Source organism: Gorilla gorilla, chromosome X (genome assembly GCF_029281585.2).
Source record: "Gorilla gorilla gorilla isolate KB3781 chromosome X, NHGRI_mGorGor1-v2.1_pri, whole genome shotgun sequence".
Classification (NCBI taxonomy): domain Eukaryota; kingdom Metazoa; phylum Chordata; class Mammalia; order Primates; family Hominidae; genus Gorilla; species Gorilla gorilla.
Window position 1 is genome coordinate 115,791,259 of NC_073247.2, and position 72,089 is coordinate 115,863,347.

Below are 72,089 nucleotides of genomic sequence, written 5' to 3' on the forward strand. Positions count from 1 at the left end.
AGGAATTGAAATATGGAAGATATTGGTATTCACGAAAGATCTTTAGACAACTTCTTGTCTGATGGCCTGGACTCATGTGAATTCCATGGGAAGCCAAGAATTTTTTGAGAATTTTACAGCAGAAAAACATTGCCAGACTGGACTGAATGGGACAAAGATGGGACGAAATTCAAGGAGACTGTTAGAGTTCCTGGACTGTACCGGCAAGAAAGGGACTGACTGAGGCACCCAGCTGTGACCATTTCTTCATTTTCGAGACAGGGAAGAAGGACTCCAAAGTTGGGTCAGAGGTTGGCATGGCCGTCACTGCCCCCAAGAACCAGGGGCACGGTACTAGGGGACTGGGCCATCTCTCTCTTGGTCCCAGAAATGGAGGTCACCTCCTGAGTTCCAGGCATTTGTCCCACTTCCTCGGTTTCAGAGGGATGGGCTGCAGCAGCCCAGGCTGGGGGGAGATCCCCCACCCCGCTGCCCAGGGCTTAGGGTGTGAAGCTGTTACCCCATTGGGCCTGAAGGACAGAGCACTGAGCCCAAGCAGAATCTTTTCCATCCTTAGAATGTAACGGAATTTGCCCCCATTAGGTTTCAAAAGTGCTTAGGGCCCACGTACTCCAGTAGTTTTTCGGATGTCCTGCTTTTGGTAGGATAAGCCCTATCTGGTATCAGTCCCACAACTGTCTTTCAGAAGGAGATAACTTGTCTAGCTTCACAGGTGCAGTGGTGGAGAGAATTCCCGCCTCAGCATGAGTCATACCTGGAGACTCACCCATTCCAGATATAGAAGATTATCAGGCGAGATATTAGAGAATTGACGTTGGAGGGCATTAAGTCTTTGGGGATGTTGTGATGAAATGAATGTATTTCCTATGTGAGGACATTAATTTGTGCCACGGAGTGGATGCAGAAGGTGTACTAGTATGGATGGAGTTGTGTCTCCCTACAATTCAGAGGTAGAAGTCCTGGCCCCCAGGGTTTTAGAATGTGACCTTATTTGGAGAGAGTCTCTAGTCAGGTCATGTGGTTAAAGTGAAGTTATGAGGGTTGACCTTATCCAACAGGCTTGGTCTCCTTACAAAATGGTGACAATTGTAATCCAGAACTGTGAGATAAAAAATACATAGTGTTTAAGTCAGCCAGTCTCTGGAATATTTTTCAGCGGCCCTAGAAAACTGATAGAATACACCTCCATCAGAAGCATTGAAAGCATACAACCCATCGAAGAGCCAAAGAAGCACACCCATGTAATCACAGGTTTCCCCTTCAACTCCCATTGAACATCCCTGGACAACTAACTCTACCTATTACAGACCGGGAAACCTGATCACACATTGGGCCATGGCCCCTTGGCTGCAGTTGCCTCACTGGCTGACACGGATCTGAGTGGAGCTTGTGCTGCTCCATTGGACGGCATTCCATCATCCCCATGATGCACTGAGGCCAGTCATGAAGATTTTCTTAAACAAAAGATTCTAGCCTGAAGAAGAGCAGAATCAGGTAAATCTAAACAAGTGAGATTTCATTACGAAGGAACCTAGAATAGGTATTGTTCCTTAGACTTTTTGATGTAGTTTTCTCTGCCGTGTTTGCGTCCTTGCTTATATTTTCAAATAAACTCCAGGTTACAGGGAAGGCTGATCAAATGTTTGACTGGACTCTCTTTATCCCATTCATGCTGTTTTGCCTACATTGATACTTCTTATTTGTTGTTTAAGCAGTAAAGGTCTTTCCCGTAGTTTGCGTTTCTTTAAGTCACAGCATGACATCATGATTGCCTAATAGGTTCTGCTTCTGCTCAATGACCCAAAGAAATACCATATCAAATGTGTGAGCTTCCTCTTCCGATCTTCACATCAACCCACCCCTTTCCTCTTTCTTCCTGTAATTCACCGGCATCAGTCCCCTTGCCCCCTCACTCTTCACTCCCCACAACCAAATCAGATTTCATTGTTAACCCTGTTTTACTAATGGCCCTCTTTGATTTCTGAATTTACAAAGGGAAAACACATATTCCAAGGTAAAATATCTCAGTGGATTTGGTTTCTCAAAAGGACTTGTCTAATTACACACATATGCAAGGGTAACTTCAGAAATTTGTTTGTATGTCTTAATTCACAGAAACATTGGCACTTTACAGCAAAACAATTAGCGTAATGAGAAATAAGTCACTGAGTGAGATGGTGGTGTTTTGTCAGGTACACAGCTCTGTCTCTGGGAAGAAGCAGGGTTCTGCCAAGGGTCTTTGGTTTGGCAAGTGTTGTTCCGGACTTGTAGGAACATTTGGTGGCACCATCCAGAAGGATTTACTTGCAGCTGATTTTGTGGGGTTTTTCTTGGTCTCCTTGTGCAATAAGCACAACTTCAACTATTTTCATAACATTTCTCTTCAGCTATTTTCGTAATATTTTTCTAATAATCTGGAAAAACAGAAAGTAACAGATCCCAATGAGTGGACTTCTTGGTTCTACTTCCTTTCTCTATGGATCCCAAGTGGAGCTCTGGAGGTGACCTTCCCCTCTTCCCATCTGCACTACTCAGGGAAGCTCTGGCTACCATCTTGCCCTGACCCTGTTTCCCTCTTGACCAAGGGGTCCTCTTTAAATGGTGGAATAATCTATGCGGCTATGTGTTGGGCCCTCTGGGGTGGTTCTTCCCCACTTCTGATGGGCTCAAGAAAATTTTGATTTTTGTCATTTATCCAGCTTTTGTTTCATGGTTTGACTGAGAGTGCCATCCTTTACTGGTTTCTACATATGAAGGAGAAGGGTTGTTTATGAGATGTTTCAAAATTTATGGGAAACATTTAACAAAAATGGCCACATATTGAGCTTCAAGGCACAACATAATAAATTCCTGTGGGTTGCAGTCCCAGAGTATGTTCTCTTGTCCACATACTCGGGCGACTGGAAATCAATGGAAAAGGAAAGCAATGGGAAAGTCAGCACCTGCTCTGAAATTCAGCAATACACTTATAGAAAAAAATGCTTAAAATGCCAAGACTTGGGACCCAGAAGAGAGCACAATGAAAGGTAGCCTGTATTAATATTAACATGGATATCAATATGCTAATCTTTTGAGGAAATAAGCGTTATCTGACTTCTACTAATGGCTGCCAATGCTCTGTATAACTTGATGTTAGGGACAAGGTACATATTCTAATCCTAGCTTTGGATTCATGTCCCTAAAAGATCATGATTACAAACACTGCAAACAAAAACATCAGGTAAAGAATCACACTGCCGTTCCTTTAAACACCAGGTTGAATATAACAGGAAGGCTGCTGTGGGTTCAGCTTGGGTCACTCCCCCCACATTGGGTCAATGACTGTTGCTCATAGACTGCAGGTCACTCATTGGCTGTACCACTGTACACTAGGGCATGAGCTGTTTCCGTGGACACTCCGTAATCCTACTGACACACACCTGGAAGTAAGGAAGGTTTCTGTTCAAAAAGAAACGAAATGATTATTGTCAGTGCAAAAAGAGAATGAATTACAATAGTGGTCTCAGAGTCGGGGAAGCTGGAAAACGAATGGATTCTTGAAAATTTTATTTAGCCATGTATATACTGTAACTGGGCCTCGTTTGCTTATTTACGTGGATTCACGATGAGAGAGATGCTGAACACATTTAGGAGGGTTACCTTGCTTCTTGTATCAGCATATTCACTTTCTCTGTTGCCATATCGCACATAATGAAGTTCTGGAAAATCCCACCATCCAGTCGTAGGAGAATGAGAGTGAAAAAGGTAAACATCAGTACATTGATAACATCATCATAAAGATAACCTAGAAAGATAACTAATAAAAACGGCCATTTAGGAAACTGAGGACATGAAACACGATTACGGAAACACCCCCTACTTTTCCTTGGAGCATATTGCACTACAGATATATTGGAGTTGACAGTGTTTTGCACTGTGGGAAAAATGCTTGAAAAAACCGCAGGAGGCCACACGGCACATGCCCCCCAAGCTGGAACGGTGCCACCCACCCCAACCTCCGGTGGGGTCCCCCCCTTGGCGGGCCACTGGCCTATAGGGCCACGGGAGGTGGTTCTGAATAGAGCCTTTGGGTTTCCCAGGTGCTCAGGCGCTCCTGAGACAGCTCACTTGCTTTTGGTGTACCTGAGGGCGGCATTCGTGCCCTGGGCCTCGGCAAGCTTGCCCATCTTCCCAGGCAGCAGCAGGCGCACGGCCATCTGGATGTCCCGGGAGGTGATGGTCACACGCTTGGTGTAACGGGCCAGCTGACCAGCCTTGGTGGTGATGCGGTCCAATATGTCATGGATCATAGAATCCATGACACTCACGGCCTCCTGGGAAAGGCTGAGGCCCTGGTGAACCTGCTTCAGCACCCGGGGAAAATAGGGGGCGAAGCTGTCCCCGAAGCTGTCCCCGTGGCGGTTGGTGTGGCGCCTGCGGGAGCCTCGGCGCCTTCGCCTCTTCTGCTTCTGGGCCGTCGTGGAGTTGGCCTCTTTGGGCTCCCGGATGCTCTGGCCTTCCTCCGAGGTTGTCTCAGAGGAAGCCTCAGCCATGGCAGAAGCAGCAGCCATTAGATGGCAAGAACAGAGAGTGACGGTTGGGGACCAGGGAAGGGGGGGGCACTTTGGTATGGTCGCATGGCTCTACTTCACAGTCCAACTCGACATATGATTGGATGAAGTGTCACCAAGGGAGCCTGTCAGCAATCTTCCCTCCATTGAAGGTGATTGGATGATCCTGTTGCTTGGCATCATGTCAGCCAATCACAGAGGGCGTCTGCCCGCCTAAGTGGCCGGGTTGCCTACCTCAGACAAAGGTACACAGAGTCTTGCTCTGTCGCACAGGCTGCAGTGCAGTGGTGCGGTCTCAGCTCACTGCAACCTCTGCCTCCTGGTTTCAAGTGATGCTCCCTCTTCAGCCTCCCAAGTAGCTGGGACTAGAGGCGCGTGCCACCACACCTGGCTAAGTTTTGTATTTTGTGTGTGTGTGTGTGTGTGTGTGTGTGTGTGAGAAACATGGTTTCATTATGTTTCCTCAGGCTGGTCCCAACTCCTGGACTCCAGTGATTCTCCTGCCTTGGCCTCCCAAGCTGCTGGGATTACAGGCATGAGCTATTGTGCCTGGCAGAGAAAACTTATTTCAAGAAAATAAAACATGATGTTGATACCTATTGAAGGATGCACACTACAAAAATCTGAGAACATTTATAAACGTGGTTACAAAACTCATACCTGAAATATTATAAATTAAATCACATTACACACACACACACACACAAAGGGAAACAGTTTACTGCTGTAAATAACAATTTAGAAGCATCAAACGGGGCAAACATTACTAATGGAAAAAGCAGACCTCATATAATCTTTTTTCAACATTACCTCTATTATACTATTCATTTAAATACGTAACAAAAACCCACAGTGCAGAAATAGCTAAATCAAAAATTCAATGAACAGCACCCCTTTCAAGCTTCCGAGAAAATAAAGTAAGGACTCTAACTCATTCACATTTGTCTAATTCTATTGTTTCCCAGTCTACAATCTTTTTTAATGCAAAGCTTAATGTCCTGTGAGTATGCATCACTTACGATGGAAGTATCCAATGAGAGCACCCAAACCCCACTCTCCACTGGCTCAACTAATGAAGTGTCTTCAGCCCTGGGCCTGAGCCATTGGCTCAGAATGTGAGCAGGTGACCAGTCCTGAACCAATAAATGCCCTCCTAGCTGTTCAGCCTTGTAAATTGAGGAGAAAATTAGTTTGAGGTTTTTGTCCACTTTTTATTTCTTTGTTTGATTTTTCGTTTGATTGTAATTGTGGTGAATTAAGGATTTGAATCCAAAGCTGTGAGTAAGCATGTCTCCTACCTCTGGCATCATATTACGAAGGGAAGTTCTCTGAAAAGGAATTTGGAGGAAGGAGACTATTCCTGTGAACAGCTTGCACACCAGGGAGGGGCAGACTTCAGTGTAAAACAAAGGCGCAGTTCCAGAGAACTAAAAGAGGATATGGCTTTTATAGAGAAAGTTCCCATCGAGGTTCTCAGTACAGTCCATTCATGCAAATAAAGGATTCAAAATTAGTTCTGATTGGTTGACTCAGTTGATCTCTGATTGGTCAACACGACTGAGCCCTGATTGGCAGGGGCAGGTGAGCTCTGGCTGGTTGGTTCAGGTGACCTCTGAAAGTTGCAGAGTTAGATAGAGGTATGGGCTTTTGGGGAATTCCTAGTACATATGTGAGCTCTAGTCTGCATGTGGCAGCTTGGCTCTAGTTTAGATTTAGGCTCAGTCACTGGGATCCATCTGGAAAGACTGGCTCTTTTAGGTTTACATTTGTCCACAAGTTTAATAAAATGATAGTGACCAATTAAAAAAACTAGGACGACTCTCCTTTTTTTTTCAATTTGATTGTTGTGGGGCTTTTTCACTTTCAGGCACATGTGTCTGACAAAATTAACCCACTATGGTAATATGAGACAATAAAAACACTTACTTCAGTACAAAGCTTTCTCCAAAATATGATTGGCCCTGATTCTTGACGCAATATAATAGTCTTCCTCTTTCGTTAGACTGTCACTCTGGAATAAGGGGGAAGGAGTGTGGAAGTGAGTGGGGGCACAGAAGAAGCTGTAAAGGGTGGCTATTTCCTCTTTTTCCTTATCCCAGACATTTTCCCTAGTATAGTGACCATGTGTCCTGATTTCGCCTGTTGTCCTTAGTAATTCTTAACAGCATCCCCTTTCACTCTGAAACATGTCCAAATTTACAAATCTGTACTTCCCAATGTAACTAGATCATGCAGGAAGTTGTGAGTGTAGTAGATCTCAGATCTTTGTTAAATGAACAGATAAATAAATGAACCTATGTTAGATAAGAGGCTGGCCCATGACAACCTATGAGACCATTGCTGAATTCTGTGGCTAGTCCACACGACCCATCGGGACCTCTTGGGTACAGTCCCCTTTCCTGTTCTGCACTTAAAAGGAATTATTTCTCTACAAAGCTGTCTGAGTTCCCATGTTAAACCCATGAGAATGTCAGATTTTGTTTCCTCCATGATCTGCATATCACATTGACTCCTCCCAATAACTCTTTATGGTGTAGATATTTTAGCCTCAACTTTTTGGCAGACAAGAAACACAGTAACTAACAAACGTGTCCAATGAACACACAGCTGATAAATGGAAGAGCAGAAATTCAAATCCACGTCAGTCTGAGTCCAGAACCCAAGCACTTGAACGTTGTCTCCTGCCATCCTCTCTCATACTGCGGTGATGGCACCTTCAATGCATGAATACGTAGGTAGACAGTCTGAGGTAAGCCTCCCCTTTACAGTAAGTCTTTACGTAGTTTGATCTTTCCCTGAAGGCAACGTGATAAATTCAGAGGTGTAAAAGCAAAAGCATTAAGTTAGCCTTCCTGCAAATGTATACAAGAAACCTGATTTTCTCGTGCAGCCACGGGAGTTTCTTCAAGCAGCAGTTAGCAAATTCAACCATGCCTGAGCTCAATTGTGTGTTTCAATAGCTGTCTGAAACAAATGCATAGCCATTCCATGTTGCACAATTGTGTCCAATGCAGATGGACTCCAACTTAGCATGGTTCAACTTAAAATTATGTGCCTTTGTGATAGGTTTAACTGGACTTAACTCCATTGTAAGTTGGGGAGCATGTGTTTAGTCTGTTGCAGATTGGTGAGAGAAAGGGTGGGAAGCAGGGAGTGGGGAAAATTTTCAGGTTAGGGTTATACAGTCATTACCCGATGATTGACATTTAGCTCTGTGATGGCCAATTTCATGTCTTGTCTTGTCTTGTCTTTCCAACCAGGGGGAGATTTTTTCCCCAAATAAGCAAAGATAGAGATCTAGGTAATTCGGCTTGGTTGGGTTACAGTACCTAGATATGTGGTCAAATTCTATTGTCAATGTTTGTGTGAATGTCCTTTTCGGTAAGATTAACATTGAAATCAATGGATCTGAGTACAACAGACTGCCCTCCATATTGGCCTGAATAGACCAAAAAGACTGACTTCCCCCAAGCAAGAGTAAATTCTGCAACAGACAGCCTTCACGCTTGAACTGCAACATTGGCTCTCCCATGGGTCTTCAGCCTCATGGTCTTTAGACTTAAACTGTCACGTCAGCTTGTACCTGGGACTCTAGGCTGCCAGCCCACCCTGCAGATTTAGGACTTGCCAGCCTCCATAATCACATGAATCAGTTTCTTACAATAAATCTCTCTCGACAGATAGCTGGATAAATATCCTATTGGTTTTATTTGTCTGGAAATCCCCTAATACAAGCTTTCTGCACCAAAACATTGCTGCAGAGATCTGAGTGTTGTTCCCACATGTAAAATATCCAGTTAAATATGAGACATTTTCGTGATTCCATTAATCAATACCTTTGCCTTTGATTAGTGACTACACTGTTAAGTCAGTAGTTTTTCCTGGATCTTAAGAGATGTTTCTTCATCATTTGATATGACTGGGGACAACAACGTATTCAGTTCAATGGTAAAGTTGAGGACTTAATTAAAGTTATTATCACTGAAAATAACAATCCCTTGAACATTGGTAGAGTCCAGGTGACACGTGCTAACCAGCAGAGTGAATGAACTTACCCTACTTCCGACCTTGCCAGTTAATTGCACTCCCTTTCATTACCACCCATATAGCTGACACTCATATGGGTTGGTGTCAATTAAGCCAGGCATTGCTATAGTAATAAAAAGAGGCACCACTGACTGAATGGCGACTGTGCCAGGCATTTTTCTAAGTGCTTTACAGGGAACACTTCAATTACCTTTCACAAGATCTCCGTGAAGTAGTGTTATTATCTCCATGTTTATGGATAAAGAAACTGAACCACGTAAGAGTGTCACTTGCCCAAGATCAAACAGGTAGAATATTACCGAGGGAAGAATCAAACAAATTTCTACACATTTAAGCTTCTGCTCAGAAAAAGAAGATATCATCAGAGTGAACAGGCAACATACGGAATGGGAGAAAATGTTTGCAATCTTTCCATCTGACAAAGGTCTGATACCCAGAATCTAAAAGAAACTTAAAGAAATTTACAAGAAAAAACAAACAACCCCATCAAATGTGGGCAAAGGATATGAGCAGTTACTTCTCAGAAGAAGACATTCATGCGGCCAACAAACATATGAAAAAAAGCTCATCATCACTGGTCGTTAGAGAAATGCAAATCAAAACCACAATGAGATACCATCTCGTGCCACTTAGAATGGCGATCAGTAAAAAGTCAAGAAACTACATATGCTGGTGAGGCTGTGGAGAAATAGGAACGCTTTTACACTCTTGGTGGGAGTGTAAATTAGTGCAACCATTGTGGAAGACAGTGTGGGGAGTCCTCAAGGATCTAGAACCGGAAATACCATTTGGTCCAGCAATCCCATTACTGGGTATACACACAAAGGCGTATAAATTATTCTATTATGAAGACAAAAGCACACGTATGTTTATTGCAGCATTATGTACAAGAGCACAGACTTGGAACCAACCCAAATGCCCATCAATGATAGACTGGACAAAGAAAAGGTGGCACATATACACCACGGAATACTATGCAGCCGTAAAAAAAAAGAATGAGTTCATGTCCTCGGCAGGGACATGGATGAAGCTGGAAGCCATCATTCTCCACAAACTAACACAGGAAGAGAAAAACAAACACTGTATGTTCTCACTCATAAGTGGGAGTCGAACAATGAGAACACATGGACACAGGGAGGGCAACATCACACACTGGGGCCTGTCAGGGCTGGGGGACAAGGGGAGGGAGAGCATCAGGACAAATACCTAATGCATGCGGGGCTTAAAACCTAGATGATGGGTTGAGAGGTGCAGCAAATCACCATGGCACATGTGTACCTATGTAACAAACCTGCACGTACAGCACGTGTATCCCAGATCTTAAAGTAAAATAAAAAGAAAAGAAAAGAAACAAACATAGTAACCCCGGGAAGAAAAGATGAAAGCATTTTAAACACCAGTTTAGAGATAGTGGAATAGAGATTTAGTGAATCACAAGGTAGATAAAAATAATTATACACGATACCGCATACAGAGAACGAAGAAAGAAAAGATTAAAGAGAGGCAAGGAGACTAAAGGTGTGGTCAAAGAAGGTAGGATGAACATCACATGGGCATTACAGAAATGGAAATAAGAGTGAATTTTGCGCAAATAATATTCAGAGAGAAATGGCTGGTAATTTTCCAGAATAAAGGAAACACATGATTTGCGATTCAGGAAACACACTTGTACACATCATACTAAAGCTACAGAAAAGTGAAAACATAGAGATCATAATAGCTGAGAAAAAACGCATTGCCTTCCAGGGAATAATGAAGAGTTTGTCAGCAGACCTCTGTCTGTCAATGAACGGAAGCCAAAAGCAAAGTCTGAGGGAAAATACTGTCAACCTAGAGTTGCATTCCTAGCTAAAGTATCATGAAATAATAAGGAGGCCGTGATAGACATGCAGGAGAACCACCCAGAATCCCTGTCAAGGACGGATTTGATGTTTGTGAGGCTGGGAGTGCAGGCAGGTGCCAGTCAACAGCCACTTCTCCCTGAGGACACTACCTGAGCTGCCTTGCTCTAGCTCATGCCCTTCCTGAGGTGGACCACATGCAAGGACAAATCCAGGAAGGGGTATAAAGATCTAGCTAACTATTCCTAAAGCTGAATAACTCTGATGGGCCATTTTACCTTCAGAGCTTCTTTAGGTATCACAAGAGGCTTTTGTTTGGCCTGAAGTAAGCATGAACTTCTTCCTCTGCCCACTCCTGCCTCCTTCCTGCCCCTTCCTCAGCTGCCGATCCAGGATAAGTGTCCTGCACACTAAACTCCATCACGGTGTCAGCTTCCTGCAGAACCTAACCCAGAAACAATGATGCGGTAGAGAAATTGAAAACTCTTAGTGTTGACACCAACAGAAACCTTGTTAAAGAAATTTCCGAAGAATGTCATGTAAAGAGATGTAAACTGACCAAAAGAGCACGATTGGAGGTGCCAACAGGGAATAGTAATGCAATACACTGACAAATAAGGGTGAATGAAAAACTATGACTTACGAAACGGATGCAGTGAAGACTACGAAGACATTGAACAATCAATGAAACAAGAAAGAACTACCTATTATAATTATGCATCACGTGCGCAAGGGTGGCATCCTTGAGATTTAAGTAAGGGGCACGTGACCTGTGGCATCCCACCGATTTTTCACACATTCTTTCCCCAAGAACTAAACATTGTCAACTCTGCTTCAATCTGTATCTGTGGTGCAGTTTGTTCCACAGGAAATAATTGATTTCATTTGATAATTTTGCAGGTAATCACTTCGTTACACGGTCATATCTATCAGTTCGATTCACAGGTCTCCCTTTTTAAGGATTTGTCAGATCAACGTTATTTTTGTAGCAAAGTCTCTTAATATTTTCACTCTTATTCTCCCTAGAGAATTTGGTGGAATAGTCCACATGTCTGTTATATTTGATTTGGCAACATATAAAATGAAATTCTTGATATAAACATCTTACCTATTTAATCCCGTTTTTCGAACACATCTCATATACGGAATTCTTTTCAATACACAAATTTGGACCCAAAGAGAGTACAGGAAATAGACATCGCCAAGTAGAATTTTCAGGAAGCATCTCACTATTCCAGGTCCTTGAGCACTGAAATTACTGTTCTGATTGCTTCAGACTTATCCAATTCTATTCCTTTCCTGTCCATAAGCTCCTGTTTTTTAAAAACACAAACTTTTATCAGTTGCATTTGTGCATCACTGGATGATGGGAGCATCCAAAGAGAATGCCAAGCCCCAGTCTCCACTCATTTCACCACAGAGGAACCTGCAGCCCATGAGCCACAGCCATTGGCACAAGCGTGGAAGATGACTGGGACTGAAACACTATGTGCGTTCCTTGGTGTTGCCCTATTACATGGAAGAGGGGCAGAGAATGATTTTTGCTTGCTCTGGGAATTTTTGCTCACTTGCTTTCAAATGTGGTGATTCGGAGATATAAATCTGTAGCTGGTAGTGGGGCATGTCTCTTGCTCCTTGCAATAACTAAGAAAAAGATGAGGCACTAACAGGACTAAGATGATCCCTCCTTTCTCCTCCTGGGATGTCAATGTTAATATTAATGTGAATGTTAATGCAATATAACTTACATCGTGTTGGCTTCTTGGCCCAATGGGTGTGTGTTTGTTTTTCTATATCTATATTGCTGAGGTTCAAAACAGTTGTGACTTTCCAGTTACTTTTTAAAAAGTATTATTTATATCTAGCACTCAGTTCTGTGGAGAGAGAACATATTCTGGGATTTCAATCCTTGGAGATGTATGTGGAGTTGCTTTAAAGCCCCGTATTTATCTATTGTATTGCTGTTATTAGTACTTTCAAAATATGTTGTAAATTCCCCTTTGGAGTAGGATGCCGACACCTGATTAGGATGTCAATTCAAGCAAATGATAAAACGAACCCTGGATAATCTACAAAAACAAAATCCTTCTGCAGCCCGTAATAACTCGATAAAACCCTCGCAGGAGAGAACAACCACAGAGGATTTCACCTGTGGCAGAAACGCAAGTGCTCAAGAGAAAGAACGCAATCTTGGTCAACGCAAGATGCTCCAGAGAGCTTCCCTGAATAGTGCACGTGGAAAGAGGGGGCTGATGGCTGATCAAGGAGGTCATGGAGAAATCTGTTTTTCACCTTAGGCCCAATGCTGACTAACTGTCCTGGGCCGTAATACCTCCACACCTCTCCTTCAAATAGACAAACTAAGGATTTTGGGCCATTGACCCACCTTATCAGGATTAGTACTTATTTTTGAATTTTAAGAAAATCTCGTAAAAGTATTTCAAAAAGAATAAAAAAGTTTGCTTCCAAAAGTGACTGAAAAAAATCTGTCACAAAATTAACTGCAATAAATATCCCTGTGTGGTGCTTTGAGACTGTCTTACACATCCCTAACAAGATTATGGAAGCTGAAGCCTCTTTTCAGAGCTGTTTGCCTTTGCGGGGATAAAAAAATAACTGCAGAGTTGTTTGAAAAACACTGTATTCCTCTTCAGTCACTTTATTTCTATCAGGCTCATTGGTGCTGCATGAACTTGCCAGAAGTTTTCCATAGGACATAAAAATGTTCCACCAAAGAATGTTAATTCTTGCATACTGTTCCTAAGCACTTAGTGTCGTGAATAGTCATTTTTGTATACATTGAATGATTAGGACTTTCTTGTTGTGTGTTGCATTTGTAAATTCAGAAAGTATACAGGAGCGTTAGTGAAATAATGTTAAAAATGCACCATAACCCGGCTGTGTAATGCTGACTGGGAGTGTAAGGGTGACTGACATAGACAAATTATAGGCAAGGGAGAGGAGAAATGGGTCTTGATATTGAAGACTGGAATGGAAAATGAATACATCTAATTATTCATCTCTGTGGCTGAAAGCGGGTAAAGGGCAATAAGTGAGCATCGGTGATCTAATGGTGTGTTTTACTGAAAGAAGGAACTAAAGGAATTGGCGTGCATCATGTAAATAACAAATTATAAGCATCATACCAAGAAAAATAGTAGTAGCACATCAAGGATACCCTCATTAAGTTTTATCAACATGACCCGTACCAAGGAATTGCCATTGAAATACATGACTGAGGATTCAAACGTATTGTAGAAATACCGAGATCAAAAATTTTTTTTAAATAAAATATACCCCTTTCAAATATCCCAGCTAAAGATACTATTCCAACTCATTTGGATTCATCTGGGTCAACTGTTTCCCAAGTTATAATCTTTTGTTAAAAAATAAAAATAAAACTTCGTGACCTTCAACTGTACATCACTGAGAAGATGGGAGCGTCCAATGAGAGGAGCTGAAATCCCACTCTACACTGTATCACTGGAGGGACGCAGCCACTGAGCCACAGCCATTGGTTCCCCGTGTGCTAAGGGACCCAGCCAAAAAAAGTGTCTTTCTGGGTGTTTGTCCTTGAAGACAGAGGAGGAAATTTGTGTTTGCATTCTTGTCGTGAGCTTCTTTTTCTCTTTCTTTCTTTTTCTTTCTTTTTTTTTTATTATACTTTAAGTCCTAGGGTACATGTGCACATTGTGCAGGTTTGTTACATATGTATACACGTGCCATGTTGGTGTGCTGTACCCATTAACTCGTCATTTACATTAGGTATTTCTCCTAATGCTATCCCTCCCCCATGCCCCCACCCCACACCAGGCCCTGGTGTGTGATGTTCCCCACCCTGTGTCCAAGTGTTCTCATTGTTCAATTCCCACCTATTAGTGAGAACATGCGGTGTTCGGTTTTCTGTCTTTGCGATAGTTTGCTCAGAATGATGGTTTCCAGCTTCATCCATATCCCTACAAAGGACATAAACTCATCCTTTTTAATGGCTGCATAGTATTCCATGGTGTATATGTGCCACGTTTTCTTAATCCAGTTTATCATTGACAGACATTTGGGTTGGTTCCAAGTCTTTGCTATTGTGAATAGTGCCACAATAAACATACGTGTGCATGTGTCCTTATAGTAGCACGATTTATTATCCTTTGGGTATATATCCAGTAATGGAATCGCTCGGTCAAATGGTATTTCTAGTTCTAGATCCTTGAGGAATCGCCACACTATCTTCTACAATGGTTGAACTAGTTTACAGTCCCACCAACAGTGTAAAAGTGTTCCTATTTCTCCACATCCTCTCCAGCACTTGTTGTTTCCTGACTTTTTAATGATCGCCATTCTAACTGGTGTGAGATGGTATCTCATTGTGGTTTTGATTTGCATTTCTCTGATGGCCAGTGATGATGAGCATTTTTTCATGTGTCTGTTGGCTGCATAAATGTCTTCTTTTGAGAAGTGTCTGTTCACATACTTCGCCCACTTTTTGATGGAGTTGTTTGATTTTTTTCTTGTAAATTTGTTTAAGGTCTTTGTAGATTCTGGATATTAGCCCATTGTCAGATGGGTAGATTGCAAAAATTTTCTCCCATTCTGTAGGCTGCCTGTTCACCCTGATGGTAGTTTCTTTTGCTGTGCAGAAGCTCTTTAGTTTAATTAGATCCCATTTGTCAATTTTGGCTTTTGTTGCCATTGCTTTTGGTGTTTTAATCATGAAGTCCTTGCCCATGCCTATGTCCTCAATGGTATTGCCTAGGTTTACTTCTAGGGTTTTTACGGTTTTAGGTCTAACATTTAAGTCTTTAATCCATCTTGAATTAATTTTTGGACAAGCTTCTTTTTCTGATCGTTTGGTCACAGTCTTGGTGGTTGAAAGATATGAATTAATAGGTATGAGTGGAAATGTCTCCTGCCTACTCCATCAATAAGAGGACAAAGGGAATCAAATGGAAATGGAGAGATAAAAATGATTCTCTCTTTTCCCATCCGCAATTTTGTCCCCAAGCTACTTGAATGTTCAGGTGATAAAATGTTTTTTTCACCTCCAAGCACATGGGCCTGACAAAAAAAAACCCACCACATTTATTTGGCGGGATAAGAATCCCACCCCAGTGTAGTGGCCGGTACAATGGGGTTGGTCCTCATTCTTGACCCATCACAGCCTTTCTCCTCTTTGATTGTGGCCCTCACTCCTGGATAAGCGGGGAACAAATGCATGGTCGGGAGTACAAAGCTTGAAAGAGTGGCATATATTCTTTCACCTTATTATGAAGGATCGTGGTCAAACATCTGGGGTCACAGGCCAAATGGGCCGGCACCTGAATAGGGCATTAGTGGAGCACAAAAGCACCTTGACTCCTCTTCACTCGTGTCATCAATCCAGTCCCTGCCATGCAGCATCTATCTGATGTGTGTGACAGGCCGGTCCTGCACCTCATGGGCTCCTCATGGGCTCGCTACTGCTTCCATGATTCTTCTGAAATCCTGAAATATGTCCATCATTTAACCAACTCTGCTCCCAAGATCTACACAGAGGCACTTGTGAACAACATGTGCTTGGGGGATTGATGTTAGGCAAGGACTATCTGGTGGACCGGATGCTTGTTGAGGTACTTTGTCATGCACCAGAGGGAATTTTGTGTTAAGGAGGAATAAGGTACATAATTACTGTGCTTGCTATAATCCTCGGACTGGCAGAGTGAATTCTATCCCTTCCAGGAACTCGGTATCCCTTCACAAATACATCAAGGGCCTTCCTTACCCAGAGTTCCACAGCTACTGTGTTAGATCTGACATCAGCACCCAGGTTGATCTCCCAAATGTCACTCCAGTGCCTGGTCCACCCGACATGGTATTATGCTTTGAGTTTGTCAGCCTGCCAGAAGTTAGTTGAAGTAATGCTTCTTCAGGTTAATGTACCTCACAGGAAATACCTCAAACTGTAAGGAAATGCATCATTGATTTGCTTCACTTTACTCGGTCTCCATTTGAGCGTGAATTCAGATGAAATTGCATAAACAAGTGTTTCGCCTAACCAAACTTCAACAGAGTGGGATGTCTGACAGAAAGGGTTGCCTCTTGCTATTACACTCAATGAATTGTTTTAATTTGCAAATGTCTTGTTTTCTTTTTATACGCTTTCATTACTCTTGAGTCAATATGCAGGAATAGGATTGCCAGGTCACACGGTAAGTGCCCATTTAATTTCCAAGGAGCTGACATATAGTTTCTGAAGGGCTGTACCATTCTCCATGAGCACAGTCAATGCATGAGAATTCCAGTTGTTCCACATTTCTGCAAACACTTGATATGCTCAGTCTTTTTATATTTCTATTAATGTTATTTTTTAATGCACAAATCTTAACTGTATGCATGTATGGGGTACAATGTGATATTTTGAAATATGTATTCAATGTGGTAAGACTACACCAAGCTGATGTCCATCCCCTCATTTACCTATCACTTTTATGCTGAGAGATATGAAATTTACTTTCTTCGTTGTCCTGATTTACACAATCCATTACTACTGACTGTAGCCATCCTGCTGTGCAATAGATCTCAAAATGTACTCATCCTGTGTATCTAGAACGTGGCCCCCTTTGACTGGCAACTCCCCATTTTCTTCCTCCCACCCCTCCCCACCCACGTCCCAGACCCTGGGGAGCCGTCATTCTGCTCTCTACTTCTATGAGTTCAGCTTTTTAAGATTCTACCTATAAGTAAGACATTTGGTATTTGTCTTTCTGTGCCTGGCTTATTTCATAACTTAGCATAACGTCCCCCGGCTTTATCCGTAGTGGGCCAAATGACGTATGCTGCTTTTGTCAAGGTTGAGGAATATTCTGTTGTATCTACATACCGTGTTTCCATTATCCATGTACCCAATGATGAACTCTTAGTTAGATTCCACATCTTCACTGTGCTGTATAATGCTGCCGGGAACATGGGAGTGCAGATGTCTCTTCACGGCACTGATTTCACTCCCTTTGACTATAGACCCAGAGCGGGTATGTGGGATTTCCGGACCATATGGCATTTGTATAATTCCGTTTTTTGAGGAATTTCCACACTGTTTTCCGTGATGGCTCTGTTACTTCACATTTCCACCAAGCATGTACAAGAGTGCCCTTTTCTCTGCATTCTCGACAACACTGTTACGACTTTCATCTTTTCTGGTAAAAGGTATTCAAACAGGTGTGTGAGGTGACATCTCACTGTGGATTAAATTTGCATTGCCAGGCCAGGCACAGCAGCTCACACCTGTAATCCCAGCACTTTGGGGGGCCGATTCGGGTGGATCATGAGGTCAGAAGTTCAAAAGCAGCCTGGCCAAGATGGTGAAACCCTGTCTCAACTGAAAATACAAAAATTGGCCGGACATGGTGGCAGGCACCTGTAATCCCAGCTACTTAGGAGGCCGAGGCAGGAGAATTGCTTGAAGCCGGGAGGCAGAGGTTGCAGTGAGCCGAGATCGTGCCACTACACTCTAGCCTGGGAAACAGAGAGACTCAGCCTGAAAAAAAAAAATTGCATTGCCCTCGTGATTAATGATGCTGAGCATTTTTAATGTACCACTGGCCATTTGTGCTGCTTCTTTTCAGAAATGTCTATTGAGGTCCTTTTACTGATTTTAAAATTGAATTATTTGTTTTCTTGCTATTGCATTGTTCATATTCCTTCTATATTTTCGATATTAACCTCTTATTAGATGTACATTTGGCAGTATTTTCTCGAGTTCTGTGGGCTTGTTACCGTAAAAAGGGGTCCCCCGAAAGGTGGTATCTTTCTTTCCCTGTTCGGTGTTGTGAAGCCAATATGAGAAATTGCAAGTGAGTGTCAGGCAGTGCAGGCTTTATTCCCTGGCCATGGACTTTTCAAGCAGGAGGTTGGCTCAGAAATCAACTTCTCACCTTGGGGGATGTGGAACGTCACAGATATAGGGGATCTTTAACGAAGGGATCGGGCATTGAAAGCAAGGGGAGGAATACTCATGTCTTTTGTCTGAATAAGTGCAGAAATTCTCGAAAACAGAATGCCACCTACTTTATTACCCATTCATGGTTTCTTTCAGTCGTTGTCACGGTGATTGTCAACAGTCATGGCGCTGGTGGGCGTGTCAGTTCGTATAAGAATTAGATTGTAGTGAAGTTTCAGGTTCCTCTAAGATCAATTGAGCTGCCACGTTACATCCCATCCGTCTCAGCCGGCTTGGTCATGATGGGGAAATTCTGATGTCAGGCATCCTGTTTCCTAAAGACAAGCAGAGTTAAGGCAGGGTAGAAATTTATCTAGGTCGTGTAGGCATTACATTAGGTAACAGGTCATCTCCTCACTCTATTATTTATTCTTTTTCTGTAAAAACGTCTTTAATTTGACACCATCACATCTGTCTACTTTTTGCTTCTGTTGCTGGGCTTTCAGGGTCATATCCAAAAAATCATTGCCCAGGCCTATGTCATGGAGCTTTGCCAAAGTATGAAAGTTGAATGGCTATAACACAAAATTAAAGACATTTTAAATAGCAGATTAGGCACAGTTGGACCAAGAATTGGAGAATGAGAAGACAGATGTAAAGTAACTGTGAAAATTTCATAGGGACATAACATGTGAGAAAGGAGTGAGGAGAACAGATAAACCTTAAGGGTTTGACTAAAAAGCACAAAGTATATCTTATAAGTAATACTGGGCAAGTTGGGAAGAATTCTAATCAAAGGGAAAATAGCTGGTAATTTTGCAGAATTGAAGGAAGACATGATATCCTACCTTCAGGGAGCACACCTGTACCCATCTTTCTAAAGCTTAAGAAAAGTAAAAACAGAAATCACAATAGCTGAGAAAAGAAAAAAAGACGACTACAAGGCCTATAAAGGAATAACAAATAGTTTGACAGCCAACCTCCTTCTATCAATAAATAAAAGCCAAAATCAGAGGAGATGTGTGTTAACACAGAATGTCATTGCTAGCTAAAGTATTATTTGAGAACGAGGCTGTGGTAGGCGTGGACGAGCCAGCGTCCCCTTTAAGGATGGATTTGCTGTTTCGGGTGTTGGGAATGCAAGCAGGTGCCAGTCCTGAGCCATTAGTCCTTTCCAGTATTACCATAGCTACTCTTAGCTGCCTTGCCCATACACACTGCCTGATCCAGGAGAAGTCGAACGGTCTGGTATTTTGGCACAATGGCGAATACCCTGATGGGCCCCTTTATCTTCAGATCTCACCCTGGGATCAGAATAGGATTCCACTGGCCTTGCACTCGAGATGAACTTCTCCCTATGCCCACTCCTGCCTGCCTCCAGACCCTTCCTCAGCTATTGACCCTCAATAAGTTTCCCACACACTAAACTTTATTTCAGAGCCCATTTCTTCCAGGACCAAAGTCAGAAATGATGATATTTGAGAGAAATGGAAAACTCTTAGTGTGGATACCAACAAAAACTTTGTTAAATAAATTTCTGAAGAATGTCATTTAAAGAGATGTAAAGTGATCACAAGAAGATGACTGGAGGTGCCAAGAAGGAAGGGTAATAGAATAAATTAACAAGAGGAGTAAAACGATGATTGTATAAAACTGACGCAGGAGAAATACAACAACAGAAAAAGAAAACCCTTCAGGCTGATATCCTTGATGAACATCGATGCAAACATCCTCAACAAACTACTGGCAAACCGAATCCAGCAGCACACCAAAAAGCGTATCCGCCACGATCACGTGGGCTTCACCCCCGGGACCCCCGTGATGCAAGGTCGGTTCAACATACGCAAAGCAACAGTTGTGATTCATCACATAAACAGCACGAAAGAGAAAAACTACATGTTTATCTCAATAGCTGCAGAAAAGGCTTTTGATAAAATTCAACACCCCTTCATGTTAAAAACTCTCAGTAAACTATGTACTGAAGGAACGCACCTCAAAATAATAAGAGGCATCTATGACAGACCCACAGCTAACATCATACTGAATGGGCAAGAGCTGGAAGCACTCCCCTTGGAAACTGGCCCAAGACAAGGATGCCCTCTCACCACTGTGATTCAACATAGTCTTGGAAGTTCCAGCCTGGGCAAGCAGGCAAGAGAAAGGAATAAAGAGCATTCAAATAGGAAGAGAGGAAGTCAAAATCATGTCCCTGTTTTCAGATGACATGATCCTATATCTAGAAAGCCCCATCGTCTCAGCCCCAAAGCTTCTCAAGCTAATAAACAACTTCAGCAAATCCTCAGGATACAAAATCATTGTGCAAAAATCACCAGCACTCTTGTACATCCACAACAATGAACCCGAGAGCCAAATCACGAATGAACTCCCATTCACACTTGACACAAAAAGAATAAAATGCCTAGGAAGACAGCTAGCCAAGAAAGTGAAAGATCTCTACAAGGAGAACTACAAACCACTACTTAAAGAAATCAGAGGTGACACAAACAAATGGAAAAACATTCCATACTTATGCATAGGAAGAATCAGTATCGTTAAAATGACCATACTTCCCAAAGCACTTTACAGATTCAATGTCATTCCCATTAAACTGCCGTTGACATTCTCCCCAGAACTGGAAATAATATCCTGAAATTCACGTGAAACCAACAAAAGAGCCTGAATAGACCAACGCAATCTTAAGCAAAAGGAAGAAAGCTGGAGGCATCACACTACCTGACTTCAAACTATACTCCAGGGCTACAGTACAGGTACAAGAACAGACACACAGACCAATGGAACAGAATAGAGAATGCAGAAATTATTATTATTGTTGTTGTTATTATTATTTTGAGACAAACCCAGAAATTAAGACTGCATGCCTACAACTATATGATCTTCGACAAACCTGAAAAAAAGCAAGCAATGTGGAGAGGATTCCCTATGGAATAAATAGTGCTGGAGGTGCTGGCTAGCCATATGCTGAAGATTGAACCTGGACCCCCTTCCTTACACCATATACAAAAATGAACATGAGATGAATTAAAAACCTAAAAGTAAAATCCAAAACTATAAAAACCCTAGATGACAACTTAGGCTACACCATTCGGGACATGGACACCAGTACCAGGCAAAGATTTCATGACTAAGATGCCAAAAGAAATTCCAACAAAAGCAAAAATTGACAAATGGTATCTAACTAAATTAAAGAGCTTCTGCACAGCAAAAGAAACTCTCAACACAGTAAACACACAACCTACCGAATGGGAGAACATTTTTGCAAACGATGCATCTGACAAAGGTCTAATATCCAGCATCTGTAAGGAACTTAACCACATTTACAAGAAATAAACCAACAACCCCATTAAAAAATGGGCAAAGGACATGAACAGACATTTCTCAAAGGAAGACCTACATAGGGCCAACAAGCAAATAAAAAAAAGTCAACATGACTGATATTAGAGAAATGCAAATCAAAACCACAATGAGATACCGTCTCATGTCAGTCAGAATGGCTACTATGATGAAGTCCAAAAATAACACATGCTGGCAAGTTTGCGGAGAGAAAGGGACGCTTATGCACGGGCTTTGGGGGAGCGTAAATTAGTTCAACCATTGTGGAAGACAGTGTGGCAATACCTGAAAGACCTGAGGTCTGAAATACCATTCGACCCAGCAATGCCGTTACTGGGCATATACGCAAAGAAATAGAAATCGTTCTATTATACAGATGTGTGCATGCGTATGTTCACTGCAGCACTGTTCACGATAGCAAGGACATGAAATCAACCCAAATGCCCATCAATGATAGGCTGGATAAGGAAACTGTGGTACATATACACAATGGAATACTATGCCTCTATAAAACAGAACGACACCATGTCCTTTGCAGGGACTTGGATGGAGCTGGAGGCCATTATCCTTAGCAAACTACTGTAAGAACAGTGATATGGTTTGGCTCTGTGTCCCCCACCCAAATCTCACCTTGAATTGTAATTTCCATACTCTCCCTGTGTCAAGGGTGGGACCACATGGAGGTGACTGAACTGTGGGGGTGCTTTCCCCCATGCTGTTCTCATGATAGTGAGTGAGTTCTCACAGGATCTGATGGTTTTAGAAGGGGCTTACCCCTTCGCTCTGCACTTCTTCTCCTTCCTGCCACCACGTGAAGAAGGACGTGCTTGCATTTCCTTCCACCATAATTGTAAGTTTTGTGAGGCCTCGCCAGCCCTGTGGAACTGTGAGTCAATTAAATCTCCCTCCTTTATAAATAACCCAGTCTCGGCTATTTCTTCATAGCGGCGTGAGAACAGACTAATACAAGCAGCAAATCAAATAGTGCATGTTCTCACTTGTAAGTGGGAGCTAAATGATGAGAACACATGGACACATAGAAAGGAACAACACACACTGGGGCCTATCGGAGGGTGGAGAGTGGGAGGAGGGAGAGGATCAGGAAAAATAACTAATGGTTACTAGGCTTAATGCCTGGGTGATGAAATAATCGGCACAGCAAAGCCCCATGACACACGTTTACCTCTCTAAAATACCTGTACATTCTGTACATGTACCCCCGAACTTAAAATAAAACGGAAAACACCCTGATGCAATAAAGATTATGACTATATTAAAAATTAAGGAAACAGGCAGGGCGCAGTGGCTGATGCCTGTAATCCCAGCACTTTGGGAGGCTGAGGTGGATGGATCACTTTAGGCCGGGAGTTCAAGGCCAGCGTGGCCAACATGATAAAACCCCGTCTCCACTAAAAGTACAAAAATTAGCCGGGTGTGGTGGCGCATCCCTGTAGTCTTAGCTACTGGGGAGCCTGAGGCAGGAGAACCTCTTGAACCCAGCAGGTGGAGGTGGCAGTGAGCTGAGATCGCACCAATGCACTCCAGCCTGGGTGACAGATTGTTGTCTCAAAAAAAAAAAAAGAATTTGAGAAACAAAATAAGGACTATATATTACAATTTTGCATCACGTAGATGATGGGAACGTCCTGTGAGAGCAGCTCATGCCATAGTCACCACTGGCTCAGGCAATAAAGGCTTTCCAGCCCTTGAGGCACCACAAGCCATGGCTGAAAGTGTGGGCAGGTGACCCGGAAATGAACCAGTGAGAGCCTCCCTGGGAGGTTTAACCTTGCAGATTGTGAAGAAAAACGATGTGGCTCTTTCCCTGTTTTTTGTTTGCTTTTTTTTTTTTTTAAGAAAAATATCATGCTGACTTACTGATATGAATACAGAGATTGTTGTGGACAGGTCTCTTGTGCCTTGTACCAAACTACAAGAAGGATTGTCTTGCTAAACGTTTAAGTAGATTTATAAGATCATCATTTGTAAAGGGGACTGTTCAGAAATGGTGTACTAGAGTTCAGTCACGGAGCTTACCATATACGATCTTATCTAACAACAAAAATGAGCCTTTTTGTCCTTCTTAATCGTGAACCGATTTATTAGGAGTAGAATAAGTTTTTTGCTAAAGACATGACAGGAAATACACTTGAAAGCCTGACCTTTGAAATGACAGTTCATCGATGACCTTTATTTCTTCAGCATTTCTTAAGAATCTTTCTTGTTCAATTCCTGCAACTTAATGTTACTTAAATGCATTTAAGGAATGTCTTTGAGTATATTATCAAAAACTCTTGAAAGCTCTCTTTCTAACTTGAACATAATTTCCGTTTCTGGAATCCCTTTCTCTCCCTCAGGGGCTTCCTAGGAGATTTAAGGCGGTATTTTTTAACCCAATATCTCTTAAACTTATTAGCCATTTCCAGCTTTTGAGTTGTGATTTGTGGTTGTTGTTTTGCTTTCCTTTTTTTTATTATTATTTTTTAAAACCTGGTCGATGTCGAGTGTTGTCATATGTTTTTAATAAAAGCGCCTTTCTGTTTCTATTGTCTGCTTGGAGGCTGGGGTATGGCCATTTCTCATTCTCCTGATTCACGGAAGATGTTGATCAGTACTGAAGCCTGGAGCCAGACCGCTAGGTCCTTTGATGCCCAGGCGGCCATGTCAGGGAGTTCCTGCTCAAGCCAGGGTGGCTTAGCCCAGGATAACAGTAGCTTCTGAGATGGGTGAGAATTGTTCCACACGTGGCCACAGTCATTCTTCCGGCATAATGGACTTGGGCTCAGGAGGTCTGTCTCTCTTCAGGGATCATGAGCTGAAATTGCTAAACTTTGGGAGTTTTCAATGACATCCTTCAAAGTGCTCACAGTGTGGCATGGATCAGCTGAGAAGGGCGGATGCGCTTTTGCCCTGTGAGGCATCTATCTGTGTAACTTTCTCCGAGCTGGGCCACAGGGGGCGCTTAGGCCCGCAGACGCCCACTGTGATTGGTTGACGAGATGCCACGCAACGGGACCATCCAGTCACCTTCAACGCAGGTAGGTTTGCTGAGAGGCTCCCTGCGTGACACTTCATCCAATCAGACGTGAAGCTGGCCCGAGACGTGGAGCCATGCTGCGTACCCAAGTGCCCCGGCTTCCCCGGTCCACAACTGCCATTGTCTGGTCGTGCCATCTAACGGCCGCTGCCTCCGCCATGGCTGGACCTTCCTCTGAGACGACCTCTGAGGAACAGCTGATCACCCAGGAGCCCAAAGAGGCCAACTCCACGACGGCCCAGAAGCAGAGCAAGCAGAGGAAGCGAGGGCGCCATGGGCCCCGCAAGTGCCACTCCAACTGCCGTGGGGACAGCTTCGCCACCTATTTCCGCCGGGTGCTGAAGCAGGTTCACCAGGGCCTCGCCTTTCCCGGGAGGCCGTGAGTGTCATGGATTCTTTGGTTCATGACATATTGGACCGCATCGCCACTGAGGCTGGTCGCCTGGCCCGCTCCACCAAGCGCCAGACCATCACCGCCTGGGAGACCCGGATGGCTGTGCGCCTGCTGCTGCCAGGGCAGATGGGCAAGCTCGCTGAGTCCGAAGGCACGAAGGCTGTCCTCAGGTACACCAGGAGCAAGTGCGCTCCCTGAGCACCCGACCACCACGGGAACCCAAAGGGTCTTTTCAGAGCCACTGAATGTGGCCTGAAAGACCAGTGGCTCGCCAAGGGGGGACACCACCGGAGGCTGGGGTGGGTGGTGCCCTTCCGACTTGGGGGGCATGTGGCGTGTGGCATCCTGCGATGTTTCAAGCATTTTCCCCTCAGTACTAAACATTGTCAGCTCCAATATATCTGTAGTGCAGTTTGCTCCAAGGAAAAATAGTGGGTGTTTCCGTGATCGTGTTTCATTTCCTCAGTTTCGTAAACGGTCATTTTTGTTAGTTATGTTTCTAGGTTATCTATATGGTGATATTATTACTGCACTGATCTTTACCTTTTTCTCTCTCATTCTCCTGTGACTGGATGGTGGAATTTTCCAGAACTTCACTGTATGCCATACAGCAACAGAGAAAGTGAATACGCTGATACAAGAAGCAAGGTAACCCTCCTAAACGTTTTCAACACCGCTCCCATCACGAATCCATGTAAATAAGCAAATGAGGCCAAGTTACAGTGTACGTACAGCTAAATAAAATTTTCAAGAATCCATTCATTTTCCAGCTTCCTCGACTCTGAGATCACTATTGCAGTTCATTCTTTTTTTGCCATGACGATAATCTTTTCGTTTCTTTTTAAACAGAAACCTTCGTTACTTCCAGGTTTGTGTCAGTAGGCTTAGGGAGTGTCCACGGAAATGGCTCATGCCCTGGTGTTCAGTGGTGTAGCCAATGAGTGACTTGCAGTCTATGAGCAACAGTCATTGTCCCAATGTGGGGGCAGTGAACCAGGCTGAACCCACAACAGCCTTGCACTGATATGCAGTCTGGTGTTTGGGGGGACAGGGTTGTGATTCTTTACCTGATGTTTTTGTTTTCAGTGTTTGTAATCATGGTCATTTAAGGATATGAATCCAGTGCTAGGAGTAGTATATGTTCCTTGCCCCTAGCATCAAGTTATGCAGAGGATGGTCAGCCTTTAGGAGAAGTCAGATAACGCTTATTTCCTCAAGAGATTTGCATATTAATATTCATGTTAATGTTAATATAGGTTAGCTTTCATTGTGCTTTCTTCTGGGTCCCAAGTCTTTGTATTTTTAGCACGTTTTCCTATGAGTGTATTGTTGAATTTCAGAGCAGCTGCTGACTTTCCCATTGCTTTTCTTTTCAGAGGATCTCCAGCCGCCCGAATATGTGGACCAGAGAACATACTCTGGGATTGCGACCCATAGGAATTTATTGTATTGTGCCTTGAAGCTCAATATGTGGCCATTTTTGTCAAATGTCTCCCGTGAATTTTGAAACATCTCATAAGCAACCCTTCTCCTTCATTTGTAGAAACCAGTAAAGGGTGGCACTCTCAGTCAAACCACGAAGCAAAAGCTGGGTAAATGACAAAAATCAAAATTTTCTTGAGCCCATCAGAAGTGGGAAAGAACCACCCCAGATGGCCCAACACATAGCCGCATAGATTATTCCACCTTTGGCAGAGGACCGTTTGGTCAAGAGGGAAATGGGGGCATGGCAGGATAGTAGCCAGAGCTTCCCTGAGTAGTGCATTTGGGCAGTGTGGGCAGGTCACCTCCAGAGCTCCACTTGCGCTCCATAGAGAAAGGATGTAGAGCCACGAAGTCCGCTCATTGGGATTTGCTACTTTCTGTTTTTGCAGAATATTAGAAAAATGTCATGAAAATAGTTGAAGAGAAATGCTCACTGCACAAGGAGACCAAGAAACCCCCCCACACACACACAAAATCAGCCACAACTAAATCGCTCTGGACGGTGCCGCCAGGTGACCCTACATGTCCGGAGCAACACTTTGAAAACCAAAGACGCTTGGCAGAACCCTGTTCCTTTCCAGAGACAGAGCTATGTACCTGGTCTAAAACACCGCATCTCACTCAGTGACTTATTTCTCATTATGCTAATTGTTTTTGCTTTAAAGCGCCAATCTTTCTGTCAAATGGGACATACAAATAAATTTCTAAAATTATCCTTGCATGTCTACTGGGTAATTTGACATGTCTTTTTCAGAAACCGTATCCATTGGGATATTTTACCCTGGAGTGTGTGTTTTCCATTTGTAAATTCAGAAATGAATGAGGAGCATTAGTAAAACAGGGTTAACAATGAACTCTGATTGGGCTGTGGGGAGTGAAGAGTGAGAGTTCAAGGGGACTGATGCCGGTGAGTTATAGGAAGAAAGAGAAAAAGGCTGCTTTGATGTGAAGATGGGCAGAGGAGCTCACACATCTGCTATAGCATTTCAGGGAGTGATTGAGGAGAAGGGGAACCTAGTGAGCAATCGCGATGTCAAGCTGTGGCTTACTGAAAACACAAAGTAAGGGAAATAGCTTTATGGCTTAAACAACAAATAAGAAGTATCAATGTATGGAAAGTAGGATGAATAGGACAAACATAGTCCAATCAATCTTTTCATCAGCATTCCCTGTACCATGGAGTTCATTCGTAAACATGAGCAAGGACCCAAAGACAGTACAGAGAAAACGACATAAAAAATTTTAAGGAACAATACCTATTCTAGGCTCCCTAGAAATGGAATCCCACTTGCTTAGATTTGTCTGATTCTGCTCTTCTTCAGACTAGAATCTTTTGGTTTTGGAGACCTTTATGCCTGGCCTCTATGCATCGTGGGGATGCTGGAATGCTGTCCGATGGAGCAGCACAAGCTCCACTCAGATCCTTGTCAGCCAGTGAGGCACCTGCAGCCGAGGAGCCACAGCCCAATGTGTGATCAGGTTTCCCGGTCTGAACTAGGAAGAGTTAGTTGTCCAGGGATGTTCAATGGGAGTTGAAGGGGAAACCTGTGATTACATGGGTGTGCTTCTTTGGTTCTTCGATGGGTTGTATGCTTTTAATGCTGCTGATGGAGGTGTATTTTATATTAGATTCCTAGGGCCGCTGCAAAAATATTCCAGAGACTGGCTGACTTAAACACTATGTATTTTTCATCCCACAGTTCTGGATACCTATTGTCACCTTTTTGTAAGGAGACCAATCCTGTTGGGTAGGGTCAACCCTCATAACTTCACTTTAACCACATGACCTGACTAGAGACTCTCTCCAAATAAGGTCACATTCTAAAACACTGGGGGCCAGGACTTCTACCTCTGAATTGTAGGGAGACACAACTCCATCCATACTAGTACACCTTCTGCATCCACTCCGTGGCACAAATTAACGTCCTCACATAGGAAATACATTCATTTCATCACAACATCCCCAAAGACTTAACGCCCTCCAACGTCAATTCTCTAATATCTCACCTGATAATCTTCTATATCTGGAATGGGTGAGTCTCCAGGTATGACTCATGCTGAGGCGGGAATTCTCTCCACCACTGCACCTGTGAAGCTAGACAAGTTGTCTGCTTCTGAAAGACAGTTGTGGGACTGGTGCCGGATAGGGCTTATCCTACCAAAAGCAGGACATCCGAAAAACTACTGGAGTACGTGGGCCCTAAGCACTTTTGAAACCTAATGGGGGCAAATTCCGTTACATTCTAAGGATGGAAAAGATTCTGCCTGGGCTCAGTGCTCTGTCCTTCAGGCCCAATGGGGTAACAGCTTCACACCCTAAGCCCTGGGCAGTGGGGTGGGGGCTCTCCCCCAAGCCTGGGCTGCTGCAGCCCATCCATCTGAAACCGAGGAAGTGGGACAAATGCCTGGAACTCAGGAGGTGACCTCCGTTTCTGGGACCAAGAGAGAGATGGCCCAGTCCCCTAGTACCATGCCCCTGGTTCTTGGGGGCAGTGATGGCCATGCCAACCTCTGACCCAACTTTGGAGTCCTTCTTCCCTGTCTCGAAAATGAAGAAATGGTCACAGCTGGGTACCTCAGTCAGTCCCTTTCTTGCCGGTACAGTCCAGGAACTCTAACAACCTCCTTTCATTTCGTCCCATCTTTGTCCCGTTCAGTCCAGTCTGGCAATGTTTTTCTCGTATAAAACTCTCAAAAAATTGTTGGCTTCCCATGGAATTCACATGAGTCCAGGCCATCAGACAAGAAGTTGTCTACAGATCTTCCTTGAATACCCATATCTCCCATATCTCAATTCCTAACTTCTGCAGAGATGGTTGATTGGATCCGTGAGGCACATGCCTTTCCTCTTAGGCCAATGGTTTTCCAGGCACACCCTTGCACCTGTTTCCAGAGCAAGGTATCTGCATACTTTGAGTACCTTCTGAATCATCCAGTGCTGGCTTCCTTCTCCTCAGTGCTTCCTTGGCTAATTTCTCTCACTTCTCTCCCATTTACTGTAGGCATCTAGGAGTAACCAGATTAAATCCTAAATACTTTTCTCAGTTTGTCAGCGTAGTGGCCAAGGTTCCCCCTGGTCCTCTTAAGTTTCGCTGAAAGCTCAAGTCACAAAACGCAGAGCCATAGGACATAAGGCATACCAACTTATTCGAAGTGTATCCCCAAAGGCTTTAGTGTTAATAGCCAAAGATACATGGGAAATTATCCATTTTTATGCCTGGGCTCAAAGGAGTATGGACAGCTGTGTAGAAATACGATGGGACAAAAAGGCTATGATCTAATGCTAACAGACGGAGTGGGGGAACCCAGCAAGGCCTGTCCGTCTAGACTCTGCTTGGCCTATCTGAGCACACAGTCCTTCCTCCTGGATATGGGGCAGGACCCTCTCTGGAATGGGGGTCTTGTGACTCCAAACAAGATAGGTTTGATCATTTCTTCACGAACAGTTTTTACATGAAAATGTGGAAAACATTACAATACCGTTTCTAGGTTTTGTGACTATCTTTAGAAAAAAGAGCTTCTGGTTTCTAGGACCCACCTTCGGGAAGAGGGATTCTGGTCTCTAAGTTTAGCCCCCGGGGCTGAATGGGACTGAGAGACCGGAGGACCAAGAATGTCAGAGAAAATCGTTTTCACCTGAGACTACTTCTGAAGCCCTCATTTTGGGATAGTGTGCCCTGAGCTCCAACACTAGAAATCAGCTACATGTGCAAGTTCATCACTTACAAATTCTACTTTCCTCAAAGACACTATGAAGACAATACAGCCCAAACCTTTGCCACTGTAAAACTGGATGGCCTTTCCTCGTGCTTCCAATAACCTCTTCCTAGTCTCCGTCTGAAAACACACCACAGGCACCTTTAACACACATAGTTCTAGCAACATTTTGGTGATCATGATATATGTATTCTCTAAGTCAGAGATCCTTTCTCTACAGCAAAGAATTCTTTCTTAACCCTCGTTTCAATGTCATTTGGTGTTCATATTTCCCCCCGCCGTTTCCTAAAGGCACTCTAGGCTTCTTGTGTCATGCCTGTCACAACGCTTCCAGCCTGTATGCATTACCTAGTTCCAAGGCCTCTTCCAATCTTCCGGATGTTCCTTATCACATCATCCCACTGCTTGGCAACAGAATCTCCAGTAGTTTGATAGGGCTATTCTGACAAAGTACCACAAACATGGCGGCATAAACAGCAGAAATTTATTGGTTACATTTAGGCAGGCTGGAAGTCCAAATCAAAGCGCCAGCTGGGTTGGTTCCTTCTGAGTAGTAAGAGGGAAGGATCTCTTCCAGGGATCTTTCCTTGGCTTGTAAATGGTCCACTCTTGCGCATGCCACTTCACATTTTCTTCCCTGGATGCATGTCTCTGTGTCTGAATTTCCCCTTTTGGTATGCCGCAGAGCAAGTGCTCAACCCTTCCGACTCTCAACTAGGGCGAGCTCTGCGTTCCACGCATTCTTCCACTCCTGTTCTGCGACCTCTCCAGTTCCAAACAAGCTGCGTTGTACTAGGAATCCTCTCTAAATCATATTCGTCATCTGGTTATTCCTTATTTCTTCCTGCAGGAGCCCACTCTCTCTTGGGAGAGCTGCGGATCCTCGCTCAGCGTTGTGTGTCAGGGTTGCCAAAGACCTGATGTGTGAGGCTTCTTTGCCTTTTTCATAGGCAAGTAAGCACATAAGTTCTTGTCTAATAAATGTGGGGGCAGCTTTCAGAGTGAATGGGGCACTACGAATCATTGGGTGGGACAATAGGCAAAACCTGTACGTGTGGCCACCCTTCTGTGGAAAGATCTGGGGATAGAATAAGAACATCCATTGGGGTTTGGAACACAAAGTTTGGTGGGCAATGAGAGCGATTTACTTTTAATAGCATGTTTTTCATGATTTCTTCTCTTTGACATTCCTGTGCTTTTGTTTCCTGGAGACAACTGGTGTGGGTAGGCTGCATTAACATGGGAAAGAGACACAACACCATTAGAGCGTCTGTTTGGGTCTTAGGACTCATGTGAGCTAGTGGGACTGGACTCGACAGCAAGCGTCATTGAGAGCATGGGATTGGGGGTCAGAGGAGACCTGGGCTCAGACCCCAGCTGTGCCTCTTAGAGGCTGTACCACGTTGGGCAAGTGGCTTGACCTCTCTGAGCCTCAGTTTCCTCCTCTGTGGAATAGGGCTCTAGAAGGTGGTTGTGAAGATCCAGGGTGATGATGCAGACGGGGTGCCAGATACATAGTCAGCAACCAATGAATGTCGGCTGTACCTGGTCCCAATTTCGAGATTCGTGCCCTCCGGAAATCACAGGTGGTGGGGGTGGGATCCAGTGCCAGACAGCTGTATGAGCACACTCTCCTGGCTACCTGGGACACATCTGTTTGCTTCGGGCTGACAGTGAGATAAGGGAGGATGATTTTTCCCCCCTGAGCCACATGTTAGTGAAGCAGTAGAGATAACGCTGCTCTGAGTCCTGACGGAAAGTTGCTGGGGAGCAACTTTAAAGGGCTCCTGGCTTCGGGCACTACCCACTCGGGGCTTTGTGGCAAGCTATTCCCCCTCACGGCCAAGGAACCTCGCTTCCCATACCACCTCCTTGCCCCTGCCCACCGTCTCACTATCTGAATCCTATTCACTTTTCAGGTCTTGGCTCAAATCCTGACTCCCCTATGAAGATGTCCTGACCCTCCCAGCCTAGAGAGATTGCTCCCTCCTTGAGTCACAGGATCTCCAACCGTGACATGGGCACACTGTTTGCAACATCCTCACAGACGGATTGTGATGAGGAAGGAAAGAGAGAGTCGATGTAGCGTGCTAGGTGCAGTGTCAGGTGCAGGCCTGTGGTGAGTTCCCTGCCTCTTCCTCTTCCTCCCTTCTGAACCCACAGCATGCTGGCATGGCGGCCTTGATCACATGCTGCCTTCTCTTGATAGTCATTGGAGATCATGTCTGTGCTAGTTGTCCCCTCAGTTGCAATGTCACAGACCATGGGGGCCACATCTCATCCTTCCTCACCTTCCAGCATCCAGCACTACAATAAACGCCATCGTAACCATTTTTCATTGGGCACCTTAGGGTACAATGTGGCAGGCACTCGGCTATGTAGGTAATGCACATAAGTGTAGTCCTCACTCATTCCCCTCCTAGCTCTCTTCCAGGATGTGCAGGCATTGATTCTCCTTTGAGTTATACCAGACAGATTTGGTCAACCGCTACCAAGGTCGCATCATGAGTAAGTGGCCCTGACAGGCATCTAGTCCTATGCTAGATTAAGTTCTAGTGAATGCCTGTGAATGGGTGGTGGGCAGGAGGGAAAGATGTAGAGCCCAGTATAGCAGTGCCTGCCTTGTACTTTTACCTGGCAGAGGCAGGCCTGCTTGAGAGAAAGCTGTAGGCAACAAAGACATAGGACTCAGTGGGTCCTCAAGCTCAGGTAAGGGGATATAGTCCCTCCAGGACAGGGGGACAAATGGAGAGGGGATGGTTCAAGCTAAACCTCAAGGCAGCTGTCCCAGGGAATTTCACAGTGGCTCCAGGATCCCCCAAAATAGTAGCAGATGACCCACCCACTGGCCATCCTCAAGGTGAACTGTAGAACAAGCCCGGGTCAAGAAAGCCTCCTTGGAAAAGGTCTGTTAGCCTAGAAGACGTTGAATCCCTTGGGAGTCCACGGTGGGCATTTCACTCCCACAGATCCTTGGGAGAGAACCAGGCCACAAGATCACCCGTGTGACCTATGATGCAATGAGGAGACAGGCTCCACTGTACTTAAGTGTCCCTTACAAGTAGAAGCCAGAGGAGCTGCACTCAGTGCTATTTATTCACCCGATGCCTAAGGTCATTGGGGAAGGTCCCAGACAGCTTGTACCAGCACGCCTGGTGCCTTGGAGGGGCTGGCTGGAGGCCTGAGCTCAGCCGGGCCTCTGCACCTCTCCAAGGCCCCTCAGAGCATATCACTGTGGTGTCTCCAGCAGGAGAGGTGGACTTCTTAGGGGGCAGCTCAGAGCTCTCAGACACCAGACAGAGGCCACTCTAGTCCTCTGAAAGGTTACCTCTGGGACAGGCTAACGTCCGCCATTCTCCATGTGTCAAAGCCATCACGGGCCTGTCGGGAGCCCAGAGGGAGGGGCAAGCAGACGCAACCAATGTGCCAATACGAAGAGCATTCAGGAATGGGCAGCCTTTCTGAGATGCAGCCTATTCAGCACACGCTTCTTGAGATGCTGCTGGGTAGCACACACAGAGCATGTGCATAAGAAGAGGTCCTTTAACTCTCTGGGTCGAAGGGGTAGGCTCTCGAATGGTTTTACATTGGACCTATCACTAGCAGGGTGACATCTCCCATTTAGTGGATCCTCCTTCTCCATGCCATAGTGATTGCCCTTAAGTGACATGAAGTTTCTAACCATTACAGACACTCTTTCTCCCTTCTGTGGCCCTGGCCATACATAAAAAGACACACGGAATAACAGTAAGAAGAATATGGGGAGTCAGTACTTCTTAATAGGAGCTTGACTAGAACCTGGTCTCAATATCTGATCCTCCAGATTTGGGGCCCCCAAGTGTTCCCAATTCCCTCATCAACCTCTTCTTTCATGGCTCTCCAGAATCTGACACTCCAATGACAATCCGTCCCTCTCTGTGGAGCCTACGACAGCACACATCTCAGCACGCATCTCAGAGGACAGGTTTCAGGCCACCGGAGGAATTTAGGAGTGAGAACTGCAGGAGCGATCTTATCCCTCGCTGTTTGAACAAGCACTGTGGGCCAATGGCCATGGCCCAGGAGCCGCAGGGCCTTCATGGACTGAGCCAGTGGAGAGTGGGGCTTGGACCCCTCTGATTGGATGTTTCCATCATCCGAACGATGCGTTAGTTCCAAGTCATGAAGGTGGGTATTTCCAGAAATAAAACAATATAACCTGGAAAAGAACAGACAGAATCAGATACATTAGAAGTAGTTGGAGTAATAACTTCAGTTTCCAAGGAGCTTGGAGAGGTATTGATTCTTGAACTTTATGATGTACTTATGTCATCAAAAACAAATACATTTTGTGGATGGGTGATACTAAGATATTTATTTATTCTTTTTATATAGTTTATATATATATATATGTTACATATACGTATTTTACATTATGTATCTTTTTTAGTTTTTTCTTATGACTGGGTCTCACTTTGTCACCCAGGCTGCAGAGCAATGACGCCATCTCGGCTCAGTGTAGCCTGGACAATCTGGGTTCAAGCGATTCTCCTACCTCAGCCCCATAAGAAGCTGAGACTGCAGGCATGTGTCACTGCGCCTGGCTAATTTGTGTGTGTGTGTGTGTGTGTGTGTGTGTGTATTTTTGTATTTTTGGTAGAGACGGGTTTCCCCATGTTGCCCTGGCTGATCTCGAATTCCTGAACTCAATTGATTCACCCGCCTTGGACTCCTGAAGTGGTAGGATTACAGGCACTGTGCCGGGCCCTAGATATTTAAATGATGTCCATAATATGGGTCCTGTTGTAAGAAACAACCTGATTGGTTACGTCTGTCGTATTAATACATCTGTTTTCTAGGTTGACGGTTATACTTTGTTACAGAAGCAGTAAAACCATTTTCTTTTAGGTTGTCCTTTCCGTAAACCTCACCATCAGATCACGAAGGCTCCCTAGGCGTCCTTTTTCCTCCTGCACCTGCCGAAGTGAACAATCTGATGTCCTCAACTCCCCTTGGATCTTCACATCAAACCCCATTTCCCTCAACTCCTTCCTAAATTTCATTAGTGTCAGTCAGCTTTGAGCTTCCAGGCTTCAAGTCTACAGCCCACTTCTGATGCATTTTTGAATGCTGTATGGACAAACACGGGCATTTTGAAGCAGTAGCAATGAGTATGATAGAAATTAAGTGATTTGTAGAGAAATTATGTTTTTTTTCCCTCTGATGTGCAGAGTTCCGTTTTGGAAAGTGTGCACATGCCCGCAGAGATCCTTTGGTTTCCAATAGTTTAAGACAAATTCAAGGCACCACCCAGAGGGATTGACTTGCAGTTGAATTGTGGTAGTTTCTCCTGGTCTGCTTAGGAAAAAAAAATGTTTTTCCAAGTCGTTTCATGATACTTGTTTAATTTCCCAGAATAAAAATAAGTAATGATTCTTCTGAGGTGGCTCTGTATCCTAAATCTTCACCCTCATGATATATGCAAATATATAATATATATAATAAAATTACTCAACATTCATGTAGACTTGTAAAAACATGGGGAGGGATCACCTTGTTTCCCTTCATCAGTCACCAGTGTTCTCTTAACATACTGGAAAAGGCAGGAGATATTCACACCTACAACTCATGATTCCTATGTCCTGTGGGTTCTGTGTGTCCCCTTTTGCCCCTGCCCCACCAAATACATGAATCGGTCTCCTAACCTCTCATCTCTATTCCACTTAAAGATTGTTTCTTTACCGGGGTACTCAAGTGAAATTACATTCATTAAGATGGTCTCTAACCCAAAAAGGCTATCCTGCATTGTGCCTATCTAAAGGGGAAATTCAGAAATGGAGACATACCTACAGGGAAGAAAATGTGAAGTGCCATAGGGAGAAGTGGGCCATCTACAAGCTAAGAAGAGATCCCTGGAAGAGATCTTTCCCTCTTTCTACTCAAAAGGAACCAACCCAGCTGACACTTTCATTTGGACTTCCGTCTTCCATAACTGTGAACAATAAATTCCTGCTGTTTAAGCCACCAGGTGTTCGGTATATTTACAGGATAACAGACAAAACTAATAGGGATTCTATTGCCATGCAGTGGGGCGATTCAATAACCAACACCTGAAAGAGTGGAAGCAGCTTTGGAACTAGGTTAAGGATTGAGGATGGAAACGTTTTGACATGCATGACACAATGAGCCTAGAGCGCCTTAAGGAGACAGCCTGGGGAAATACGGAGGCCAAATGCATTTCAAATGAGGATTTAGAAAGAATTATTTGCTGTAGAGAAAGGATCTCTGACTTAGAGAATATATATATTATGATCATTGATATGTTGCTAGAACTATGAGTGTTAAAGGTGCTTGTGGTGAGTTATCACACAGAAACGCAGATGTTATTAGAAGCTTGAGGAAAAGTGATCCTGGATTTACAGTGGCCAAGAATTGGCCTGTATTGTGTTCTCAATGTTTTTGAGGAAGGTAGAAACTGTAAGTGATGAACTTGCACATGCAGCTGACTTCTAGTGTTGGAGCTCAGAGCACAATACCCCAAAATGACGGGCTCAGAAGTAGTCTCAGATGTAACAGATTTTCTATGACTTTCTCAGTCCTCCTGTCTCTCAGTCCCATTCTGTCCCCGGAGCATACAGGCCAGAATCCCTCTTCCCCAAGAAGCCCTTTTTTCTAAAGATAGTCGCAAAACCTAAAAGTGGTATTCAATTTTTTTTCCAACTTTTCTTGTGTAAAACTGGCCATATGGAGATAATCTGACCTACCTTGTTTGACTGCAGGTCACAAGACGGCCATTACAGAGAGGATCCTGCCCCATACCCAGGAGAAAGACACCTGTGCTCAGAGAGGCCAAGCAGAGTCTAGACAGACAGGCCCTGCCAGGTTTCCCCACTCAGCCTATTGGCATTAGATCATAGCCTTTTCGTCCCCTCATATTTCCACAGGGCTGCCCATACTTTGTTGAACCTGAGCATATAAATAGGCAATTTCCTCTGTATCTTTCTGACCTTATTCCAAAGGCTGCCATGTGTATATGTTAAATTTGTATTCCTTTTCTCCTGTGAATCTGCCTTTCGCCAGTGGATTTCTCAGCAAATCTTCAGACAGTTTGGCGTTGAGAGCAGGGTCACCAAATCCAGTCTGCTCTTCTGGAACCCGCAGTTAAGGAAATGCAGGAACCTAACAAGCTGGCAAAAGGGTGAGAATTTCCACCAGTCAGGCTCCCAGGTTCTCTCTTGGTGCAGCCCAGTTGGGCAGATGGTAGAAAACAAATCTCTCTGTTTGTATTCTCTACAAGGTTTCATGCCTGGGAGAAAAAATATCTGTGTGTGACAAGTCTGGATGTCCCGACTCTGGTACACTTTACACTACTTTGTGGTAGGAATATTCATATTGTTTGATCTTTTTCCTGCCAGAAATGGTGCATTCCTTTGTCTTTGTCTTTCTGTGTTGTTCATAGAGAGGGTTACAGGGAGAAAGTTCCCTCTCATCTTGATCTGTGTTCTTGAGAGCTTGATTTGTGAGCAAGAGGAAACACGCTCTCTTGCTCTAAACCATGCAGGGGGAGTGATTTTAAAGTACAGCAGGAGTCTGGTCTAGGAAATCTCTTTGCTGGGAAGCGGAGAGATTTTGTTTTGTTCCAAATGTACCAAGCTCTCCACAGGGTTTGTCACAAGAAGTCCCATCCAGAAGGGGCTTTGTCATCTCAAACTTTATTGCCTAGGGCAGGGATCACCAACCCATAACCCAGGGAATGGTACAGGGCCGGGGCCTGTTAGGAACCGGACCATGCAGCAGGAGGTGAGCACCAGCGCGCAAGAGAAGCTTCATCTGTATTTATAGCCACTCCCCATTGCTGGCATTACTGCCTGTTCTCTGCCTCCTGTCAGATCAGCAGCATTAGAGTCTCATAGGAGCGTGAAGCCTATGGTGAACTGCACATGTGAGGGATCTTAGGTTGGGTTGCACACTCCTTATGGGAATCTAATGCCTGATGATATGTCACCCTCTCCCATCACCCCCAGATGAGACCATCTAGTTTCGGTAAAACAAGCTCAGGCCTCCCACTGATTCTACATTATGGTGAGTTGTATAATTATTTCATTATATATTACAATGTAATAATAATAGAAATAAAGTGCACAATAAACGTAATGCCCTTGAATCATCCCAAAACCATCCCCCCTCCCAATGCCCCAGTGTCCATGGAAAAATTGTCTTCCTTGAAACTGGTTCCTGGTGCCAGAAAATTTGGAGACCGCTGGTCTAGCTAGTGAGTACTGACAAACTGCAATCTCAGGAGTCATTTGCTATCATAGGCTATCTCTGAAAATGGGGAATCTTTGGGATTACTTCTTCTTTGAAGAGGCTATTGCATCCAGTCACTATTGAAATTCAGTATGCTATTGAGAATCCTAATTGTCAATGGCCAAAAGATCAATCCTTTAAATTAGCCTCTTCCATTTCATTAAAGGGATTTTAGAGATTTCTTATTATAACCGATTGATAGAAAGGTTAAATGTATAAAAAGACACATAAAGGTATGACAGCTAGCCTTAAAACTTTGCTTGACAAAAGTAAAGAGCAAAAAGTCTGACCTAAACAATGTTAAACTCCTGTGTCTGCTCAAACTGCCGCTGTGAGAATAACAACAAAGGCCACTCCACCTTGTGGCCTTTGAGTTCAAATTCTTTGCTTTCACCTTGATGCCATGGGTTGCATTCCTGGTCAGGAAACCAGCCCCTCTTGGTTTAATATTTGTGTGACTTTGGGGAAGTACCTATTTCTTATTGACCCTTTTCCCTTCCTTGGATAGGTTTTGATTTCCTGTCTTCTTCCATTCGTGATGGGGGCACATGAGGCTCTTTGGTCATTGTGTTTAGATAGCGGAGAATTTAAGACCCTAGAAAATTTGGTGAGAATCTAAGACCCTAAAAACATGTGGTTTGTGTCCTGTTAATAGCTAGCAAAACTTTCTTTTCTCTTTTACCTGTCTCTGGGGTTTGTGGCAGTTCTAGATCTTGTGAAAACTACTTTCCCCCGCTTTGGAGACACCTCGTGCATCCTTGGTCAAATCATAATCCTGGATAAACTTAACTGAAAAGGTACCTTTACTTTACAGATAACAAAGCAAACAACAAAAGGTCAAAAGCCAGAAATATCAGCTGTTTGCCCTGGTTAAAATCGAATAAGAAGAAACCCCAATCGCTATTCTTGCTACAGTTTACGCAAATAATCAGGCAAAGTATAATAAAAGTCAAACTTATTTTGCAAATAATTTGGTCCTACTGTGATTCATCTTTAATAAAAATGGGAAATTGGAAATAAGAAATTTATTTTTCAAAAAAAACTATAAAATACCTATTACTGGATTCTGGTTATCTTCACTGTTTTTAAGTTAAGATTATGTCCCTACCATTTGAAATGAATCCTGAATTCCTTTCTGGCTACAAGTCTCCAAACTAATGATTCAAACTTTTCCCCCATTTTTACTGAGTTAAATATCCCTAAAACTAAAAGTGCTACCCTGCAAGCTTAAACTAGGAAACTTGATATACACTTTGAGAGAAATGACTATATGGATATGAAATGACTATTTGGATATGAAAAGCCTTCAGGCTTGTTGAGGTACAGACTAGTGAAAAAGTTCACTGGAACACCTGATGCAAACTCCACACCAAGAACAATCTGTCTGATTGTCACTATCTGCTCTCACTTTAGCCAAAGACGCTTCAAGCAGAGCACCTAAAAATCTCAACGGACTGCCCTCTAAACTCGAAAGCTGAGTTTATACTCTGTTCTAACCATTAACTTGTGTTTGCCATTATTCCCATAGAAATGCCTCCTACTAAATATCTGATTGCATGAATCATACATAGGACTAACTCTGGTAGAAGCCCCTCTAAAAATTTACTGCTTAAAATGAGAAACAACAGTTAACTGTCTGACTGGACCGGCCTATTCTCAGTCCTGGGAGACTGGTTCAAGCCTTGTATAAGACAATCCAACAACTCAGTTTCTGCACTGTGAAACTACTCCTTGGGGAACATTCATACCGAGAAATTTGGTTGTAGCTCAGAAAACAATAGCCCAAAATGAAGGCCTCAGAAGTAACCTCGAAGCACAAGTTTCTCTCTGACCTTCTTCTGCTCTCTTTTCTCTCAGTCCCATTCTCCCCTGAAGCTGGCCATAGAAAGCAGAATCCCTCGTCCCCAAGGCAAGTCTTCGAAACCAGAGCCCCTTTCCCACACAGCAAGTTCATAAAACCTGAAAACATTAATCTGATTCCCCACCTCCCAAGTCTTTCTGTGTAAAACCCTGGTGGTAAAGAAATTATCTGACCTAGCTCATTTGACTGTCAGTCATGAGACCCCCATTCCACGGAGGGTCCTGCCCCATACCCAGGAGGAAGGACTGTGCTCAGTGAGGCCAAGCAGAGTCTAGACAGACAGGCCTTGCCGGGATTGCCCCAGTCTACTAGCATTAGATCATAGCCTTTTTGTCCCATCATATTTATACACAGCTGTCCATACTCTTTTGAGCCTAGGCATAAAAATAGACAATTTCCCATGTGTCTTCGGCTATTAACACTAAAGGCTCCCTGGGATACACGTTAAATAAGTTGGTATGCCTTATGTCCTAATGATATGCCTTTTGCGAGCTGATTTTTCAATGAAATTAAGAAGGCCAGGGGGACCCTTGGCCACTACACTGACAAATTCAGAAAAGTATTTAGGATTTAATCTGGTTTTTCCTGGATCCTTGTAGTAAACTGGAGAGAAAAAAGCCAAGCCAAGGAAGCACCGAGGAAAAAAAAAGCCAGCATTTGATGATTCAGAAGGTACTCAACCTGTACAGATATGCCACTCTGGAAACAGGTGTAAGGGTGCACCTGGAAAACCATTATTTAAAGAGGTGAGGCATGTGGCTCATGGATCCAATCAACCATCTCTGCAGAAGTTAGGAATTAAGATATGGGAGATACGGGCATTCAAGAAAGATCTGTAGACAACTTCTTGTCTGATAGCCTGAGCCCATGTGAATTCCATGGGAAGCCAACAAGTTTTGAGAATTTTATGGAAAAAATGTTGCCAGACTAGACTGAATGGCACAAAGAAGGGACAAAATGAAAGGAGATGGTTAGAGTTCCTGAATCGTACAGACAAGAGAGGGACTGACTGAGGTACCCAGCTGTGAACATTACTCCATTTGTAAGGAAAGGAAGGACTCCAAATTTGGGTCAAAAGTCCGCACGGCCATCACAGCCCCCAAGAACCGAGGGCATGGCACTAGGGGCCTGGGCCATCTCTCTCTTGGTCCCAGAATCACAGGTCACCTCCTCAGTTCTAGGCATTTGTCCCACCTCCTCGGTTTCAGATGGATGGGCTGCAGCAGCTCAGGCTGGGGGGAGAGCCCCCACTCTGCTGCCCAGGGCTTAGGGTGTAAAACTGTTACCCCATTGGGCCTGAAGGACAGAGCATTGAGCCAAGTAGAATGCTTTCTGTCCTTAGAATCTAATGGAATTTGCCCCACTAGGTTTCAAATGTGCTTTGGGCCCACAAACTCCAGTAGTTTTTCTGATTTCCTGCTTTTGGTATGATAAGCCCTATCCGGTACCAGTCCCACAACTGTCTTTCAGAAGCAAATAACTTGTCTAGCTTCACAGGTGCAGTGGTGGAGAGAATTCCTGGCTCAGCATGAGTCATACCTGGAGACTCACTCATTCCAGATATAGAAGACATTCAGATGAGATGTTGGAGAGCTGATTTCGGAGTGGGTTAAGGCTTTGAAAATATTGTGATGAAATGAATGTATTTTCTATGTGAGGACATTAATTTGGGCAGGGGAGTGGATGCAGAAGATGTACTAGTATGGATGGAGTTGTGTCTCCCTAAAATTCACAGGTAGAAGTCCTGGCCCCCAGTGTTTTAGAATGTGACCTTATTTGGAGAGAGTCTCTACACAGGTCACCTGGTTAAAGTGAAGTTATGATGGTAGGCCCTACCCAGCAGGATTGTTCTCCTTATAAAAAGGCGACAATTCGCATCCAGAATTGTGAGATACGAAATAAATAGTGTTTAAGTCAGCCAGTCTCTGGAATATTTTTGCAGCGGCCCAAGAAAGCTAATAGAATACACCTGCATCAACAGCATTAAAAGCATACAACCAATTGAAGATCCAAAGAACCACACCTATCTAATCACAGGTTTCCCCTTCAACTCCAAATGAACATCCCTGGACAACTAACTCTTACTAGTTAAGACCGGGACACCTGATCACACATTGGGCTGTGACTCCTCAGCTGCAGGTGCCTCACTGGCTGACAAGGATCCGAATGGAGCTTGTGCTGCTCCATCAGACAACATTCCATCATCCCTATGATACATAGACGTGGGTCATGAAGATTTTCAAAAAGAAGAGATTCTAGCCTGAAGAAGAGCAGAATTAGATAAATCTAAATAAGTGAGATTCCATTACAAGGAAACTAGAATAGGTATTGTTCCTTAAACTTTTTAATGTGGTTTTCTCTGTACTGTATTTGGGTCCTCACTTATGTTTTCAAATGAACTTCATGTTACAGGAAATTCTGACAAAATGTTTGACTGGACTATGTTTGTCCCATTCATACTATTTTCCCTACATTGATACTTCTTATTTGTTGTTTAGGCAGCAAAGCTGTTTCCCTTCGTTTGTGTTTCCTCTAAACCAAAGCATTACATCAGGATTACTCACTAGGTTCCCCTTTTTCTCAATCACCCGATGAAATGCTATATCAAATGTGTGAGCTTCCTCCTCCGATCTTCACATCAAACTACCCCTTTGCCCTTTCTTCCTATAATTCACCAGCATCAGTCCCCTTACCGCCTCACTCTTTACTCCCCACAGCCCAATCAGAGTTCATGGTTAAGTCTGTTTTACTAATGCTCCTCTTTCATTTCTGAATTTACAAATGGAAAACACACTCCAGCGTAAAATATCCCGATGGATTTGGTTTCTCAAAAAGACTTGTCTAATTGCACAGATATGCAAGGATAACTTTAGAAATTTATTCATGTGTCTTAATTCACAGAAGCATTGGCACTTTACAGCAAAACAATCAGTATAATTAGAAATATCACTGAGTGAGATGTGGTATTTTATACCAGGTACACAGCTCTGTCTCTGGAAAGGAAGAGGGTTCTGCAAAGTGTCTTTGGTTTTCAAAGTGTTGTTCCGGACATGTAGGACCACTTGGTGGCATCGTCCAGAGGGATTTAGTTGCAGCTGATTTCGTGGGGGGTTTTCTTGGTCTCCTTGTGCAGTGAGTATTTCTCTTCAACTATTTTCATAACATTTTTCTAATATTCTGGAAAATCAGAAAGTAACAAATCTCGTTGAAGGGAATTCTTGATACTATATCCTATCTCTTTGGATCCCAAGTATAGCTCTGGAGGTGACCTTCCCCTGCTTCCAATCGACACTACTCAGGGAAGCTCTGGCTACTATCCTGTCCTGCCCCCATTTCCCTCTTGACCAAGCGGTCCTCTGTCAAAGGTGGAATAATCTATGTGGCTATGGGTTGGGCCCTTTGGGGTGGTTCTTTCCCACTTCTGATGGGCTTGGGAAAACTGAATTTGCCATTTATCCAGCTTTTTTTTTCATGGTTTGACTGAGAATGCCATCCTTTACTGGTTTCTAAACATGAAGGAGAAGGGTTGGTTATAAGATGCTTGAAAATTCACAGGAAACAGTTGACAAAAATGGCCACATATTGAGCTTCAAGGAACAACATAATAATTCCTATGGGTTGCAGTCCCAGAGTATGTTCTCTTGTCCGCATACTCGGGCGACTGGAAATCCATTGAAAAGAAAACCAATGGGAAAGTCACCAGCTGCTCTGAAATTCAGCAATACACTTATATAAAAAAAAATGCTAAAAATACATAGACTTGGGACCCAGAAGAAAGCACAATGAAAGGTAGCCATATTAACATTAACATGAATATTAATATGCAAATCTCTTGAGGAAATAATCGTTATCTTACTTCTCCTAATGGCTGACAATGCTCTGAATAGCTTGATGCTAGGGGCAAGGAATATATACTACTCCTAGCTTTGAATTCATATCCTTAAATGACCATGATTACAAACACTGAAAACTAAAACATCAGGTAAAGAATCACACCACCGCCCCTTGAACCGCCATGCTGAATATCACAGAAAGCCTCTTGTGGGTTCAGCCTGGGTCACTCCCTCCAAATTGGCACAATGACTGTTGCTCATAGACTGCAGGTCACTCATTGGCTGCACCACTGTACACTAGGGCATGAGCTGTTTCCGTGGACACTCCCTAATCCTACTGACACATTTCTCGAAGTAAGGAAGGTTTTTCTGTTCAAAAGGAAATAAAAAGATCATCGTCAGGGCGAAAAAAGAATGAATTACAATAATGATCTCAGAGTCGAGGAAGCTGGAAAACACATGGATTCTTGAAAATTTTATTTAGCTGTATGTACACTGTAACTGGGCCTCATTTCCTTATTTACATGGATTCGTGATGGGAGACATATTGAATTCATTTAGGAGGGTTACCTTGCTTCTTATATCAGCGTATTCATTTTCTCTGTTGCTGTATCACACATAATGAAGTTCTGGAAACTCCCTCCATCCACTCACAGCAGAATGAAAGTGAAAAAGGTAAACATCAGAACATTGATAATATCACCATAATGATAACCTAGAAAGATAACTAATAAAAATGGCCATTTAGGAATGGGGAGCACTTTGGTATGGCTGCATGGCTCTATGTCACAGGCCAACTCAACATCTGATTGGATGACGTGTCACCGAGGGAGCCCGTCAGCAATCCTCCCTGCATTGAAGGTGATTGGATGATCCTGTTGCTTGGCATCATGTCAACCAATCACAGTGGGCATCTGTGGGCCTAAGTGGCCCCGGTTGCCTACCTCAGACAAAGGGACACAGATAGATACCCAACAGGGCAAAACCGTATCAGCTCTCCCCAGCTGATCCATGCCACACCGTGAGCACTTTGAAGGGTGTCACTGAAAACTCCCAAAGTTTAGCAATTTCAGCTCATGCTCCTTGAAGAGGGCTTGACTTCCTGAGCTCAAGTCCATTATTTCGGAGGAATGACGGTGGCCACTTGTGGACCATTTCTCACCCATCTCAGAATGTACTGTTATTCTGGGCTAAGCCACCCTGGCTTGAGCAGGAACTCCCTGACATGGCGGCCGAGGGCTCCTGGGCATCAAAGGACCTGGCCGTCTGGCTCCTGTCTTCAGTGCTGATCAACACCTTCAGTGAATGTGCATAAGGAACAATGGCCAAACCACAGGCTCCAAGCAGACAACACAAACAGAAATTGAGGTGCTTGTAAAAATATTACAAATCCTTAAACACGTACGAAATTTAAAATTGTTTTCTTAACAGTATTTTGATCCCCAAAATACTCTGAATGTTAGTGTTGGTGAGTAAGTGGTGTTGGGTGAAGAAAACATTATCCCAATTCACTAAGAAACCTCCTTATGGAGAAAAATTGACTCTATGAAATTGGAAATATTCTGGAGTTAAAAAAATACACTTCAAGAATCTATGATAATACATTCAGAAACATTTCTCAAATATATAAATGTAAAACATAAATACCAGAAATTGAACCAAACAAGGATTTAATGATCAAGAAGAATTGAAGAAATGGAGGTCACCAAGAAGGTACCATGCCAAATTCCAACGTTGTTTCCTGTCAGACTTTTAAGATCAGGTGATTTATTGCTAATAAGATGGATCTCGGTTTAAAGAGAATTTTTTTTTTTTTTTAGACAGAGTCTTGAGGGGGAGGAGCCAAGATGGCCGAATAGGAACAGCTCCCGTCTACAGCTCCCAGCGTGAGCGATGCAGAAGACAGGTGATTTCTGCATTTCCATCTGAGGTACTGGGTTCATCTCACTAGGGAGTGCCAGACAGTGGGTGCAGGTCAGTGGGTGCATGCACCGTGCGCAAGCCAAAGCAGGGCGAGGCATTGCCTCACTCGGGAAGCGCAAAGGGTCAGGGAGTTCCCTTTCCTAGTCAAAGAAAGGAGTGACAGACGGCACCTGGAAAATTGGGTCACTCCCACCCGAATACTGCGCTTTTCCGACGGGCTTAAAAAACGGTGCACCAGGAGATTATATCCCGCACATGGATGGGAGGGTCCTACGCCCATGGAGTCTCGCTGATTGCTAGCACAGCAGTCTGAGATCAATCTGCAAGGCGGCAGCGAGGCTGGGGGAGGGGCGCCTGCCATTGCCCAGGCTTGCTTAGGTAAACAAAGCAGCCAGGAAGCTCGAACTGGGTGGAGCCCACCACAGCTCAAGGAGGCCTGCCTGCCTCTGTAGGCTCCACCTCTGGGGAGCCTTCAGACGATCAAACTACTCCGAGCTACAGGAGGAAATTCAAACCAAAGGCAAAGAAGTTAAAAACTTTGAAAAAAATTTAGACGAAAGTATAACTAGAATAACCAATACAGAGAAGTGCTTAAAGGAGCTGATGGAGCTGAAAGCCAAGGCTCGAGAACTATGTGAAGAATGCAGAAGCCTCAGGAGCCAATGTGATCAACTGAAAGAAAAGGTATCAGCGATGGAAGATGAAATGAATGAAATGAAGCGAGAAGGGAACTTTAGAGAAAAAAGAATAAAAAGAAACGAACAAAGCCTCCAAGAAATATGGGACTATGTGAAAAGACCAAATCTATGTCTGATTGGTGTACCTGAAAGTGATGGGGAGAATGGAACCAAGTTGGAAAACACTCTGCAGGATATTATCCAGGAGAACTTCCCCAATCTAGCAAGGCAGGCCAACGTTCAGATTCAGGAAATACAGAGAACGCCATGAAGATACTCCTCGAGAAGAGCAACTCCAAGACACATAATTGTCAGATTCACCAAAGTGGAAATGAAGGAAAAAATGTTAAGGGCAGCCAGAGAGAAAGGTCGGGTTACCCACAAAGGGAAGCCCATCAGACTAACAGCGGATCTCTCGGCAGAAACCCTACAAGCCAGAAGAGAGTGGGGGCCAATATTCAACATTCTTAAAGAAAAGAATTTTCAACCCAGAATTTCATATCCAGCCAAACTAAGCCTCATAAGTGAAGGAGAAATAAAATACTTTACAGACAAGCAAATGCTGAGAGATTTTGTCACCACCAGGCCTGCCCTAAAAGAGCTCCTCAAGGAAGCGCTAAACATGGAAAGGAACAACTGGCACCAGCCACTGCAAAATCATGCCAAAATGTAAAGACCATAGAGACTAGGAAGAAACTGCATCAACTAACGAGCAAAATAACCAGCTAACATCATAATGACAGGATCAAATTCACATATAACAATATTAACTTTAAATGTAAATGGACTAAATGCTCCAATTAAAAGACACAGACTGGCAAATTGGATAAACAGTCAAGACCCATCAGTGTGCTGTATTCAGGAAACCCATCTCACGTGCAGAGACACACATAGGCTCAAAATAAAAGGATGAAGGAAGATCTACCAAGCAAACGGAAAACAAAAAATGGCAGGGGTTGCAATCCTAGTCTCTGATAAAACAGACTTTAAACCAACAAAGATCAAAAGAGACAAAGAAGGCCATTACATAATGGTAAAGGGATCAATTCAACAAAAAGAGCTAACTATCCTAAATATATATGCACCCAATACAGGAGCACCCAGATTCATGAAGCAAGTCCTGAGTGACGTACAAAGAGACTTAGACTCCCACACATTAATAATGGGAGACTTTAACACCGCACTGTCAATATTAGACAGATCAACGAGACATAAAGTCAACAAGGATACCCAGGAATTGAACTCAGCTCTGCACCAAGCAGACCTAATAGACATCTACAGAACTCTCCACCCCAAATCAACAGAATATACATTGTTTTCAGCACCACACCACACCTATTCCAAAATTGACCACATAGTTGGAAGTAAAGCTCTCCTCAGCAAATGTAAAAGAACAGAAATTATAACAAACTATCTCTCAGACCGCAGTGCAATCAAACTAGAACTCAGGATTAAGAATCTCACTCAAAACCGCTCAACTACATGGAAACTGAACAACCTGCTCCTGAATGACTACTGGGTACATAACGAAATGAAGGCAGAAATAAAGATGTTCTTTGAAACCAACGAGAACAAAGACACAACATACCAGAATCTCTGGGACACATTCAAAGCAGTGTGTAGAGGGAAATTTATAGCACTAAATGCCCACAAGAGAAAGCAGGAAAGATCCAAAATTGACACCCTAACATCACAATTAAAAGAACTAGAAAAGCAAGAGCAAACACATTCAAAAGCTAGCAGAAGGCAAGAAATAACTAAAATCAGAGCAGAACTGAAGGAAATAGAGATACAAAAAACCCTTCAAAAAATTAATGAATCCAGGAGCTGGTTTTTTGAAAGGATCAACAAAATTGATAGACCGCTAGCAAGATTAATAAAGAAAAAAAGACAGAAGAATCAAATAGACACAATAAAAAATGATAAAGGGGATATCACCACCGATCCCACAGAAATACAAACTACCATCAGAGAATATTACAAACACCTCTATGCAAATAAACTAGAAAATCTAGAAGAAATGGATAAATTCCTCGACACATACACTCTCCCAAGACTAAACGAGGAAGAAGTTGAATCTCTGAATAGACCAATAACAGGAGCTGAAATTGTGGCAATAATCAATAGCTTACCAACCAAAAAGAGTCCAGGACCAGATGGATTCACAGCCGAATTCTACCAGAGGTACAAGGAGGAGCTGGTACCATTCCTTCTGAAACTATTCCAATCAATAGAAAAAGAGAGAATCCTCCCTAACTCATTTTATGAGGCCAGCATCATCCTGATACCAAAGCCAGGCAGAGACACAACCAAAAAAGAGAATTTTAGACCAATATCCTTGATGAACATTGATGCAAAATCCTCAATAAAATACTGGCAAACCAAATCCAGCAGCACATCAAAAAGCTTATCCACCATGATCAAGTGAGCTTCATCCCTGGGATGCAAGGCTGGTTCAATATACGCAAATCAATAAATGTAATCCAGCATATAAACAGAACCAGAGACAAAAACCACATGATTATCTCAATAGATGCAGAAAAGGCCTTTGACAAAATTCAACAACCCTTCAAGCTAAAAACTCTCAATAAATTAGGTATTGATGGAACATATCTCAAAATAATAAGAGCTATCTATGACAAACCCACAGCCAATATCATACTGAATGGGCAAAAACTGGAAGCATTCCCTTTGAAAACTGGCATAAGACAGGGATGCCCTCTCTCACCACTCCTATTCAACATAGTGTTGGAAGTTCTGGCCAGGGCACTTAGGCAGGAGAAGGAAATAAAAGGTATTCAATTAGGAAAAGAGGAAGTCAAATTGCCCCTGTTTGCAGATGACATGATTGTATATCTAGAAAACCCCATTGTCTCAGCCCAAAATCTCCTTAAGCTGATAAGCAACTTCAGCAGTCTCAGGATAAAAAATCAATGTACAAAAATCACAAGCATTCTTATACACCAACAACAGACAAACAGAGAGCCAAATCATGAGTGAACTCCCATTCACAATTGCTTCAAAGAGAGTAAAATCCCTAGGAATCCAACTTACAAGGGACGTGAAGGACCTCTTCAAGGAGAACTACAAACCACTGCTCAATGAAATAAAAGAGGATACAAACAAATGGAAGAACATTCCATGCTCATGGGTAGGAAGAATCAATATCATGAAAATGGCCATACTGCCCAAGGTAATTTACAGATTCAATGCCATCCCCATCAAGCTACCAATGCCTTTCTTCACAGAATTGGAAAAAACTACTTTAAAGTTCATATGGAACCAAAAAAGAGCCCGCATCGCCAAGTCAATCCTAAGCCAAAAGAACAAAGCTGGAGGCATCACACTACCTGACTTCAAACTATACTACAAGGCTACAGTAACCAAAACAGCATGGTACTGGTACCAAAACAGAGATATAGATCAATGGAATAGAACAGAGCCCTCAGAAATAACGCCGCATATCTACAACTATCTGATCTTTGACAAACCTGAGAAAAACAAGCACTGGGGAAGGGATTCCCTATTTAATAAATGGTGCTGGGAAAACTGGCTAGCCATATGAAGAAAGCTGAAACTGGATCCCTTCCTTACACCTTATACAAAAATTAATTCAAGATGGATTAAAGACTTAAATGTTAGACCTAAAACCATAAAAACCCTAGAAGAAAACCTAGGCATTACCATTCAGGACATAGGCATGGGCAAGGACTTCATGTCCAAAACACCAAAAGCAATGGCAACAAAAGACAAAATCGACAAATGGGATCTCATTAAACTAAAGAGCTTCTGCACAGCAAAAGAAACTACCATCAGAGTGAACAGGCAGCTGACTTCAAATTCTGGAGGATGGATTAACTACCGTCTCTAGGTCTCCAGCACACAATCCCAGGACTATTGAATAGAAGCTACAGGGAGGCACGTTTGGGCACAATGTAAGCAGCATATCACTGCAAGGAGCTGAGTGACTTTACTGGACAATTGCCTCAGGCGGGAGATAAGGTACTGGTGACTAACATCGTTACTTCCAAGGCTCAAATCCTCTGGCTACACTAAGCCCTGTGACTGTGTCACCTCATTGGCACTTGATCAAAGTTGACTTACCTACTGTTTTGATTTTGAAACTTTAAGCTATAGCAGAGAAAACAGCTTCCACTTCATGTAATCCTACTGATTATTTAACAATGTGAGCCCTTAGAAAGGGGGAGGTAAGATAATACTTGAGGTTGAAAATAGGTATGAACAGTATAATCCGTCTTTGCAGGAAGATATGTACATTAACAGATCACAAGTCTGGATGGTTAATACTTCTAATTGGTGGGATTATAGGTGATTTGTTTTTATACACGTGATTAAAGTAGGCTGGGCATGGTAGCTCATGCCTGTAATCCCAGCACTTTGGGAGGCTGAGGCAGGCAGATTGCTTGAGCCCAGGAGTTCAAGACCAGCCTGGGCAACATAGCAAGATCTCATCTCTACTAATAATCAGAAAGATTAGCTGGGTGTGGTGGCATGTGCCTGTAGTCCCAGGTACTAGGGAGGCTGGGGTGGGAGGATTGCTTGAGCCCAGGAGGTCAAAAATACAAAAATTAGCTGGGCATGGTGGCACGCACCTGTAATCCCAGTTACTCGGGAGGCTATGGCAGGAGAATTGCTTGAACCTGGGAGCTATGATTGTACCACTGTACTCTAGCCTAGGTGACAGAGCAAGACCCTGTCTCATAAAAATGAAATAAAATTTTTAAAAAGGGATAAAAGTATTGTTTAAAGGCAGGAATTAAATTGCATGCATTTATACATATTCCTTATTGTATTAGCTCGGGCTACCATAACAAAATGCTATAGACTAGGTGACTTAAACAACAAAAATTTACTTGCTCACAGTTCTAGATTCTAGAAATCTCAAGTCGACGTCCAGCACAGTCACATTCTGGTGAGGGCTCTCTTCCTGGCTTGTAGACAGCCACCTTCTTGCTGTGTCCTCGCATGTTTCAGATTGTTCTCTCTCTCTCTCCTTATAAGGCCACGGTCCTATTGGATGAGGCCCTGTTATCACTTCATAACCTAAATTACCTCTGAAACAACCTATCTAAAGATACAATCACACTAAGGATTAGGGCTTCAACATATTAATCGGCGGGTCACAGGTGACAAAATTCATCCATAGCATTTATGCTCACCATGAACACCAGAAATGTTTAGTTCATAAAACAGCAAATTCTGTTCAGTAGAAAAAATCATACCAGAAGTTCAGTGCTACAGGTCATTAGAAGATGCAATGTGCTTAATATGGGGTTTGTTAGCAAGTGCCTCCTGCCCCTTTCTCCATCCAACTTCAGTCTTGGATGTTAACTCCCATTAAGCTGAAAAAGACTTTCCAGAAGGCAAGAGAGCCCAGCTTGAACTCCAGCCCTTATTCACCTTGAGCAGATCACATCAGACCCTGTTTTCATTTCTTCATTCTGCAATAAGGAGATTAGTCCACATGACCTTCTCTCCCAAGGTTCTCTTAACTCTGTGATTCCAACTCTAAAGAAAAATCACTTGCCATCCCCAAGTCAGGACCCACTGGACCTGGAAAGAATTGAGTATTTCCCCCCAGGAATAATCTGCTAAAAGTTTTCCTTCAATCATTTTGTTTGGCTGAAAGGGTAGCCTTGTGTACTTTTCATTCCTTAGACTACCTATCAGAATGAACCACAAGAGTCACACGATAACTATTATATTTATTATTTTATTGCTACATTGGAAGTGAAAATAAACTATAAGAAGCTGCCAAAGGATGCATCTTCATGAAGATTATGAAACAATTGAGGCATCCATTGTAGAAGGTTAAAATTGGCTTATCCTGAATGAGACACAAGGACTAAACATACAAAGGTCGTCAATGGCAAGATCATTGACAGCATCTGCCATTTGGAATTTACATACCAACGGGAAATTTAAAAAGGAACTTAAGGAAACACTCACTACCTTAGCCAGGGAATACAGTTAAGAAGAAATCAGAAGATGCCTGAAATCTTTACAAACACATAGGTTTACAAAAAGCAAGCCTAAAACCAAGACTGTCAGGCAATGTTGAAATATGCTCTTTGGAGGAGATCCCCATTTTACAATGTTTGAACACACACTTTCTCCTGCTGGATAGCTGGGGGGAAAAAAGAAACAAAAAATTACAAAAGAATTTTCCTAAGACTAAGTTCAGCTTCTTCCAAAAGAGCTCTTTGTAAGTCATTGAAGGCTGCTTCAAATTTAGAATGCCAAGGCATTAACCAAAAAACTCACAGTGGGGTGTGTGCATGCATGCATATGCACTTAACCACCTGAACATTCATTAGAAACTACATCAACTGTAGGGTTTGCTTTTCCAAATGCTGCTGTCATTTTTTCAGACTATTCAAGACAGAGGAGTAAGTGAAGCACTTTCTTCAGATTTATCTATCACTATACAGTTAGGAAATTATACACTTTCAGATAATTTTAACTAATGTTGCCACTCTCAAATAAAAGTGACATAACAAAAAGTGCCCCCTCGGCTTTTGTGAATATGCTTAGAGTTTCTCCAGCAGGCTCTAACTCCAGAGGGCAAAACCGATCCCTTGAATCTGAGACCTTTGAGCATATCAAGATCTAAATTTGTTGTCTCACCTTATCTTGTCATTAGATATAGAAGGCCAAAACTGCTGAGTCTACAGGTTCTTCAGGGATAATATTATGGACTCAAATTTCTAAATGCAGAAAAATGCCAAATACCCAAAAGTAGACAAAAACTAGTGTTTTTTAGTGCTACATCCAATATCCCAAGACTGGTTTTAATGTGGTTTTTAATAATTTTCCAAAAAGAAACTAGTTTTTTATTCCCCCATCACTATTGGGCCCATCATGTGAGAACCAGAAGAAAACTATTTGATAGTTTTAACTGCTGCATTAAATACCATGGTACTCTAATTATTGCTTACTTTGCATCAAAAATTTACTAGAAGATAGGTTTATTTAGTGAACGTATTAACTTTCTCTATTGTTTGTTTCCATTAGAATCCCCCATGACTTACTTTCCTTTGAAGGAAGACTATTTTTTTCTTCAGTGTTACTTTTCTTCAGTTTTGACCTGTCAAACTTCTCCACTTCTGACAAGTCTGGTTTATCACTCATCTTGATTAGCAGAAAGCCTGAAAAGAAAAAACATGTTTAAGAAAACGTACATGGCAGAACTATCTTCGGACTAACGGGTCACAAGCAAAAAACTTCACATTTCCTATCAATATATATTCTACCTGCTTATTTTCAACAGAAAAACAGCAACAGATCTTAGATAATCCCAGCACTTTGGGAGGCCGAGGTGGGTGGATCACTGGAGGTCAGGAATTCGAGACCAGCCTGGCCAACATGGTGAAACCCCGTCTCTACTAAAAATACAAAAATTATCCGGGCATGGTGGCACACACCTGTAATCCCAGTTACTTGGGAGGCTGAGGCAGGAGAATTGCTTGAACCCGGGAGACGGAGGTTGTAGTGAGCCAAGATCGCACCACTGCACTCCAGCCTGCGCAACAGAGCAAGCCTCTATCAAAAAAAAAAAAGGTATATTTTTGTTAGAATAATTTCAACTCCACATCATTAGCCCGTTTCTGATAGGCAGTAAATGCCACTACATCAGAACGCACTAGAAACCAAGATGCCCTAGAAACCCACAGCCAATATGTCCGACTCTTAAAATCACAGCAAGAGTAAAATGGAGGTGATAGAAGCACAAGAGCAGATATGGATAGAAGAAAAAATAAAGACTGGCTTTAAACAGGTTAATGATTTTGTAACAGGAGAGAGCACTATTTGAGCATCTTCACTTTCTCTTAAATTACTTTTGGTTTTTGGCATTTTTCTTGAGAGATGGGGAGCAGCACACAAAACAGAGTGGCATAAGTTGTACTAATTTCTTTCTATTTTAAATCCCCAAAGACGACAGTACATTAAGGCACTACAATAAACGCCTCATAATAGCTCCTTGTGGCACTGGTTTGTAAACGTTGTTAAGAAGAGACAGCTAACTAGGATCAGACCCATGACTTCAGCAGAATGGGATAAACCAAATAGAAGTGAGTCTTCTTTCACCATTTTTCTCTGCAAAGAGACAGGCAAGGAGATGAGACTCAGAGGTCCGTGGCTATGGACCTGATGAAATGCCTGGTGCCCTGTGAGCGTCCTGAGTTTGTCCAAAAGAGACAATAGGATATCCCAGAAATCGGAAGGCAGAGAGAGCTCTCATGAGCGAGCCCGGCCCCACCCTGGTGGAATAACACACTTCGTCTAGTCCCTGGGGTAGAATGGAGAGGCCCCCAAGCAGTCAGAAATGTCGAACATGCCTCCATTCCGTCGAGGTTACCCTAAGACCCTCCTCTGCCAAGCGATCAGACGCCAAGCTCCGAGCTGGGAAACTGGAACTAACAAATAAATAATAGTAGGGCCGGGCGCATAGGCCAGTCTGTCAGAAGCAGTTTGCATACTTTTTCAAATAACTATTAGCGTTGTCTGGCGCCCAGCCTAACGTCCACGGGAGGGGAGGGAATGAGTGCCCAGCCCCAGAGGGCCCATTCCGGGCGGCCCCCAAACTCCTCATCCTCGAAGCCTCTGACCTGCAGCTACCGCGGACGGGCCGCTTTAAGGGTCCGCCCCTACCCCCCACCCCCGGGTCTTGTTCCCAGGACCGGCCTCCGGCAGGGCTCGGCATCGCGCGCAGAAGGCGGCGCCCGGGGAAGACAAAGGCGCGGACTCGCCGGGCCGGGCGACGGCGCAGACGCAAAGCGCCAGTCCCAACCGCGGCCCCTCTGGTTCCCGAAGGCGCGGCATCCTCCGCCTCACGACCCCGACGCCTCCCCGTCCCCATGGTCCTCTGGCTCCTGCGAGGCCGCAGGTCCTCACCTGAAGGCTAGAAGACTCGTGAAAAGCTGTCCGCGGGGCTGAGACCCAGGCTCACTCCGGACCAGGTTAGCGTTCCCGCGCAGAGCCCTGCAGCGTGAAGCGCCCCCAGCAGGCTCCGCCCCAGCTGTCTGATTGGCCGAGGGTTTCCGGACTCACCTCTTTCCCCTCCTCCGCTTGAACCTCCAGAGCCTGCGCCCACCATCTCCTCTACGATCAGGGGCTTGGTGACGTCAGAGCAGACCCCGCCTCCCCAGGCCCCACCTCCCGGGCCTCTCCCACTGCTTTAGTCCTGAGGGTCCACATTCCCTTCATCCTAAGTACCCTCACTCTTTCACAATAACAGAGGCCTCTGCAATAAGCAGACACATCTTGCCCAGGGAGCTTAGAACATTTGGAACACTGAAGTCCAAGCCGAATGACCGGTATTTAGGCTCTCTCAGCTTTTTATAGCCATTGGGGCCTAAGGACGCTATGACAACCTAACAGTAGGTTGGAAGTGGGGCTCGGTGTTGTCTGCTCTAATCCTTGGTCACGTCGTGGAGTAGGGGTGCTCATGGTAAGGGTGGGTGGTTCAGGGCCATTCACCCCTACAACTGGACATTTCTATGACAGCGGTGCTCTCCTATGAAATGTAAAACTCACATTTGCAACTTTCTCGGCCACTGAACACGATAGCAATCAGTTTATAATAATCACAGAACAACTGAGGCTATTCACCTTTGTATCCCTAATCCCTAGCACTTTGACCCACAAGACACATTGGTTGTGGAGATGTCTATAGATTAAAGTAATAAATCTGTGACAAGGAGGAATTTTTGGACAATAGCACCACCCAGTGTCTGCTGGAAGAGAGAATTGAGGATCCGGTATTTACTTAAAGGACTAAATGTTCAAGATCATTTTCTGGATGCTTATCCAGAACCTTAGAGCATTAAGGTAAGATGGAGGTAGAACTAGGTCTTTAGCTTGCACCCCATGTATGGTGGTATAGGGCTGTATAGATCAGAAATCACTCTTTCCACAAGGATATCTCAAGCCTTCCCCACCTCACTTCATTCCTTTTCTTTGCTCTTGTAGCACTTTCTGTTAATTTGAGAATTGTGTGTTTGTTGGAGAAACTTTTAAAACAGAAAAGCATACTCATTCAACAAATAATATTAATTGAGTACCTACAATGTCCTTGGCATTAAATATAATAAACACCAGTGTTTTCACTACTCAGATTTCAATGTTGTTAACATTCAGGTATATTTACTTTGTCTTTCTTTTAAGGAATGAAAACTTTACAGAAAAAGATTGAGGTTTCCTTGACCTTCGCTCCATTTCCATTCACCTTCCCTCTTCCCCAGGGGTAGTCCTATCCTGAATGTGATGTGTAGCTTCCAGCGTATTTTTTTTTTAACTTTTAAGTTCAGGGGTACATGTGCAGGTTCGTTACATACGTAAACTGTGTCATGGGTATTTTCTACAGATTATTTCATCACCCAGATATTGAGCCTAACATCCATTAGATATTTTTCCTGATCCTCTCCATCCTCCCACCCTCCACTCCCTGAGAGGTCCCAATGTGTGTTGTTCCCCTCTGTATCCATGTGTTCTCATCATTTAACTCCCACTTACAAGTGAGAACATGCGGTATTTGGTTTTCTGTTGCTGCGTTAGTTTGCTAAGGGTAATGGTCTCCAGCTCCATCCATGTCCCTGCAAAGGACATGATCTCTTTCTTTTCTATGATTGCATAGTATCCCATGCTGTATATATACCACATTTTATTTATCCAGTCTATGATTGATGGGCATTTAGGTTGATTCCATGCCTTTACTACTGTGAATAGTATTGCAATGAACATACCTGTGCATGTGTCTTTATAATAGAACAATTTCTATTCCATCAGGTATATACCCAGTAATGAGATTAGCGGGTCAAATGGTATTTCTGTCTTTAAGTCTTTGAGGAATCGCCACACTGTCTTCCACAAGGACTGAACTAATTTATACTCCCAGCAACAGTGTACAAGCATATCTTTTTCTCCACAACTTTGACAGCATCTGTTATTTTTTCACTTTTTAATTATAGCCATTCTGACTGGTGTGAGATGGTATCTCCTTGTGGTTTTAATTTGCAGTTCTCTAATGATCAGTGATGTTGAGCTTTTTTCATGTATGATTTTTGGCCATATGTATGTCTTCTATTGAAAAGTATCTGTTAACATCCTTTGCCCACTTTTTAATGGGGTTTGTTTTTCTCTTCTATACTTATTTAAGTTCCCTATAGATGCTGGATATAAGACTTTTATCAGATGCATAGTTTGCAAAAATGTATTTCCCATTTTGTAGGTTTTCTGTCTATTGATAGTTTCTTTTCTTGTGCAGAAGCTTTTGTTGCAATTGCTTTTGGCATCTTTGTCATGAAATATTTGCGCATGCCTGGTTGTCTTCCAGGGTTTTTATAGTTTTGGGTTTTACATTTAAATATTTAATCCATCTTGAGTTAATTTTTCTTTTTTTTAAGTTTTTTTTTCTTTTATTATTATACTTTAACTTTTAGGGTACATGTGCACATTGTGCAGGTTAGTTACATATGTATACATGTGCCATGCTGGTGCGCTGCACCCACTAACTCGTCATCTAGCATTAGGTATATCTCCCAGTGCTATCCCTCCCCCCTCCCCCCACGCCACAACAGTCCCCAGAGTGTGATGTTCCCCTTCCTGTGTCCATGTGATCTCATTGTTCAATTCCCACCTATGAGTGAGAATATGCGGTGTTTGGTTTTTTGTTCTTGCAATAGTTTACTGAGAATGATGATTTCCAATTTCATCCATGTGCCTACAAAGGACATGAACTCATCATTTTTTATGGCTGCGTAGTATTCCACGGTGTATATGTGCCACATTTTCTTAATCCAGTCTATCATTGTTGGACATTTGGGTTGGTTCCAAGTCTTTGCTGTTGTGAATAGTGCTGCAATAAACATACGTGTGCATGTGTCTTTATAGCAGCATGATTTATAGTCCTTTGGGTATATACCCAGTAATGGGATGGCTGGGTCAAATGGTATTTCTAGTTCTAGATCCCTGAGGAATCGCCACACTGACTTCCACAATGGTTGAACTAGTTTACAGTCCCACCAACAGTGTAAAAGTGTTCCTATTTCTCCACATCCTCTCCAGCACCTGTTGTTTCCTGACTTTTTAATGATTGCCATTCTAACTGGTGTGAGATGGTATCTCATTGTGGTTTTGATTTGCATTTCTCTGATGGCCAGTGATGATGAGCATTTTTTCATGTGTTTTTTGGCTGCATAAATGTCTTCTTTTGAGAAGTGTCTGTTCATGTCCTTTGCCCACTTTTTGATGGGGTTGTTTGTTTTTTTCTTGTAAATTTGTTTGAGTTCATTGTAGATTCTAGATATTAGCCCTTTGTCAGATGAGTAGGTTGTGAAAATTTTCTTCCATTTTGTAGGTTGCTTTTTCACTCTGATGGTAGTTTCTTTTGCTGTGCGGAAGCTCTTTAGTTTAATTAGATCCCATTTGTCAATTTTGTCTTTTGTTGCCATTGCTTTTGGTGTTTTAGACATGAAGTCCTTGCCCATGCCTATGTCCTGAATGGTAATGCCTAGGTTTTCTTCTAGGGTTTTTATGGTTTTAGGTCTAACATTTAAGTCTTTAATCTATCTTGAATTGATTTTTGTATAAGGTGTAAGGAAGGGATCCAGTTTCAGCTTTCTACATATGGCTAGCCAATTTTCCCAGCACCATTTATTAAATAGGGAATCCCTTCCCAGTGCTTGTTTTTCTCAGGTTTGTCAAAGATCAGATAGTTGTAGATATGCGGCGTTATTTCTGAGGGCTCTGTTCTGTTCCATTGATCTATATCTCTGTTTTGGTACCAGTACCATGCTGTTTTGGTTACTGTAGCCTTGTAGTATAGTTTGAAGTCAGGTAGTGTGATGCCTCCAGCTTTGTTCTTTTGGCTTAGGATTGACTTGGCGATGCGGGCTCTTTTTTGGTTCCATATGAACTTTAAAGTAGTTTTTTCCAATTCTGTGAAGAAAGGCATTGGTAGCTTGATAGGGATGGCATTGAATCTGTAAATTACCTTGGGCAGTATGGCCATTTTCACGATATTGATTCTTCCTACCCATGAGCATGGAATGTTCTTCCATTTGTTTGTATCCTCTTTCATTTCATTGAGCAGTGGTTTGTAGTTCTCCTTGAAGAGGTCCTTCACATCCCTTGTAAGTTGGATTCCTAGGTATTTTATTCTCTTTGAAGCAATTGTGAATGGGAGTTCACTCATGATTTGGCTCTCTGTTTGTCTGTTGTTGGTGTATAAGAATGCTTGTGATTTTTGTACATCAATTTTGTATCCTGAGACTTTGCTGAAGTTGCTTATCAGCTTAAGGAGATTTTGGGCTGAGACAATGGGGTTTTCTAGATATACAATCATGTCGTCTGCAAACAGGGACAATTTGACTTCCTCTTTTCCTAATTGAATACCTTTTATTTCCTTCTCCTGCCTAAGTGCCCTGGCCAAAACTTCCAACACTATGTTGAATAGGAGTGGTGAGAGAGGGCATCCCTGTCTTATGCCAGTTTTCAAAGGGAATGCTTCCAGTTTTTGCCCATTCAGTATGATATTGGCTGTGGGTTTGTCATAGATAGCTCTTATTATTTTGAAATATGTCCCATCAATACCTAATTTATTGAGAGTTTTTAGCAAGAAGGGTTGTTGAATTTTGTCAAAGGCCTTTTCTGCATCTATTGAGATAATCATGTGGTTTTTGTCTTTGGCTCTGTTTGTATGCTGGATTACATTTATTGATTTGCGTATATTGAACCAGCCTTGCATCCCAGGGATGAAGCCCACTTGATCATGGTGGATAAGCTTTTTGATGTGCTGCTGGATTCGTTTTGCCAGTATTTTATTGAGGATTTTTGCATCAATGTTCATCAAGGATATTGGTCTAAAATTCTCTTTTTTGGTTGTGTCTCTGCCCGGCTTTGGTATCAGAATGATGCTGGCCTCATAAAATGAGTTAGGGAGGATTCCCTCTTTTTCTCTTGATTGGAATTGAGTTAATTTTTCTATATGATGTAAGGAAAGAGTCCAGTTTTAATCTTCTGCATATGGCTAACCACTTATGTGAGCACAATTTGTTGAATAGGGAACCTTTCCCCATTGCTTGTTTTTGTCAGGTTTGTGAAAGATCATATAACTGTAGGTATGTGGTCTTATTTCTGGCTTCTCTGGTCTGTTCCATTGGTCTATGTGCCTGTTTTTGTACCAGTACCATGCGGTTTTAGCTACTGTAGCCCTGTAGTATGGTTTGCCTCCAACTTTGTTCATTTTGCTTAGGATTGCCTTGGCTATGTTTTGGTTCCATGTGAATTCTAAAATATTTTTTCTAGTTCTGTGAAATATGTCAATAATTGTTTAATAGGCATAGCGCTGAATCTATTAATATTAATTGCTTTGGGCAGTATGCCCGTTTTAATATTGATGTTTCCTATCCATGAACTTGGAATGTCTTTCCATTTGTTTGTGTTCTCTCATTTATTTGAGCAGTTCTCCTTTTTTATTTGTAGTTCCACTGTATTTTTTAATTTTATTTTTTTATTATTATTATACTTTAAGTTCTAGCTGGAAACCATTGTTCTATTGTATTTTTTAAGAAATTTTTCACTTCCCTAGTTAGCTGTATTCGTAGGTGTTTTATTCTTTGTATGGCAATTGTGAATGGGAGTTCATTTCTGATTTGGCTCTTGGCTTGACTGTTGTTGTTGTATAGGAATGCTAGTGATTTTTGCACATTGATTTTGTATCCCGAGACCTTACAAAAGTTGCCTATCAGCTTAAGAAGCTTTTGGGCTGAGACGATGGTGTTTTCTAGATATAGGAGCATGTCATCTGCAAATAGGGATGGCTTGACTTCCTCTCTTGCTATTTGGATGCCCTTTATTTCTTTCTCATGCCTGATTGCCCTGGCCAGTATTTCCAATACTATATTGGATAGGAGTAGTGAGAGAGGGCATCCTTGTCTTGTTGCCAGTTTTCAAGGGGAATGCTTCCAGCTTTTACCCATTCAGTATGATGCTGGCTGTGGGTTTGTCAAATATGGGTCTTATTATTTTGAGGTATGTTCCTTCAATACCTAGTTTATTGAGAGTTTTTAACACAAATGGATGTTGAATTTTATTGAAAGCCTTTTCTGCATCTATTGGGATAATCATGTGGTTTTTGTCTTTAGTTCTGTTTCTGTTATTAATCACACTTATTGATCTGCATAGGTTGAACCAACCTTGCCTCCCAGGGATAAAGCCTACTTTATTGTGGTGGGTAAGCCTTTTGATATGCTGTTGGATTCGGTTTGCCAGTATTTTGTTGAAGATTTTTGCATTGATGTTTATCAAGGATATTGGCCTGAAGTTTTTGTTGTTGTTGTATCTCTCCCGGGTTTTGATATCAGGATGATGCTGGCCTCATAGAATGAGTTAGGGCAGAGTCCCTCCTCCTCAATTTTTTGGAATAGTTTCAGTAAGCATGGTACCAGCTCTTCTTTGTACATCTGGTAGAATTCAGCTGTGAATCCCCTGGTCCTGGGCTTTTTTTCGGTTGCTAGATTATTTATTACTGCCTGCATTTCAGAGTTCACTACTGGTCTGTTCAGGAATTCAGTTTCTTCCTGGTTCAGTCTTGGGAATGTGTATGTGTCAGGAATTTGTCCATTTCTTCTAGAGTTTCTAGTTTATGTGCATACAGTTGTTCATAATATTCTCTGATAGTTGTTTGTATTTCTATGGGGCTCAGCGGTAATATCTCCCTTGCCGTTTCTGATTGTGTTTATTTGAATCTTCTCTCTTTTCTTCTTCATTGATCTAGCTGGTGGCCTACTGATTTTATTAATTTTTTTCAAAAAACCAGCTCCTGGATTCATTGATCTTATGAATGGCTTTCCATGTCTCTGTCTCCTTCAGTTCAGCTCTGATTTTGGTTATTTCTTGTCTTCTTCTAGCTTTGGAATTTGTTTGCTCTTGATTCTCTAGTTCTTTTGGTTGTGATGTTAGGTTGCTAACTCAAGATCTTTCTGTCTTTTTGATGTGGGCATTTAGTGTTATAAATTTCCCTCTTAACACTACCTTAGCTGTGTCCCAGAGATTCTGGTATGTTATATCTTTGTTTTGAATACTTTCAAAGAACTTCTTGATTTCTGCCTTAGTTTCATTATTTACCCTAAAATCTTCCAGGAGAAGCCTTTCATGGAATTGTAATACAATTACCATTTCCATATAATTGTACAGTTTTGAGTGAAATTCATAGTCTTGATTTCTAAGTTGATTGAGCTGTGGTCCAGGAGATTGTTTGTTATGATTTCAGTTGTTTTGCATTTGCTGAGGAGTGTTTTACTTCCAATTGTGTGATCAATTTTAGACTACATGCCATGTGGCAATGAGAAGAATGTACATTCTGTTGTTTTGGAGTGGAGAGTTCTGTAGATATATATCAGGCCCATTTGATCCAGTGCAGAATTCAGGTCCCCAATGTCTTTGTTAATTATCTGCTCCGATGATCTGTCTAATATTGTCAGTGAGTCTCCCACTATTATTGCTTGGGAGTCTAAGTATCTTTGAAGGTCTCTAAGAGCTTGCTTTGGGTGCTTCTGTGTTGGGTCCATATATATTTAGGATAGTTAGATCTTTTTGTTGAACTGAACCCTTCACCATTATTTAATGCCCTTCTTTGTCTTTTATTATCTCTGTTGGTTTAAAGTCTGTTTTGTCAGAAACTAGGATTGCAACCCCTGCTTTTTTCTGTTTTCCATTTGCTTGGTAGATTTTTCTCCATCCCTTTATGTTGAGTCTATGTCTGTCATTGCATGTGAGATGGGTATCTTGAAGATAGCATACCAATGGGTCTTAGTTCTTTATCCAGCTTGCCACTCTGTGTCTTTTAATTGGGCCATTTGGTCCATTTACATTTAAGGTTAGTACTTATCTATGTGGATTTGATCCTTTCATCATGATGTTAGCTGCAGACTTGGTTATGTGATTGCTTTATAGTATCACTGGTCTGTGTACTTCAGTGTGCTGTTGTAGTCGCCAGTAACAGTCTTTCCTTTCCATATTTAGGGCTTCCTTCAGGAGCTCTTGTAAGGCAGGTCTGGTGGTAACAAATTCCCTCAGCATTTGCTTGTCTGAAAGGGATCTTATTTCTCCTTTGCTTATGAAGCTTAGTTTGGCTGGATGTGAAATTCTGTGTTGGAATTTCTTTTCTTTAAGAATGTTGAATATTGGCCCCTAATCTCTTCTGGCTTCTAGGGTTTCCGTGGAGAGGTCTGCTGTTAGTCTGATGGGCTTCCCTTTGTAGGTGACCTGGCCTTTCTCTCCAGCTGCCTTAAACATTTTTTTCTTCCATTTCGACCTTGGAGAAGCTGATGATTATGTGTTAGGGATGATCTTCTCATGCAGCATCTTACTGGGGTTGTCTGCATTTCCCGAATTTGAATGTTGACCCCTTTAGTTAGGTTAGGGAAGTTCTCATGGAGGACATCCTTAAATATGTTTTCCAAGTTGATTCCATTCTTCCCATCTCTTTCAGGTACAACAAGCAGTCGTAGATTCAGTCTCTTTACATAATCGCATATTTCTTCATGGTTTTTTCATTCATTTTCATTCTTTTTTATATACTCTTATCTGCTTGTCTTACTTCAGAAAGTCAGCCCTCAGGTTCTGAGATTCTTTCCTCCTCTTGGTCTATTCTGCAGTTAATACTTGTGATTGCATTATGAAATTCTTGTAGTGTGTTTTGCAGCTCTATCAGGTCAGTTACATTCTCTATACTGGCTATTTTTTCTGTCAGCTCCTACCATGTTTTGTCACGATTTCTAACTTCCTTGCATTGGGTTACAATGTACTCCTGTAGCTCAGTGAACTTCTCTCCTATACTTCTGTCATTTCAGCCATCTTAGCTTCAGCCTGGTTCCAAAGCTGGACAGGTGATGAAGTCATTTGGAGGAAAGTAGGCACTCTGGCTTTTTGAGTTTTCAGCATTCTTGCACTGATTCTTTCTCATCTTTGTGGGCTTATCTACCTTCAACCTTTGAGGTTGCTGACCTTTGGATGGGTTTTTTTTTTCTTTTATCCTGTTTGATGACCTTGAGGATTTGATTGTGGTATAAGGTGGATTCAGCCATCTGGCTTTGTTTCTGGAAGATTTTAGGGGGCCAATGTTCAGCTCCCAACCCCTGGACTGCATGCTGTATCTCTGGGGGACTTGTATTGGGCCCCAGCCTTGTTCTCTGGCTCCTTGACATTTGGAGTCTACTGTACTGGGGGGATCAAGGTGCAGCAGCTGCAGCCAAGTGCTAGTGGATGCAGAGGTGCCTGCCTCCCTCTGGGCATTCACCACAGCAGCAGAGGCAAAGCAGCTGTGGGGAGCAGAGAACAGGGGGCCACTGCTGGAGACTATATGGGCTGTTACAATGGAGGTAGTGTTGGCTTGGGGCAGAGCGCTGGCTGGCTCAGGTCTGGCTGCCTTTTCTGTGCCCCACAAGCAGGAGTGATTGCTCAGGGTATGGGTAGATCCCCTGTTTGCTGTTCGCTGGTGAGGCAAGACTTGCTGGCTCTGTGCCCACCAAGGCTCCATCTCCAACAGTAATCGGCAGGGGTTGGGGGCCTACTGCACTCCCACTTGCTGGCAGGGCAAGTAAAGGAAAACCCACCCGTGCAGACAGGTGCCCACAGAGTGATGTAGGGAGTTGCTGTGGGCTTGGGGGTAGCTGCACAATGGGGAGTTAACATGCAGGCTGGTGCAAGGCCATAGGAGCTGCCACACTGGAGCTCTCTGCCAGTCAGGCATGATCCACCAGCACAGAAGCCATGGTGTGGGCCCCCAGGGCATGCAAGACTGCCCTGTAAGCAGGTGTGGCCAGGCTGGGGCCCTGGGAGAGGACAGAAGACCAAGGAGTGCTCAGGTCTGACCAGCCCTGTCTGATGTGCAAGACTGCCCAGCACAGATCAGGTCAGACAGTTCCCATAGTGCTAAAGTCTCTTATGGGAGCATGTTGAGCTTGAAGGGGTGGCCATGCTTGGCCATGCTCTGCTACAGATGTTCCTGTGCCAAAACCTCTGGGCTCCACATCAGCTGGCTTGCTGCTTCACCACTTTGCTTGTCTCCTGGGGGCTCCACCCCAGAGAAATGTGAGTCAGCAGTAGCTCAGTGCAGTTAGCCCAGGATAGAGTTTCTGTGCTGTAAGCCCAAGCCAGGGGTTCCCTGTCTGGTGACAAGCAGTGGACGGTTTCTGGGACCCATGAGAGACAAACTGGCCTCCTCTCCTTGGGTTGAGTGTAGCTTGTTGGAGGTGTGGATAAGGCACTTAGGGTCTCTGCTTCTTTGTTAGTCCGAAGTTAGCAAGGACGGTTCCACTGCCGAAGCAGAGGCAGAGAGGCTTTCACTTGCCCCTGGGGACTCTGTCCAGGAAGTTGATGAGTTGCTACTGGCGCAATAGCTCTGGCAGCGGGTAGTTAGAGTCCCAGGCCTGGAAGACCTGCCTAGTAAGGAGGGTATGGGAATGGGCACCCATGTAACAGTCTAGCCACTTTTCTACAGGGATGCTGTGGTATGCTGGGGGTCCACTCCAGTCCCTAGTCGCCTCAGATAGTCTAGTACCTGAAGGTATCACCAGTGAAGGCTGTGAAACAGCAAAGATCGCAGCCTGTCCCTCCCTCTGGGAGCTCCATCCCAAGGAGGTATGGGCCTGTTGCCAACCTGAATACAACTGTTGGATGTGGGTGAAGACCTCCGTAGGGAGGTCTCACCCAGTCAGGGGGAATGTGATCGGGGACCTGCTTTAAAAAGTAGTCTGGCCACGTTCTCATAGAGCAGCTGTGCTGTGCCAGGGATCTGCTTCAGCCCCTGGTCACCTTGGACATTCCAAAGCCTTAAGGCTGGAACTGCTAAGTCACCCAAACAGCAAAGATGGTAGCCGGCCCCTCTTCCTGGGAGCTCCGTCCCATGGAGGCCTGAAACTTCAGAGACACACCAGTGGGTATAGCCAGAGACCCTGGTTGGGAGGCCCCACCCAGTGATGAGGAAGGGGATCGGGCGCCCACTTAAAAAAGCAGTCTGGCCACGTTTTCATAAGGCAGCTGTACTGTGCTGGGGTACCACTTCTGGCCCTGGTCAGTTTGGGCTCTCCAAAGCCTGAAGGCTAAAATGGCTAAGTCATCCGAACAACAAAGATGGTGGCCTGCCCTTTCTCTGGGAGATCTGTCCCAGGGAGTTTTCAAATCTCTGTCACCCACAGAACACCAGCAGGGGTGGCTGGAGTCTCCGGTTGGGAGGTCCCTCCCAGTGAGGAGGAAGGGCTAAGCCACCCAAGTAGCAAACATGGCGGCCTGCCCCTCCCCCTTGGAGCTCTGTCCCAGGTAGGTGCAGCACTGCTACCGGTGGCTAGCTGGAATTCCAGGCCAGCAGATCTTATCCTGTGAAGTGTTGTGGAAGTGGGGCCCGCAGTCCATGGCTGCTTGGCCCCCTGGATTCGGCCTCTTTCCTAGGGGTATGTACAGGGGTCTAACCTCCTGCTTTGCTGGAGTTGCAGCTACTTTTGCTGGGATGCCCAGATAGCCAGAGTATCTAAAGTTCCTGGATCTCCACATATGCCTGCTGTACTGCCGGGACTCCATATAGCTCTGTGTGTGAGACTGAAGGCCCCGATGGAGTGGGCTCATGAGGGGATCTCCTGACCTGTGGGTTGCAAAAATCCATGGCAGAAGCATGGGTTCCCAGGACCACATATTCACTTACCACTTCTCTTGCCGGGGAGCTTCCCTTGGCTTTGTGTTGCTCCTGGGTGTGCCGTCGTCCTGTCTTGCTTTTCTCCGTTCTCCGTGGGTCAAGTTATTTCCTCGATTAATCCCAATGAGAGAACCTGGATGTTTCAGTTGAAGGCACTATATTTACTCTCCCCTTCCATTCCACTCCGTGAGAGCCGCGCACACTAGCTGCTTCCAGTCAGCCATCTTGGCCCTCTGGCCTGTTTTTCTGTCATTACAGATTAATTTGATTTCTGAGCACAATGAAGGAGCAAAATGAAGCCTCGTTTGAACCAGTGATCCAAACCTAAGACCACACCCCCCACATCCCTTGGGGTTGACAAGAAGCTCCAGATACCCACCTCTCCATAGCCCAAACCTCAAAATCCTCCCACCCTGATCTCCCTTGAATCTATTAGAACTCAACTAATGATAACATTTATCTCCATTTGTGCCAGTCACCACAAGTATTGCAAGACACCTCTCAACTGCTACATTCTAACCTTCATAAGGTTGTGTCCACATCCCCTCTTTAGGTCACTCTCTCACTGCTCCCCTGCTAATAAAACACAATGCACCCTCAATAATTCCTCCATAGTCTAAGCCTCTTCTCTGAATGCCCCCTTCCCTGAGGACTCTGGATCCCCTCAAGCCCACTCACAAGGAGCAGATGATTTTTCTCTCCTACCACCACTGTACCACAGATCCTAAAAGTTGTGTAAGGACTTTACTGCTTCTCATGGCTGCCTTTAGATAGCAATCCCTCTCCCACCTCCCTAAAAACTTCCAGCTTTTGACAGCTAGTGTCACCAACTAGCTCTTATTGCTGTTGTCAGAAATAGTCTCCCCTCATTTCTCAGACATTTTGTCTCTAAGAACATGGTCATTCTCAATGGCAGTTGTCCTGTCTTAATTCTTAGTGAGTTCAATATCAATCATTCTAAAGCTAGACATGGTGATGCTCACTGTAGTCCTACCTACTCAGAAGACTAAGTTGGGAAGTTTGCCCAGGAGTTTGAGCCAGGCTGGGCAACCTAGCAAAACCCCCATCTCAAAACAAAATCATTCTGATAATCTGACAAACTAGCCCCTTCTGTTCCTTGAACATTTCTCCTCCATGACATTGTCCTCAACTCCACCTCAGTTACTCACTCATGTACTCACTCATGTAGCCATACCCTAGCCCTTCTCACTATAATTTTGGGGACCCCTCTGTAATCTCAATTTCAAACATCCCTCTTTCTGACCATACACCCCTCCCTTTTTAGCCCACTCACTTTGGACCCTATATTCTTTCAACCTCACCAGAATCTTCAGTCCATTGACCTTATCAGATTTATACTATCTCTTCTTCCCTTTATTGTCTTCTCTCTTCTCCTTTTCTAGCTCAGATGCCGTGCTGAGTTTAAAACCACTCCTCTACATAATACCCTCCAGTATCCTGCCCCTCTCTCGCTTTGTGTTGCTTGGCAAAATCGCAACCCCTGGCTAAATCCAGCTATGTCCCCATGAGCCCGCACCCACACAGCTAAAGCTGGCTAGGGGAAAATTCACAATCACATGACAACTGTCAGTTTAACTTAATGACCATGAACTCCAACCAGACTTTAATGCTGCTAGGCAATCATGCTGTCCCTTAACTTTCTGACTTTTCCAAGTTATTATTTTGCAACTCCCTTCTCCTCAAATTCCCAACACTATCTCCATATCCTAACTAACTCTTCCACTGCTTCCTATTTCACTGGAAAATTCAAGCCATCAGAAGAGAACTTCTAGAGAATCCTACCACCATATCACTTCACCTACCTGCACCCACATCCATATACATGGTCTTCCTGTTGATATCATACACGATTATTATGGGCTGAATTGTGTCCCTGAAAATTCATATGTTGGAGTCCTAACCCCCAGTACCTCATAATGTGACATAATTACCTCTTAAGTCAAAGCGAGGTCATTAAGGTGGGTCCTAACCCAATACTACTGGTGCCTTCTTATAAGAAGAGATAAGGACACAGATAACACAGACTGAGGCTGACCATGTGAAGACACAGGGAGAAGATGGCCATCTGCAACTAAAGGAGAGAAGCCTCAGAAGAAACCAACCCTGTGAGACGATAAATGTCTGTTGTTTAAGTCATCCAATGTGTGGAATTTGTTATGGCAATCTTAGCAAATTAATATAATGATATTTCCAGACTGCCCTCTGAAGCCAGCCCCTTTCTTTTCCCATTAGATATCTTCTTCTCACATCAACTAAATGATATCACTACCTTCTTTACCTTCTTTCTCTCCCTTATCTCCGGCATTATCAATGTTGTGCTGTCTATTGGGTTATTTTGATCAGTCAATCAGGATTCATTTATACTGTTATTTCTCATCTTTATTATATATCACACTCAAATATTTATCATTGTATATATATATATTTATATTTATATTCTCTTGGCTCCACTTTCCCACCTGCCATTACACAATTCCCTTGCTCCCCTTTGATGCAAATCTCTTTTACAGATACATATGAAATATGTTTCTATACACAATATAAGACATCATTTGAACCGGTGTTCCTGTCTAAGACTATACTCCCCTAGGCCTTCTACCTACATCAGTTTGGGGCCAAGAGGGAGCCCAAGATGACCATACTTTTCTATCTCCCACTAGCTCTGCCTGTTCTGTTCCTCACTCACTCTGCCCCAGCTGTAGCCTCCCTGCTGTTCCTCAAACAAGCCATACTCACTATTGTCTTAGAGCATTTGCAATGTCTGTTTCATCTATCAGGAAAGTTCTTCCCCCAGGTAACTAGTTTGACTACTCTCTCATCCCCTTGTAATAGTGGTCTCTATTTAATGTTCCCAATTTTTCTCCTCCCATTCTCTCTTGGACACATTCTAATCAGGGATCCACCTCCACAAATCTGTTGAAATTGTTCCTGTCATGGTCATGGTCATGGCCATGAATGACTTCATGTTGTTCAATCCAGTGATCAATTCTTAGTCCTCACTTTACTTAACCTATCAGCAGCATTGGGCACTGCTAACGTGTCACTCCTCTTTGGTTCACTTTCTTCCCATGGCTCCCAGGTCAACACATTCTCTGATCTCACTGGGTGCTCCTTCTCAGTTTCGTTTACTGGCTCCTCCTCTTCTTCCAAACCTCTTAAAATGAGAATGCCCCAGGGCTCCTTCCTTGTTCTTTACATTTCTACGTGCACTCCCTTGGTGATCTCTTCCAGTCCAATAGCTAATACAAAATATTTCTAGGTTAACTTCCAAATTCATGTTTGCAGGCCAGATCTTCATCTTAAACTCCTGTCTGATACATAACAGCTGCCTACTCAGCACCTCCACTCAATGTCTAATGGACATTTGAAACTCAAAATGTCATAGGCAGAACTAATCTGTTCTATAAAACCTATTGTTCCTCCTGCCTTCCTCACTTCAACTGATGGCAATTCCATCTGTCCATCTGCTTGAGCCAAAAACCTTGACATCACCTTCAATTTCTTTCTTTCTCTCCCACTACACATCCAATCCATCAGGAAATCATTTTCACTCTACTTCAAAATGCATCCAAAATCCAACCACTTCTCACTATCTCCATTGGTACATGTAAGGTTGAATCCACCATCATATCTCTTCTGGATAACTGCAACAGCTTTCTAACATGCCTCTCTGCTTCCACTCTCATTCCCCTATGGTGGTACATTCTCAACACAAAAATTAAAGAGATAATTTTAAAATATAAATCAAATCATGGCATTTCTCTGCTCAAAATCCTGCAAAGACACCGTATTCCACTTGCAGTCAGAGTCAAAGTCCCTGCAGAAGTCTGACATTTTCTGGTTCTCCATTATATCTCTGACCTCTCATCTGCTCTCCTCATTCTGCCACAGCTGTGGCCTTCTTGCTATCCTTCAAACAGCCTGGGCTCACTCTTGCCATAGGACCATGGCAATGTCTGTTCCTCCAGGAAGGAGTGCTGTTTTCCAATAGAGCCACTCGTTTAAATTCTCTCACATATTTCAAGGCTCAAATCTCACTATATCAATGAGACCTACCTGAACCATCCTACTTAATGCTGCAAACTGCCCACCCTGTTTTCTCTATCCCCCTTACCATCCTCTGTTTTTGCTTCATCACCATCTAACACACTGTATAATTTATTTACTTATTATGCTAATTATCTTATTTCAGTCTTCACCCATTGAAATGTAAGGTCTACAAGGGAAGAGACCTCTGCTTTCTTCACTGATCCCAAGTACCTAGAATTGTGCCTACAATAAATATTTGTTAAATGAATCATTTTCTGGTGATTTTTGCATTATGACAAGTTAGATCATATCTGTTTGTAATCTTCTACAACTTGTTTTTTTCACCCAACATTATGAATTTTCACCTAATATTATGGATTTCTAAACATTTTACCTATGTTTATACTGTAACCAA

The 72,089-nt window shown here is 43.3% G+C and overlaps 3 protein-coding genes across 7 annotated transcripts; 1 reads left to right on the top strand and 2 right to left on the bottom strand.

Annotated features, from left to right (window-relative positions):
• Nucleotides 1-2,072: 2,072 nt before the first annotated feature.
• Nucleotides 2,073-56,025, bottom strand: LOC101143138 (thymosin beta-15A-like). Of its 5 annotated transcripts, XM_063702826.1 has the most exons (5): nucleotides 55,828-56,025; nucleotides 53,964-54,080; nucleotides 3,640-3,784; nucleotides 3,420-3,438; nucleotides 2,073-2,414 (listed from the first exon to the last, which is right to left on the bottom strand). In XM_063702826.1, exons 2-5 carry the CDS (start codon nucleotides 54,061-54,063, stop codon nucleotides 2,388-2,390), a joined length of 291 nt encoding a protein of 96 aa, XP_063558896.1. In that variant the 5' UTR covers nucleotides 54,064-54,080; nucleotides 55,828-56,025; the 3' UTR covers nucleotides 2,073-2,387. The 5 variants fall into 5 exon arrangements, with proteins under 5 accessions (XP_063558896.1, XP_063558897.1, XP_063558895.1 ...); XM_063702827.1 differs by lacking the exon at nucleotides 3,420-3,438; XM_063702825.1 differs by having other exon boundaries at nucleotides 2,073-3,438.
• Nucleotides 3,795-8,963, bottom strand: LOC101145599 (histone H2B type F-M). Its single transcript, XM_055376828.2, has one exon. It carries the CDS (start codon nucleotides 4,548-4,550, stop codon nucleotides 4,104-4,106), a length of 447 nt encoding a protein of 148 aa, XP_055232803.1. The 5' UTR covers nucleotides 4,551-8,963; the 3' UTR covers nucleotides 3,795-4,103.
• H2BW1 (H2B.W histone 1) lies at nucleotides 24,736-32,332 on the top strand. Its single transcript, XM_063702823.1, is given in 4 exon segments — nucleotides 24,736-25,095; nucleotides 25,098-25,299; nucleotides 25,719-25,777; nucleotides 32,251-32,332. Coding segments are annotated over 3 exon segments (525 nt in total). The 5' UTR covers nucleotides 24,736-24,809; the 3' UTR covers nucleotides 25,756-25,777; nucleotides 32,251-32,332.
• Nucleotides 56,026-72,089: the final 16,064 nt, after the last annotated feature.

Excerpts from the sequence above, each read along its gene's own strand:
- LOC101143138 (XM_063702825.1), bottom strand. The coding sequence starts at position 54,063 with ATGAGTGATAAACCAGACTTGTCAGAAGTGGAGAAGTTTGACAGGTCA. Across the intron at positions 3,785-53,963 it reads TAGTCTTCCTTCAAAGGAAA|GTTATCTTTATGATGATGTT; the intron begins GTAAGTCATGGG and ends TTATCTTTCTAG. Across the intron at positions 3,439-3,639 it reads ATGCTGATACAAGAAGCAAG|AAACCTTCCTTACTTCCAGG; the intron begins GTAACCCTCCTA and ends CTTTTTGAACAG.
- LOC101145599 (XM_055376828.2), bottom strand. The coding sequence starts at position 4,550 with ATGGCTGCTGCTTCTGCCATGGCTGAGGCTTCCTCTGAGACAACCTCG.